The sequence below is a fragment of the Lutra lutra genome, chromosome 18 (genome assembly GCF_902655055.1).
Source record: "Lutra lutra chromosome 18, mLutLut1.2, whole genome shotgun sequence".
Lineage (NCBI taxonomy): Eukaryota > Metazoa > Chordata > Mammalia > Carnivora > Mustelidae > Lutra > Lutra lutra.
Window position 1 is genome coordinate 30434969 of NC_062295.1, and position 71909 is coordinate 30506877.

Sequence of the window (71909 nt, forward strand, 5' to 3'; positions counted from 1 at the left end):
CTCAGGAAAGCTGGGGATTAAGCCACAGGCCAGCGGGGACTCAGGTATCTGCCTCCCGCCCCAGCCTGGAGATGAGGGGCACGGCGACCTCCCAGCTGCCCAGGGCTGTGATGTGAGGGGACGGGTGCGAGCCACCCACCCGGGGACGTGGGGACACAGCACTGCCTGGGCCAGCTTGCTCGAGGACAATCTTCGGGAAGAAGCTACGGCCATGTGCCTCCTGCCTCCTGGATCCAACAGTCCTAGGTCCCAGGGCCTGGAGCGCTCTCTCCCCCAGCCCAGGGCCAGACTGGACCCTGGGTGACAGCTGCCTAGCTCCTCTCCTTGCTGCCGGCTGAGCCCTGCCCCAGACTAAGTATCTCAGCTCCTCTGAGTTTCCTGGGGTGGGGGCCACCCGAAGTACTGGGGAGGAGGGTATGGATGGCTCTGGGCAGAGAGTCCCTTCTGTGGGGCCACCTCTGTGCCTGGCCTGGGTAATACAGGGCGGACAACCTGGCCATGCTACGGACTCTGAGGTGAGGGGCGGATTCCAGCAGCTGCTGTGGGCTGTGGAGGTGCCCACCTTGCTCAGGCATGAGTCTAAGGACTCGGGCTCTCCTCCTCGCCCGGGCTCCTGTGCCTGCCTCTCCCTCCCATCTACAGTGCGTTTCTCCCTTTCCTGTCCTGTCCAGATCCAATCCACCCTTCAGGACTTACTGCCTCTGGGAAAGGCCTTTCTTTGACTTTGGGCTGGGTAGAAGTCTTCTTCCTGCCCACCCCTCCTGCCCATGCCCTAGTGGTGTGACATCGATGCCCTGGACGGCCACCATCTGTAGACCCCTGTGTCTCCCTTAGACAGGAGCCCCTTCGAGGCCACCCCTCCTGTCTCCACTCCCCAGCCCCTCTCTCTTGACCTTAGCGCTCTCATTGTCCTCTGGGCTGTGCCTGCTCCTGGCTGGGCCCCACCAGAGCAGGTGGCCGCCGGACCTGGCCTGGTCCTCTGTCTGGGCCTTCTCTCGGCCCCTCCCTGTAGGCTCAGGCCGGGCGGGGGGGGTGTCTGCATGGACGCTGACTCAGATGTTATTTTGGGCTCCCCTTGGGCCCGGCAAGCTCTGGGGCCTCAGGCCTGTTTAGACGGCTGGGCCGGATGTGACCAACTCCAGGCACTCGGTTCTGCACAGGGCTGGGGGAGAGGCAGGCCAAGGCAAATGCCGGCGGGGCTGGGGGCAGGCAGGAAGGACAGGCTTGGCAGGTCAAGGGCTTCAAAGGCTCACTGAGGCCCTGCTCACCTCCGGCCTTGTTCTTAGCTCCGAGGGTCCCAGCCGAGGCCCTGGGCTAGGGGACAGGTGCACTAGGCCTTCAGAGGTCCTCGTCTGGCAGGTTGATGGTCTTGAAGTCCCCCAAACTAGGATGCCAGTCAGAGGGGCGAGCCCTCCGAGGGCATAGCCTTGACGCCCCTCACACAGACGTATGCCTGTGCCCCCGTGGCAGGGGCTGGGGGCCCATCGCAACCTGGGTCCCCGACGGGGCCCCTCCCCGCTGCCCCACTTGAGAGATGTCATCTCAGAAGCCCCCTGGACCAAAGCCGAAAGCCGAGAGGCAGGTGCCCTATGGGCCCCGGGCGAGCACCTTCCCCCAGCAGGCCTCAGCTGTTCCGCTGCTGGGAAGAGGGGTTTGGTTTCACCACATTTTGGATGCTGGCACCCAGTTAAGCCGTGGGCCGGGACAACCCCAGGTCTGCTGTTCTGATGTGGCCTTCCAGACGGGGCGGCTGGTGCCTCTTTCCCTGAAGTCATCGGTCCTCAACCCCGGCCGCGGGCCCTAGCCCAGAAACATCTAAGGAAACATGAAAATCCTCAAGCTCTGTCTAACACGTCCAAATTGAAAGCAGAGTTGAAGCTCTGTTGTTAACTCCCGCGGAGCAGGTGACCAGCCTGGTGGTGCGGCCGGGGAGGCCCAGGTGGCCCTCAGGGCTGCCCCCTCTGGGGACTCCATTGCCCGCACGTTCAGGACTGGGGGCTCAATGTAGGCCAACCTCGTGCCTGGACCCAGGGACAAAAAAACCCTGCTGCCTTGGCGGGAGGCCTTTCAGAGGGAGGGTCGGCTGCTGCCCATCTGCTGGGTCACTGACTCCCCAGCTGCTCTGGGGGACCAGGGAAGCACCCCTCCCAGAATGTTCCAAAACCACTGGAGGGCCAGGCCTGGGTTCCCCACAGGAGAGGGGAAGAATGCAGACAGCACTCCCCCCAGCCCCCACCTCTATCGGTCACCTGCAGCACCAGGCCAGGGACCAAGATGAGATGAGAGAGGGTCGAAGGGGAAGGAGAAGCTGGGGAACGGACAGAGGGGGCATCCCAGGCCCCGTAGCTAGCTTCTGGGCTCAAAGCAGGAGGAAGGAGGAAGCTCTTGAAAGCAAGGAGCCAGCAGGAACACAGGCTGTGACCCCGCCATGAGGTGTGGGCGTGGGGATACTGGTGGGTCCTCTCCTATGCTGTTGGTATGAGCTGTCCAGGTCAAGACCCAAAGTTTCTAACTTTAGACGTTTTGGAGTTGGAAGGCCCCAAGGGAGCCCATTGTGTGGAGGGTAAAACTGAGGCTCTCAGAGGTGCATGGCTTGCCCAGAGTCAATGCGGTGGCTAGTAGGGAAACTGGCGTCCTTGTCTTTGTCTCCCAGACTCAAAGACAGTGCTTGGCCAAGCCAGTACTAGGTGTGGGAAGGTGCAAAATGCCCCCTCCTGGAGCCTGATCCCAACCCCAGAGATATTCCCACCAGGCCTCTGGGCAGGTGATGGAGGAGGGTGGCCCTCCAGGGCCTGGGGCCCCTTTGGACTGAGGATACGGCTGGCCCAGGCGGCCCAGTGTTCCGGCAGCCGCCCAAGTATGTGGACGGCAGTGTGGACAGCATTCCCGCCACGTTCCCAGAGCACGCACCAAGGAAAACATGGAATGTTTCTTGGATGACACAGTTTCCGTCCAAAATCATGCATTCCTGTGGGAGGGCAGTGAGGAGGGGTCGTGATTGTCTGCAGGGGCAGTGGCGGGGGTGGGGGCTGCCTCGGCACAGTGCAGTCCTGTCTGCAGACATGGGTCCCCTGGTTGTGCCCACGGCCAAGGAAATCTGGGTTGGATGCGCTGGCTGACAGCCGTGCCATTGGCACATGCGTGCAGTGGCTGTGCGTGCAGTCAGTTGGCGACACCAGCCTCGTGCGTACGGCTGACAGCCTGCTTCTCTTTCCCGCCCCAGGGCGTGCAGCTGGCACCCCTCCCTGCCCCATGTGGACACCTGGTATACCCCTGCCTGTGTGTACCTTCAGCTCTGAGCAGGTAACAGGTGCAGCCCTTGACCTTGCCCACAGTAACTTTCCCTTGTTCCTGTGTCCTGCCCAGGCCCCCAGTGGTAGGTCCCGTGCCCTATACGAGGGCTGGGCCTGTCCTCAACCTGTTCTGCACACAGAGCCATTTAAGGGAGTCAACCAGCTTGAGCTCGACCACTTGAGTTGGGCTTGGATATTATGCACCTCCGTCCCCCGCCTCTAGCCTCAGGCTCCCCCTGTCTCAGCGGTCCCTGGGGTTCCCTTCACATGACCACTGTGTGCAGGATGGAGGCCGATGGGCCAGGACTGGGTTGGGGGGCGCTGATGGAGAGTGGGCAGGGGAGGGGTTTGTGGTGGAGGGCCCATAGCAGGTCCCAGGGCAGAGCCTCTTCACCAAAGGAGGGAGCCTCTGGCCTTGACCTTGGAGATTCTGAGTCCCGGACAGACCAAGGTAGAAGTTGAGGAGCCAGAGAGAGCACACGGGAGGCACCTACCCTAGAGAAGACTTGTCAATGGAGATGCACTCTGGTGAGAGTGCTGGGATGACGCTGGGGGTCTGTGGGAGCCGAAGGCCACCATTCCTCTAATTCTGAGCGGCGGTGATGACTCTGTAAGAAAGGACCTAACGAGATGGGTTTTGAAGATTGAATAGGAGTTTGCCAGCAGCTGAGCATGGAGAAAGATTATAGAACTAAGTCATCATGAGTACCAAGGCCCCCAAGGCATCAGGAAGTGTGGGCACACCCCGAGAAGTGTGGAAGGTCAGGAAGGCTGAGCTTGAGAAGGGCTATGCAGAGCCACGAGGGAGGGGAGACTAGAGACTAACCTGGTCTGGGAGCAGTGAGGAAGAAGAGCCTGAAGTCAGGAAAAATTCTGGAGCAGGTTTGCCTTGAGAGAGGATGCAGAGGTGGGCAGGGTTCAGTGATGATACAGAGTCTAAGTGTGAGGGATGGGGAAGGTCTGAGCAGTGGCGTGGACGTGGCAGTGGGGAAGAAGAAGAGGTTCAGGCCGTCTGGTGGGGAAGGTCCTGATGCTTCCTTCCATCCAAGATGGCTGCCCTGTCCTGCCCCGGTCTAGGCATCTCTGGCTGGTACGGGGAAACTGGGGAGCCCCCCCACTATGGTTTACATCACTCACATACTTCTGGGCTCTTATCTACAAGGGTCTGTCGTGCAGGCCCACCTTGCCAAGTGGCCCCATCACTGCCTGCCTCATAAATCAGGCCTGTCTCTCCCGAAGCCTCCCTGCTCCCACCACACCCTCCTGGTGCTGCCTCCCCACCCTGAGTTCCACCCAGCCAGGGAGGCAGAGAGGGGCCCAGAGGCGAGCGGCCCTACTCAGGAACTCTGGCTTTGCAGGGAGGATGTCCTGGGTGACCTGGTTTTCAGGAAGCATCCCCAAAGATCACCAAAGACTGGTCCCATGGCCGCCCTGTTTCCCGGCTTCCCAGGGGTGCAGTGGTCAAGCCTGTCGCTTCCTGCAGGGGGCCTGACCTAGGGTGGGATCCTACCTGCCCCTTTCAGGAGGCTGGAAACCAGCCCTCTTAGAAACTCACAGGACTGTGTCTAGACTCCACGTGAAGTAGAGTCGGGATTACCGCTCTTCCAGGCTTCACGTCCCTTCCGTAAACTGGGTACATTCGCTCATGAATTCAACAAACACTGACTGCGTGCTGGGCCCCAGGTATGGAGATGAACCAAGAAGGACCTCAGTCCTAGTCCAGCAAGGAGACTCTTGTCACGGAGGAATGGGGTCCTCCAGGGTAAGCATGGGGCTGTGGGAGCCCAGAGGAGGCACTGACCCTGCCTTGGCAGTCCGAGAAGGCTTCCTGGGGGAGAGGATCTTCTAGCCCTGATTTCAAGGACAAAGAGAAGTTTGCTAGTTCAAAGGGAGAGAGGGGGCATTGCCATCGGGATGACCACAGTTCAGAAAGCACAGAAGCAAGACACAGCAGGCTAGGCTCGGTTTGGGGTGGGGACCTTGAGAGCAGGGGGGCTGGGTCCTGCCGGGCACGGAATGCCAGATGGAGGAGTTCGACCGTCTCCACCGAGGTCAGTGGGAGCCATGGAAGGGTCATAGCAGGGGAGGGGGGTGCAGCACGATCAGATTTGCATCCCGAATGGACCCTCGGGTCGTTGTCTGCTATGTGGAAAGTCACACCAGCGTTATGTGCAGAACATCACACCAGCGATACTGAGAAAGGGGCTTGAGGGTCCAGGAGGGGTCTGGAAAGAGGGTACAGATGGTTTCACCAAGGAGACGTCAGTTGATCTGGGCCTTGAAGGAGAAGCAGAACATCTGCACGGGGTATCTGGCCCACCTCTGTGTCACCACACGGACTCAGGGCTTGAGAAGGGAGTGGGCAGAGGAAGAGGTGTCCCTTCTTGGAAAGCGGGATGGTTTGGGTCTCCTGCCACACCCAGGCAGTCCCCACCCACACCGGCTCGGCTGGCCCAAGGCCTGAAGGGCTGCCTCCCACAGGACCGTGGCTCCGAAGGCTTCTCTTGACCTGGTCCGAACGGGACGGCTTGTCCCCAGCAACCTGCACCTACGTTGCTTTCCTACCGGCCGTTTCTAGAAAGGGCCAAGCACAGCTTGGGGCCCAACCCTCTGGTCTCTGTTTCCTAGTTACCCAGCATCAAAGGCGTCCGTCTGGGAGCCCAGCAGATGCTCCTGAGGCCACCACGGTCTCTGGGAGGACCACAGATGCAGTGGGCCCGAGGCATTTGTTTTCTGGAAGGATCTCCTTCTAGGTTCTTCTTCCCAGCGGTGGGCTCCGGAGGACGCAGCTGGGGTGAGGGCAGAAGGAGGGTGGGGCAGGCTGATGCCCGCAGACGAGGATGTCAAAAACCCGTGTGTGGACCGCTCTGTGCGGTAGCTTTGCTGGATCTCAGACATCAAAGCGTGTGTTCTAGAAGATTCTATTTCCATCCAGTTCAGAAACAGCCAGAGTCTTCTCTGGTGGGAGAAGTCAGAGAGGGCTTCTCTGGGCTCGGAAAGCAGGAACTGGGAAGGGGGTAGCAGCAGCTTTTGAAGGGGGCAGGAGGAGCCTGGCCAAGTTCTGTAGGCTGCCAGGGTGCCCCCGACACAAATGTGAATTTTCACAAATGGAACACATTTGTTCAAAATGAGTTGCAGTGTTTTACAATACACGTGTGTTTAAGTACGTGTATGTGTGTGTCTACAGATCGTTGTGACGGAAGCAGCAGTGTATTTGGGACAATCTGACTAATGTTTTCTCTCCCGTGCCGTCAGGTTTAATGCTGGGGGTGGGGTGGAGGGAGGTATGGATGACACCGTAGGTGCCCCTTGCCCTGCTCAGCCTGGACAGAGTCCCCCAGATGGGCGTCCCCTCCCATCTCTGCCAGCTGGTAAAAGGAGGCAGACCAGGCTGTAAGCCCCTCAGGGCCCCCCTGTGCACCCCTAAACAGGTAATTATTTATCAACTAGCAGACTGACTGGCAGAACGTTGCTCAGCGCTGGTTGGGATGCCCAAAGGCGGGCTGGAGGACGGTTGTCCCAGTTATCGGGGACCTTCTGGGAAAGAGCATTTGGCTCAGCTGGCATAGACTCAGGGACAAGGCAAGGGGGACAGGTGGTTGGACATTTGCACATGCACGGTCGCAGATACATGTGGGCACACATGCACAGCTTGGCCCCAGGCATCCAGACACACACTTGTCCTGCCGTTGAGGGACACTCGTCCCACTCTAGACTCAGAAGCCTTAGGGACAAGGGCTGGTGCCGGTGTTGGGTGGCCCGTGGTTGGTCAAAGGGTCAACCCTTTGGTCAAAGGGGTGAGGCACAGATACCCAGCGCACCCCAGGGAGACCAGTGGGGTATAGACATGCCCCGGGGAGGGCAGACCCATCCCAGCCGGTTCTCTCAATGGCGTCTCAGGCTGGCTGTGTCTTGGCTGGAAGGTCTGGCTGCAAAGGACCTTTGGAAAAACCAGAGGATTCTGGGAGGAGCAGCGGGGTAGTGGGTACAGATAGATTCCCACACTGGAGATCTCAAGTGAGGACCCTCTGTTCCATTAGGATGTCACACGTGTCCCTGTCCCCTAGCTCCTGCCACCTCCTGGGGACCTGAGCCTTTCACATCCCCCAGGCCTGGTGGCTGGCCGGCGTCCTTCAAGGGGCCTGCATTGCCTGGGTGGCGGCAGCTTTGCCAGCGACCCCTGACCTCTCCCTGACCCCTCCACGACCCCTCCACTGTCTCCTGCTTCCCACCCTCTTTGCATCTCTGCCCTGACCTCACGTCTGCAGGGCTGCGGGCAGGGGCGAGATAAGGCGGGTGTCGCACGCTGCTCCCTCCTGGGGACCAACGGGAAGGGCGGGCCGGGCTGCCAGCCTCAAGAGCGCCCATGACTCACCAGGTGGGCAGGGCCGAGGCTGGCATCCGGGAGGAAATGCCACTTCCTCTGGATAAGGCTGCAGGTCCTCCAGATTTGCCTGACGGTGTATGCATTTGGGGTTTTGTTTCAAGAAGTCCTTCCACTCCTGTGTGACAAACATATTCTCCAACAGTTTATTCTAGCAAATCAGAGTCTTGCTTTTCATATTTTGGTCTGGCTTTAATCCCTTTGGAGACGTCTTTTTAGGAGACAGTAGACAGGGATCCAGTGGTAATTCTTCTCCATCGAGCGAGCCCATTCCTTCAGTCCCGCTAACCACTCCAACCTTTCTCCGTGGACCTGTGATGTGTTTGACTCTCTTTGAACTTGCTGATCTGCTCTGCTGCCCATCTGGATGTTCTTGAACCCAGACCCCATTGCTTTCCTTCCTTCCCACGGCTTCGTGGTCTGTGTCCACAGCAGGCTGGGCAAGGCTTCCCCTCTTGGTTCTATTTTTCGAAGTCGGCTATATTCTTCCATATATTGTAGAGTAAGCTTATCAAGTTCCTCAAAAATATCCAACTGGAATTCAGGATCTTGGTTCAGCGAAGGACAGATGGGAGGAGGAGGAGATCTGTGCCTTTTAAGCAACAAGGGACTGCGGTCCTAGTATATACATGGGATGCCCGCAGAGCAAGGAGAGAAAGACGGCACCCCCTATAGAAAAATGGGCTAAGGGTATGAACTGGCGATTTGCAGAAGAGGAAATGGAAACAACCAGAGTACAGAAGGAGTGACTCAAACTCACTTAAAATCAGAGAAATGCAAATTAAAAAACAATAATAAGATACTACTTATCACCCATCAGGCCACCTGGCTGTGCAGAGGTAGGAACTGGCCAGAGTAGGCAGGATGTGGGCAGGAACACCTCTCCAGGTATCCATCGCTGGGGCGTGGGTGCAAAGCGTGGCCACACCCACCATGGGGTGCCACGTGATGGTCACATGCGAAGCCACAAGCTCGGTGGAGGATAAGACTAGGTTGTCGGAACCTAAAACCAGAGCACAGCTGGAAAAAATAAGAAAGAAACATGTAGCCCCTAACCCGTGACGCCCCTGGGGCACAGGGAAGATGATTGCTAGAAGGGTAACGACATTGAGAGCTGACTTACCACAGTGACCATTCCGTAACGCATGTACCCATCATTGTACACCTGAACTAATGCAATATCCTTTTGTCTATTATTCTTCAATTAAAAAAAACCAGTCAATCAATTGATCAATCAATCCATCCTCTGTGCTTGAAGGCCAAACAGAGATTTAAAAATAGCATAGACACTGGAGGTTCGGACTCCCTCTGCTCCAGGCACCCAGGGATCAGAGGCTCTGGCAAGACCCTGGGCCCCCAAGGAGCATCTCCTGTCCCGTCTCGACTCATGGCACACAGCAGGCACACGGGGTGAAGTGGTAATTAATTGGGCCTGGGAAGGGGACAGTGGGGAGGAAGCAGGCAGGGTCAGGTGGGGACTGAGAGGTTGACCCCTTGCGGGAAGCACAGGGTGGGGACCTGAGGGCTGTGTTAGCGGACACTCTCTGCTGGTCCCTGGACTGGGCAGAGCAGGGCTTCGTTTTCTGAGCAAGAAACCCAGACACGAGGTTTGCCAGAAGCCTTTTTGTTTTTCTGGATTTGAGAATTTATTTATATGAAAAGTCTTACCAAGGTATAAACATTCTGGGCCTTTGCACATGCTGTGGACTTAGCTGGAATGTTCCCTCCAAGCCCCCTCCCACTGAGTGTCTGCCTGATGAACTCCAGCCACCCCTGGGGGCACCTCCTTCAGGAACTTTCTCTGACCCATGTCCTTCCCTGCACCCTGGGGCGCTCCGTCCCTCCTGGGGGGACCCACAGCCCCTCAAGTGATGGTCATCATTTGTTTCCATGTCAATGCTCCCCACTCGGAGGTGCTTCTCTGGGGCAGGAGGCTGCCTTGTTTTACTTTTCCAGGTGCCCGACACTCCATGGGGCTAGAAACGTCAGAAGCACGGATAACTGGTAGACGTTCTGTTGCACCTGCCCGGGTTCATGATCAAGGTGAGGGCTGTCATCCCAGCACCAGGGCACTGGGGTTTGACTCAAGGTGGTCTCCAGGCCCCTGCTTTCCTCCTGGGGAGGCTGGGATAAGCTTATTCTCCCCTTCCAGAGACGCAATGTTCTAGGCTTGTGATAGGAAGCCCTGGCCCCTGGGCTGCTGGGCATTCACTGTGCCTTGGTCATGAAGACCCCAGCCTCCAGAAGGCAGAGGGGACACTGCGCAAATCAGGCTCCCATGTTGGGGGGAGCTTTGCGAAGGGCCCAGGGCTCCTCTGTCCATCTCAGCTGTCTTTGGTTAGCTAGAAGGATGGGGCACCATGGGTAGCCTGCTCACCACCCTCCCAGAACCACAAGGGGGCTGCTGTGGCTGGGTCTAGCAACAGGACCCCTTTCAGGCCCTCCACGGACCCTTGGGGAACACCCCCCTCCCATCAGTAGCTTCAGAAGTTTGTCTCCAAGAAGGTTCGCTCTTCCCAGACAAGGGGCCTTGTCCGGGCCAGTCTGGGGGACTTTTGTTTAAGCCCCTGGTTTGGGAACGTGAGGGAGAGAAGGGATTTTTTTTTTTTTTTTTTTTTTTTTTTTTTTAATGCATGTACTTTGGTTTTCTGTGCAACCAGCTCTCAAAGTCACTGCTCCCCTTCTTGCTTGGCAGGGCTGCCCGCCTCGTGCTGTTGACCTTGGCTGTGGGTTTGCGGGGGCTGGAGCTCTCACACCATAAATTCCTGTCTTCTAGGAATCCAGCCTGGGAAAGAAAGGAAACACGGAGGAGAATATTTGATTAACATTTTTCCAACGTGACCACATCACAGAGACGTGTGGCCGGAATTCTCACCCTGGACTGGGCGGGGCACGACTCGGCTCGTGCCCAGCTGTGGGGAGGGTGGGTTGGGTTGGGGACCCGTCTGGCCCAGAGGAAGTGTGGGGTCTGAGCTGGGGTTGTCCTTAAGGGTGGAGGGCTCTTGGATGGGAGCCGGGCCAGGTCAGACACCTGGATCTGAGCACCTAGGAGAGCTCACCTTTGACCTCAACTGTTCTCAGCCTGCACCCTGAGCTCGGGGTGCGAGGTTCTGACCTTGTTTTAACCATCAGCTCCCCACTCTGGACAGAGCCCTCTCTGACCCCAGACTGAATCTTGATCCTAACTCCAGACTCAGACCTGGCCCAGTGACCTCTGACCCGAGCCCTGGGCCATCTAGGCTCTCCCGCAGAAACCTTTCATGCCTCCCCGTCTGTCCCCAGACTCAGAGCCTTTGTCCTCAGAACTAGCCTAGGACTAATTCTACGGGACTGTCATCAACCTCACCTCTCCAAGCCTCTGGCCAGCCATCCCCTCTCCTCCTCCGACCACCAACTATCATTGGCATTTAAAAGTCTCGCCGTCAAAAGAAGGGCACCCTCCCAGAGCCCCACTCACGCCTCTGGCTGCCTCATCTCTCCTCCCTGTCCTGGCCACTCTCCAGAAAGCTGTCTGCACAGTTGTCTCCATTCCTCACCTCCCTCACTCACGAGCCCACGTCATCGGCTTCCCATTCCCACCAGTAACCCAAGTGGTCCCCACCCAGATCAGTGGAGACCCCATGGAGCCCAGCCACACTGGCAACACCCTGTCCTACCAGGCTTCTAGGACCCCAATTCTTCCCTCCTTGGTCCAGATGGATGGGGTTGTCTCTGCCTGGATGTCCATCTCTAACACCTTGGTCTCCACTGTCCGAACCCAGATGCCTCTTCTTCCCCCCAAACTACTCCTCCTGCAGTGCTCTGGCTCAGCGACCCCTGTTGCTCAAACCCGAGTCATTTCCACATGTCCCTCTTCCTCACCGTCCCAGGCCTGGCCCACCCGCACGTCAGGACATCTCGCCACATCTGAATTTCTACACCATTGGCGCCCCAGCTAACTCCACCTATGCCCACACCTCACCCACCCCTCCCCACCCTCATTTCACCCCTTGCGCATTACCCCTGCACTCCTCCCCCTCCAAGCTGCCATCTGATTTCCATCCGATCTCCAAGGACAGCTTTCTGACTCTACCCTCATCCACTCCTGCCTCTTCTAATCCAGCCCAACCTGTTAAAAATGCCAATCTTATCATGTCACTTGCCTACACCCCACCACTAACTTTCTGCTCCCCTGCAGCGATCTCCTTGGGCTCTCTTGTTCCAACTCAGTGCCAGTCATCCCGGACCCACATGGGTGTACCTTGTGTCCCTCTCCGTGGAGTCCTCTCTACCTCATCTCCCTGCAGCCGACAGCATGACTGGTTAATGTCTGATCAACTGTCAGCTCAGCGCAGACCTCACATCCACCAGGAAGCCTTCCCCTCCTTCCCAGGGCTGGTTTGGGGTCCCCTGCTGGGCTGCCATGGGGACCAGAGAAGCACAGATCATGTTAATTATCATTTCCTGGCTCTCTGACCTCAAATTTGGAAGTCCCCCCCGCCACCAGGAGCAGAGACCATGTCTGGGTGACCCCCCCCACACTGGTTTTCCTGAGCGCAGGCACATGGTGGTCCCTCCAAACCATTTTTAAAATAAATGAGTTAAAGAGAGGGCCAGAGGACCCTCAGAGACCAGGAAGACATCAAGGCTCAAGTAGGGTAATGGGAAATGGGGAAGCAGGGCTGGATGTCTGGGGAGAGAAAGAATAGGTTGGGGGAACGGGGGATGCCCCTTAATCAGGGGAGACCTTTGCGGCACCATGACATGGAGAGGGCCTTTGTTTGATAAAGGGGATCTGAGACCTACAGTGGCCAGTGGCAGAGCTGAATCCTGAACCAGGACTCTGAACTTGGGATATGTTCTCAGCTGCCAGAAGGTTACAAGTCCCTTGGCTTTGACCTTCAATTCCTGGGCTCCCATCTTCATCCCTGGTAGCCTACCCCTGGTAGCCCACTTGGCCCTCCCCACCTGGGAGCCCACCTGGCCCTCCCCACCTGGGAGTCCACCACGTGCTCACAACCCCCACTTTGGACTCTCTTGACCTGATTCTTCCATTGGACTCACATTCCCCAAACCCACTAACCTCCCCACCCCTCCCAGCCTTCCTCTACCTACTGCCCACCTCAGTCCTGTACCTGAACCAATCCCCCCACCCAGGATCATTTACACATTGATGCAGCACGTATTAAAATGGTGGGGGTGGGCCAGGCTAACATGAAGAAGAAGCCTTTGATCTTACACCACCACCAAAGGATCCTATTTTCATCTGGAAAAATACAAATGAATTTTTTTTTTAATTTTAAGAAGCCCAAGACAGGAAGAGAAATGAAACAGAACAGGCTCCTATGCATGTTGGGAATAAGAACAGCACTTACCGTCCACTGTGTGTCGGGCACTGTGCTGAGTGCCTCCCAGGCATGCTGACCACAGCCCCTGGAGGCCTCTCCACTACCATCCCCACCTCAAATTCCTACGTGAAGGGACTGCAGCTAGGAGAATTTCTGTCCTCTCTGTTCTCCTTTGTTTCTCCTCCTCCAGGACTTGTCCTTTCTACTGTGCTCTGTAGTAACCTTATAGGGGCAAGTTCTGTGTGGCGGGTAGAGGGAAGACTTGGGGAGTCCAGTGCTACCAATGAGTGGGGTCCAAGTGTATCTAAGTCAGGGATAAAGGGCAAGGACATCCACTGAGGCCTTGCTTTGGGGCTTGATTTTTTCCTTTTTTTTTTTTTTTTTTAAGTAGGCTCCCTACCCAGCATGAAGCCCAACACAGGGTTTGAACTCATAACCCCAAGATCAAGATCCAAGCTGCAATCAAAAGTCAGATGCTCAACCAACTGAGCCACCCAGGTGCCCTTGGCTTGATTTTTTTTTTAAGATTTTATTTATTTATTCGACAGAGAGAGATCACAAGTAGGCAGAGAGGCAGGCAGAGAGAGAGAGAGAGGGAAGCAGGCTCCCTGCTGAGCAGAGCGCCCGACGTGGGACTCGATCCCAGGACCCTGAGATCATGACCTGAGCTGAAGGCAATGGCTTAACCCACTGAGCTACCCAGGCGCCCTTGGCTTGATTTTCTAATCATTATTCTTTTTATATCTTTTTCTTGCCTAATTGCAATGGCTATCTCTAATACAGAGGGGAGTCAAGTGGTGGCAGTGGACAGCCATCCTCAGTAATAAGGTTAATGTTTAATCTCTGTCTGATAGATTTAGCTATCTCTTGGTTTGTTCTGAATGTGTGTGGGAGACGTTCTTTATAGAACTCCTAATACCCCATTTTACAGATGAGGAAGCATGAGGTAGCTTGCCCAAGGTCACACATTCATTAAGTGGCAAAGCTCCTGTATATATATCCCAGTGAGTTCAACTTCAAAGACTGTGGTCTTAGCTACTATGCTATAAAGCCTTCCATAAAACATGTTCTAAAAGAACAATAATTTAACAGTGTGGTACTGGAGTAAGGTCAGAAATATGCACCATGGGAACAAAATACAAAGCAGCAATTTTATATAAGAACCGATTATATATAAAAACGCAAGACTTGGTAAAGCATTTATAAACTGAATTATAAAATGAATTGGAGGGACAGCAATTTGGGGTCCGAGGAAATTAGCTAACACGTTATATATTCAACACTAAAATGATCTCCAGGCAGATGACAGAGTTAAAACTTACATAAGTAAGTAATAAAATTCTACAGTAGCTGGTAGGAAACATTGCAGTCTTTCTTACCTTCTGGAAAAGCATTTATAAATTTTTCTTAACTTCCTTCACTTTTCTTAAACTTCCCAAGTGGTTTATAGGTTTCCAAGCAATAGAAGAAATCACGAGGAAAAAGATGAATCTCCTTGGCTCAGAGATGGGCGGTGTGGAGCGAAGGGGTCGTCCCCCCGGCGAGATCACGGGGAGAGAGCTGCAGGGACTAGTGGTATAAATCATCTTCGAAGACCTGGAAATATACACCAACATGCTACTGCCAAGTTGAAGGGGTCTGGAATCCCCGGGCAGCCCTTGAATGCCCACAGAGATCCCAATGTCAAGGCATGCTTGCACCCTTGGTTCTATACCAGAGCCCTGTTTGCAATCATATACCCTTGGACTTCCTTCCATAGACGTATCTTCTCTTGGCTTCGCCATCCCATTGATCTCCCACAAAAATGCACCCTTGGGGAATTGCTTTGAGATGTCTTCATACACATAGGCCCTTGGAGACCCAATGGGAAGATGGAGCCCATCCCGGGGCACGAGCCAGGGCTCCATCTGTTGGGGACCCTCTGGGTGGTCACCTCGCTCCATAGTTGGCAGCTATGGGCCCTGCCAGACCCCATTGACCAGTCCACTGGCCCAGAGTGGGAGACTGCTTACCCCACGACTCTGCTCCAATTCCTTCTGCCCCCATCCCGTTCCCCCAGCTTGGACCCCTCTCCAGCCCAAGCAGTATAGGGCATCTGTACCTGCTCTGAGCCCCATCCAGAAGGCCTGAAGGATGAGTGACATGTTCCAGGCAAGGAGCTAGGTCCTATCATACCTCCACTTTGTACTTCTGGGGTCTGCTCACCCGCCAAGCCCCACACTGCCCCTCACTTCCCTCCAGTTGGTCCAGCCCCAACTCCCAACATCTGTCCAGGCTTGCTTCTCAGCCCCAGAACTGGCCCCCTAGAACTTGAGTTCTAGCCCTAGCTCTCCCTGGAGCTTGGCTGAGCCGCAGTCCCGTGCCATGCCCATGTGACCCCCTTCTCGGGCAGACCAGACAGACCCCCGTGCCCTGCCTCAGTGCCTGGCGACCCCAGATAGAACTGAGGACAACACCTGGCATAACCTGGCACCTAGTAGGCCCTCAACAAATATTTCCCAAATGAGTCAATCCCTCCCCTACCCCCTTGAATATCCCAGTGCGCTCCCTGACCCATCCCCTTAGCCTGGCCCCTTCAGATGGGCTGCTTTGGGCCAGGAGCTGAGAACATGTTTGACTCGACTCTGTCTGGACCCCCTTTCTCCCCCCACCCCATATGTATGCAGTTTGCCTCTCCCTTCCCCAGGACAGTGCATCCTTCCCAATTCAGTACTCCTCCCAGGCGCACAGAGCAGGGCCTCAGAAAGGTGCCCTTCCTGCTGTCCGAGGTTTTCTGCAGGCCTGGCTCACCTGTAGTCACTCAGTCCCACCTGCCAGCCCCAGTCTCCCACCCGGACCTTCACTGTGTGCACATCACACTCAGGGCTGGCTGGAGGGTTTCTGCGCTGCTCCAAGGGCTTGCCGTCCTGCAAACTCGTGCTGCCCCATGGAAAAGGGAATGAAGGGAAGGGTCAACGTGGCTCGAGATTAACAAATGCTGTTCAGGTAGAGGGGACCCAAGGCTCCCCGGGTACCTCTGAGAGTCCCCCAGCACATGACAACCTGTCCAGCATGCCCTCAAGAGGACAGAGGTCTCTGGGAGCAGCCTGGTGTTGGCGAGATGGCTCTGATCGCCCATGGCCCCCCGCCACCTGTCTGGGACGTGTGCCCATGGCCCCCCGGCCACCTGTCTGGGACGTGTGTCCCCTCGCTGGATGGTTAGTACACTCCCTCCCCAGGGACCCCTCTGACCAGGGACAAAGCTGCAAGAGGGGTTCAGGCTTTTTCTGGGCTTCACACGCACTGACTTTTCCAGGGAGTTGCCCCGAGACTGGGATTTCACGAGCCCTCGCTCCAGCCTCCCCACTGGACAAGTAGCCGGTTCTCGGGCACCAGGCCCGATGGCTGCCCGACCTGAGGTCTTCGGGGAGGGGAGAGCGTGTTTTTAAAACACACAGAAACCCCATCCTGTCTGAACCGAACATTTTCTCCCTCTTGTTCAATGTCACCATTTACATTCTTGGGCTGGTCAGCGGCCAAGGTATTTATAGTACGTCCCTGGCTCTCCATCCTGCCTAATTGGCGTGGCTGACGGGCCCCCATCTGTCATGGTGAGTAGGCCTTTCACCGGCCCCCGGCGGGCTCTCAGCCGACCCCGACATTCCCAGGCCTGCGGGGAGGGCAGCCTCCCCCCGCCCTACTCCCGCCAGCTCTCCGTGCCCCTCACCAGCGAGCCTGGCCACGCCAAGGGGGGCCCCAGAGCGAACGTGTGAGTCGGGCCCTTGGCACCGTCCCACCCAAGAGCGACCGGACAGCGCGTCCCCAGCTGTTCCCAGGCCTTCCTGCTGCTTTCAAGCTCCCCATCGCCCCTCACTCCATCCTTCTCATGAGCGAATGTGATGTTGTCGACCCGCGGTCGACTGACTTCACGGGCTCCCTGTCCTGCAGGATTTGAAGCCTCATTTCCAGCAGCCCCAGGGAGGATCATCTCCAACCGTTCACCCTGGGGCGGCTCCAGCCACACAAAGCCACGGGCCGCCTCCCACAAGGAAAGGTGTCCTCCAGCCCTTCGTGTGGGACGCTGCCCACCTCCTCTCGCCTCGCTTACCCTCTGCCCCTCCTCTGGTGTCTGCCTTAGATGCCCCCTCCTCCATTCGGTGGGGCTGGCTGTCCCACCTGGGCCTCCCCCCTGCCCCCATCGCCACACCGTCCAGCACATTTGTTAGTGAATTGTCCTTGCTTGACCTTGAAGTCTCCAGGGCCAAAGGCAGGGCTCCTTCGTGCTCCCCAGTGGCCAGAGAACAATCCTCAGCACTGCTGAGAAATCCGTCTATTAATTTTCCCTTGGGTGCTAAGGACTGAATGGGTTTTGTTCCCTAAAACACCGTATTTTCAGATTTATCCCCCCAAAGCCCCTGTGGCCTTTGTTTTGCATCTTTGAAACTGGGATGGTTTAATTGTCAGTTTTGAACCTGTCTTAAGGGGCCATAAAACAATGGCAGATCTTTCCACGGAGGACTTCTCAGACTGGATGGGACTAGAGGAACGGCGCTGATTACAGTGCGGGACGGAGACAGTAGACTGCTTAGGTCAGACCTCAGATCTGACCCACCTGGGCTCCAAACCCGGCCCTGCCCTATTCTGGTTGTGAGATGCCAGCGGATGAATCCTAGCTTCTGAGCCCCCGTTTCCGCAGCTGAAAAATGGGGAGCCTTGAGCGTTGAGTCGTCCTTGGATGGTGATGTGATTTCATTCATTATGAGAGAGGACTGTTCTCGAACAGGGCGGCCCTGCTACTATTCCAATTTCTAACTCACCCACCCGAGAACCAAGTGCTGAACGTGGTGGGATGGGGATGGCGGTGGGCAAGGCCGGCAGGGCTCTGCTTTCATGGGTCTTAGCAGGTTGGATAGACAGAGCGTAACCACAAACTTAGAAGTCAGGGAAAATTCCTACAAAGGGGCTGTGAGGAACGGACTTGGGGAGACCTCATTAGGGGGTTGGCAGAGAAAGTGAAGTATGAGCTGAGACCGGAGGGACAGGAGGGGTAGATGGAGGGGAGATGACGAGGTCACGCCAGGTCTCAAGGGACCGCACAGTCATCGAGAGGAGTCAGTTTGGATCCAAATGCAATAGGAAGGAACCCTTCCTCTGGTTCCTAGGGGGCGGTGTGCTGGAGGGGACAGACAGGAGGCTGGCAGAGTTGTCCAGGGAGAGCGGGCAGTGCCTTGGGCACACTGGTGGTGGTGGGACCAGAGGGAAGTGGATTTGGGATTTATTTTGGAGGTAGAATTGACAGGTCTTGGCAATGGGGCCATGTGGGTGGTGAGAAGCCAGAGGATGCAAGGATGCCTCCCAGTTTTCTGGCCCCAGCAACGGAGTGGACGATGGTGCCATTTCCTGAGACGGGGAAGACACAAGGAGGAGCAGGTTGGGGAGGAAATCGAGAGTTTACTTTCAGACGCGTTAAACTTGAGCTGTGATCTGTCTTTGCCTGGCTCCTTGCTGACAGGGCTCCGTGGGACTCGGAGCAGCAGGGAGGCCAGGAAGAGGAATGTCTTCTGCCCAGAAACAGCCCTGCCTATGTGTGGCCCCATTAGGTGTCTCAAAACGCTATAATTGCTGGAGCATCTCTCATCCCCCCTTGGCAGTGACAGAGGCTGGGGAGCCCTCCTGGTCCCTAGCAGCAAAGGACTCTCCATTCCGCAGCCCCGAAGGACCGAGGTCTATGGGCTCAGTGGCGAGTCACCCACACCTCTTTGGGACGCCCCATCTACTGTGAACTCCAGGATCCGGACTTGTCCGTTCTCTGTCCCCCTGGGTCTGGCCCTCCCCTGCGCGTCCCGGAGCGTCTCTGCGGAATTCTCGAGAACCACTCAGACTCCAATCCTAATTCCACCTCTCCCATCTTCGTCTACCAGTCATGAGCTGGGTGGCCGAGGGCAAGTGTTCCACATCTGTGCAAGGGGACAGTGACATCAGTGCGCCCTCAGGGGCGCTCACAACCCTCACTGAAGTTTGTGAGAGCTTCAAACCATGGCTGCTGAAAAGCAAACACATATGTTTTGCTGTTTTTTTTTTAAGATTTTATTTATTTATTTGTCAGAGAGAGAGAGGGAGAGAGAGCAAGCACAGGCAGACAGAATGGCAGGCAGAGGCAGAGGGAGAAGCAGGCTCCCCGATGAGCAAGGAGCCCGATGCGGGACTCGATCCCAGGACGCTGGGACCATGACCTGAGCCGAAGGCAGCTGCTCAACCAACTGAGCCACCCAGGCGTCCCTGTTTTGCTGTTTTTATTAGTAATTTTCGCAGGACACATCACCTAAGCCCACTCGTAAAGCCCCAACTGTGACATCCCCAGGCGGGGACCCCAGGGCTGTCCCTTCCTCTCCTGCCTTCCCTTCTGGGGCACCCCGGCACGGTTTTGATGGTGGGATTCCAGGCAATGCCAATTAATGGGAAGGGAGGGGGCACTGAGTCACCCCCTGTTGGCACATGGTGGCCTCTGGGGCCTGCAGGCTGGGCTGGCCTTGTCTGGTGACTGGGGCGGGAGCTGGCAGGGACCGGGGAAGGGGGGACAATGGGCCCTTGTCTTTGCCGAGCTTTCTCCTTCCAAGACACTCCAGCCCCCAGACAAATATGACCTCATTCCTCCTGAAGGCTCCAGGATGGAGGGCAGACACCAGCCCAGAGTTGGACCCACCCATCCCATTTTACAGACGGGAACACCAAGTCACTGGGGAGAAGAAGGCAAGAGGCCACAGAGGCTCTGGCCCTCGTACCAGGCCCGAATGCCTACTTTCTTGGGTTCGGAGCCCAGCTGGGGACCCCAAGCAGCCACGGGCTGGACAGATAGTGGGCAAACTTCTAGGTCAGACAGGCTGGGATCAGATCCCAGCGCCACTCCCTGCTGTGTGCCCTGGGCCACTCCATCAGCTTCTCTGGCCCTCAGTTTCCGCCTCTGACCAAGGGCCTGGCAGCCTCTTCCTGGCAGGGTTGGGCTGTCCTTGGACATCCCTGACTAAGGACAAGGAATCAGACCCATCTGTTTAAAGCCATAGAGCCTGCCCCCTACCCAAGGGGGGGATTTTCCAGCACAGACAGGTTTGCTTGGGGATGGGGATTAGGACCTACTTAGCCCAAGCTCCCAGGGGATGCCAGCACCCCACCCTCCACGTTCCCCCAGGGGCCCCGCCACAGAAAGGCACGGTAGGGGCCCGGCATTTTCTACTGACTGGTTTTTAAAGGACATTTTCAGATGCTGGCCCTGCTAGGCGCACACGTCCCTGCCCATGGCAGCCCCGACTTCTGATACTGGTACCCCGCAGCCCTGCCCTGGGTGTGGGGGTCTTCTAGCCTGGTCTCCGCCCCTGTCTCCACCTGGAACGAGCGCCTGTCCCCCACCTCCTCTCTAAAGTGGGTTCACGGTGATCCCTGGGAATGCATGAGCCCCGGGTGAGAGCAGGGACAGGCTGGGCATACACTTGGTGCTTATAAAATGGTAGGTTTCTTCATGACAACCGGCGTTCTCAAAGGTCATTTAGAGTAACCTCCCGCTAAGACAAAGAAAGCAAGGCCCAGAGACCGTCTGTTGTTGGCAGGGTCACACAGCCCGTCGGTGGCACCGGCCTCTGGGTTGGCTTCTCGGAGATGGCCCCTTCCTGTACGGTTCAGCCCGGGGGCCCAGGTGAGGGAGGCAGGCAGGCAAGTGAGACTGGGGTTCCTCTGGAGGCGGCCCAGGCTCTGGCCTTTCCCTTGGCCCCAATTTCCACCACGGCTGCATTCCCAGTGAGATAAACAAGGGATCAGTGGGAGCAAAATGAATGAAGTAACGGGGAAGATATGAGTGGCCGCGCCCAGCCCCCGGCCCGCCCTGCCTGCTGCCCGACAAGGAGGGCTTTGGAGGAAGCCAGGCACCCCCCAGCCTCGGCCAGTGCCAGGCACCAAGGGAGCTGAGGCTGGGCCAAGCCTCGGCTGATCCCCAGGTTCAGGACACAAGCCCCTCTCAGAGCTCCTGGACCCTCTGTGGGCCCTGTCCCTGGGCCCCACCCTCCTCCTGGGCCTCTTCAGCCCCCAGCCCTCACTGAGCTGGGATTATTTCAAATCTGGGAGCTGGGGAACGCCTCCCTCCCATGTGCAAACAGACCAAGGCCCTCGAGCTGTCTGGAGCAGCATGGGGCTTGCCACCTTGGCTCGGCCGAGTCTAAGCTTTGGCCCGAGACCACCCCTCCATGTCGCTGGGTACCCGCTGGGCCTCTGCCCCCGAGTGGTGGAGGAACTGTTTATTCCTCAGGCTTCCCCCAGGCGTCGGGGCTGGGCCCTTTTCCCTGCAGCCATCCTGCCCCCTCTCGCTGGAACTCTGGGGGCATCTCCAGGACCAGATGGAAGCCTGGCGCTTGCTGACTCAGTGTGGTCTCCAACCAAGCTGGACACCAACTCGGGCACCTTCCCCTGCCGAGATGGAGACAAAGAGCCAGTGTCCACTGGACGGGGCTCCCGCCCGCTGGCTCTGGGGCCCGGCTTCCCGCTGCACGGACCCCGAGCTTTGCAGCCCTAACCAGTGACCCCCAAGACTCAGCCTCGGCCTCTCCTTGCCTCGGAGACGGGACATGGAGGGAAACGGGCCGGAGGCCCACTGCCACCCTGAGGTGGGAGACTGACGTGGACGGGGCACGGGGTGATCCCCCACAGGGCCTGCCCACTAGGCTCACCCTGGGCCTCAGATAACCTCTGCAGATGGCCCCCGAGCAGCCCCAGGCCCTGACCTGGCTGAGACAGGGCCATCCCTCTCTTCCCTCAGACTTCTCTACCGGCCATGCAGCTGGAGTTGCCCAGGTATAGGCCTGGACCCAGACGACCCGAGGCAGGTGGTCCCCGGCCACACGCAGAGAGCCCCTGCTTCCGGTCCCTTCCGTGCCTAGCTGCCCGCTCCAGTGATCTGCCTGGCCCCCTGAGTCTCACCCAACCTCTGACTCCCTGGTCCTCAGGTCCCTACTTTCCTAGCTGACTTCCCGGCACCCTCTCCATGCCCCTTCTGCTCTGACCACTAAGAGCCACGATGTCTGTTTGCCTAACACACCTCCCCTCTTCCGCACGCGGGTCCCTCCATCTGGAATGTTCGTTTCTCGACCTCCTTTGATGCGCGACGCCCCGATAGGGCCTCACTCCAATGTCGCTCCAAGGAGACTTTCCTGATCTCCACCTTGTCTGTATTTGTCTGTATTTGCCTTTCGTTCTGACAAAACTGAAAAAACTGCGGGGAGCATGGGTCCAGCCAAGGACAGCTGGGGAAGAACAGACCAGCCTGGCAATGGCCCACACATCTTAGGGGGTCCCGCAGGAGGCGCTAGCGTGTACTTAGCTCTCCTCAAAGAAGACTGAGCCCCGGGGCAGGGTAGAGTGACTTGCCCAGAATCACTCAACTTGGGAGGTGGTGCTGGTCCTGGAACCATACTGGTCGGACCGGTGCCATCGTTCCCCGCGCTGGTGGCCACGGTAACCAGGACCGGAGCCTTGGACGGTGGTTGAGACACAGGCATCAGTGGAACACACGGCAAGGAGAAGCAGAAACATTCTGATATCTGGGACTTGTCTGGAGCTGGGTTCCGGAGCCAGAGGTGGGGGGACCCGATGCCACCAGCCAGCCAGAGAGGCTGGAGCACAGGTGCCCGGGACACTGAGAGGCCCTGCATGTGTGGCATGCCGGGAACACACGGGGTGAGACCTGTTAGCTCCCTCCACCAGGGCCCAGAGCACCCCCCTCCCACCCCCAGCTGGCACTGCATCTGCCCCGAGAGGCCTTGGGGCTCCCCCAAGAGTTACCGAGCAGGGGCTGCGTCTCAGATTTGATGCTAAACATAAACATCGGCAGATGGACGTGGCAGGCACCTCGAAGAGGCCAGTGTTGCTCGAGCGAGGCGGCGATGAGGTGACCCCTGAGATCGTGCCAGGAAGCCACTTAGCCGCAGCTGTGGGCACAAGGGAGACACCCAGTCTGTCCGTGTGGGCCACGTGACGAGCCAGCATCTGGGCCTGGCCTCGAGGGGAGCCACCAGAAGGGGGCCGGACGTGGCCGAGGGCCCCGGCTCAGAGGCAGGAGGGAGCTAAAGTCACCATCCTGCGGGAGCCACCTTGCTTGGTGGCGAGCCCCAGATTTCCACCACCCCGGGCTGCCTTCTTTGTCCTCCGTCTGAGGACAGAGGGAGCCTGCCCCGAGCACTAAGGTCAAGGTCCCAGGCCTCTGCCCTGGCCACTTACTAACTGTGCAGTGGCTGGGGGCAGGCCCCCTGCTGTTGACCTTCACTTTCCTCCTCCATAAAATAGACAAAAAAAATCGCCACGTGAAGGATGATGAGACCAGCAATGCATATGAGGTGCTCAGGGAGGGGGGGGGGGCGGGAGGAAAGGGAAGTTGGGGTGCTCATCCCCAGGCTCTCTTCAGGCCTGGTGGCAACTCTGCTAGCAGTCATGTCTCTCGGCTCTTGGGTCCTGGGGTGAGGGCCCCACTGCCTGGTCCCAGCCCTCTCTGCACCCCAGTAACACCTCCCCTTCTGGGGCCCCTCCAGGCCTGGGGTGGGCAGATCACGGCTCCCCACATCTGCCATGCTGGGTCTCAGCACCCCTCCTTGGTTCCTTGCCTCCATCCCCACCCCTTTCTGCACCCCTTTAACCCTTTTGGGTGCAGTCCCACCCCCTTCCAAGCCCCTCCTAATACGCAGCGCCGGGCAGGTCCCCGGTGCCCAGCAGTTGCTTAAAGAATGAGGTTTGCCCCCAACACCTCCCTCGCCCTGCCCTCAGAGCTGGGAACTTGGCCCTTTAGCCCTGAGATGTCCCCCTCCCACACCAAGTCAGCTGATGTCTCCCAGGGGCCCAGGCTTTGCCTCTCCCTTCACCTGCTGCACAGCCTGGTCTTCAGGTCCAAGCTTCTGACTCACTCTCCCTACCAGGACAAAAGTCCATGCTGAACTCCCACTTCCCTGGCCCAGGACTACCTGTGTCGGCACCACCTTCCTCAGGGAAGTCAGATGTGCCTACCGGTGGTTGGCCAGGCCTGCCCCCTCCCCTCCCCTCCCGCACCCCCCATTCCCTCCCCACCTGCTGCTGGTCATGTGTGTCACCGTTTGGGCCAGATGGGGCATCCCTGCAGCTACCTCCCCTCCCCTCCTTACTGTGTCCAAACCTTGCCCGATCTATCTTACCCTATCTTACCCTGGACAGGGCTGTGGGCCTTCTGTAGCCTTGCTCTGGCATGCCTGAAAGTCCCATAAGTTCACATTTGGTCTAAAGGGCTATAAAATGGAGTGGGCCACAGAGGTCTTGAACGCTGAGCCCAGCAGCTCAAGTTTTAGCCTGTAGGCAGTGGGCTACTGCAGGGTACCAGCAGTGACTGGGAAGACCACAGGTGAATAGCAGAGGGGTGGAGGTGGGCCAGAAGGTGGTGAGGAGTTTGCCAGCACCAAGCAGCAGAGAGGAGATGGGCTGGTGGAGAGGAGGCCCAGGCTGCAGGAGAGAAAGCCACCCACATTGTCAGAGGAGGGGTGAGCCTCTGCTCTCTGCCCTGTGAGCCAGGGTTTTGATAAAGATGGCCCAGGACAGTGTGCTGTGGCCTCAGGTGCCAGGGGCCCATGGGGTGGAAATGGAAAGAAATGGGGGTGGGCAGGAGGGATGTAAGCCAAATGGGGACTGTGTGGTTTCAGGCAGCCATTCCCCAGTTAAGCCTTGTGGGAAACCGAGGACACCCAGGCCTAGGAGAGCAGCAGTGACATACTCAGTGACTCCTTGTCAACCCTGATCCCCCCACCACTCCCCACCCCTGCTATAGGAAGTCTATCTCCAGTAGTGTCTGAAAGTACAAAATTTCTTCACATCCTGCCAATACTTGGAATTGTCAATCTTTTACATTTTAGCCATTCTGGGTGGTGTGTGTGGGGGCACGGTGTCTTCTTGTGGTTTTACTTTGCATTTCTGGGCTAAGTAATGATGTTGAGCACCTTCCCATGTGTTTATGAATCACTGGGATATTTTTGTGAAGGGCCTGTTCAAGTTTTTTGCCCATTTTAGAAATAGGGTCTTTTTCTCCTTTTTTGATTTGTGAGAATACTTTATATATTTTGGATACAAGTTCTTAATCAAATATATATATCATAAATATCTTCTCTTAGTCTATAGCGTGCCTTTTCACTTTCCTTCTTTTCTATCTTCTTATATTAAGATATAACTTAAGGACAATTAATTGTACAGTACTTAAGTATACAATTTAATCTTTGTTTTGAAAAATGCATGCATTACAAACTTGCAGCTAGTAGACAAGTCCTGGAAGTTTAATGTACTGTATAGTGAATATAGGCAGCAATATTGTATCATAATAATCAAACTTCCTAACAGACTAGATTTAATTATTCCAGCCACAAGAGAAATGCTAATTATGTGGTATGATAGAGGCATTAGCTATCAATATAATGGCAATCATATTACACTATATAAGTGCATCAAATCAGCATGTTGTATATCTTAAATTTACACAATGTTGTATCAAATATATTTCAATAGAAAAGAAATAATCTAAAATAAAAAAAGGAAAAATGTAACCCCCTCATATAACCTCCACTCCATCAGGATACAGAACATTTCCATTATTCCAGAAAGTTCCCTCATGCCCTTTCCCAGTAAGTCAGCAACCCCTGATTTATTTTGCATCACCATGGATTGATTTTGCCTTTACTGGTGATTTTTGATGAATAGAAGTTTTAAAATTTTAAGAAGGCCAACATATAATTTTTTCTTTTATGATCAGCACTTTTTACATCATGTTTAATACATTTTTGCCTGCCCCAGAATCATAAAGATATTCTCCTACAACTTCTTTACTGTTTTTACTTTCACATTTAAGTCTATAATCCATCTTGAACTAATTTGTGTGTGTGGTGTGAGGTAGGGCTCAAGGTTCTTCTCTCCACCCCCATACCTATATCTGGGTGTTCCAGCAGAATTTATTGGCGAGATCTTCCTTTTATCATTGAATTGACTCTGTGCTTCTGTCATAAATCTAGTGACTATATAGGCAAGGTGTATTTCTAGACTCTACTCCATTCCATTTGATACCTTTTTGCCAGCAATTGAATATACTCAAGTGTCCCCCCCACCGCCTATTCAGCTCTGACCTTCCCTTAACTCCATATTCTCCTTCCACCTCTCTACCTCAAAGTAAATCTATTTTAGAGTTCACTCTCTCCACCCACTGTCTTCCATAATCCCCTTCTCCAGTTTGGCTCTGTCATACACATTCCGCCAACATAGCTCTCTCCCGGTTCACCAATGACCTTTTAGTTGATAAATAATGGACCCTTTTCTTTCTGCCTTTTGCTCCATGTTGCCACAATATCTGATACAAGTTTCAATCTCCCACTCCATGAATGCTTTTTCCCTGTTCTGTGACTTGCACTCTTGATTTTCCTATCTCTCCAGTGGTTCCTTCTCCAGTTGCTCCTTCTCCAGCTACTCCCATCTCTTGCTACTCTCCCTCTTCTATCCCTTGAAGTCAGGGCTCCTTGAGGTTCAGCCCCAGGTCCTCTTCTGTCTCATTCCCCACATCCTCATCTGGGGAGCTCATCTCCTCCCATGATTTTAACCACCATCCATGGTCAGAGTTATCCACTCAGACTGCAGAGTAGAATCTCCTCAGAACTTTAGGAAAATTCCAATGCCAGGCAGAATCCTCAGAGAGTTTATTGGTCTAGAGGTGGAACCCAGGATTGAGTATATTTTGAAACTTTCCAGTTTTCATTCTAAGCCATTAAGAAACATTGAGATCAGGACACCTGGTTGGCTCAGTTGGTTGAGTATCTGCCTTCAGCTCGGGTCATGATCCCAGGGTCCTGGAATCGAGTCCCTTGTTGGGATCCCTGCTCAGCGGGGAGTCTGCTTCTCCCTCTCCCTCTGCCTTCTGCTCCCCCTGCTTGTGCTCTTTCTCTCTCTGGAAAATAAATAAATTCTTAAAAAAAAGAAAGAAACATTGAGATCCTCTGGTAATACCCAAATCCTTCACCCCAGTGTGTCTGTCTCTACACAATTGGGCACCACAAACTCAGCATTCACAAGTCTGAGGTCACCTTTCTCTCCTCTCCAAACTCACACACCAGCAGCATTTACTTGAGCTAGAAACACAGGCGTTATTTTTGGTCCCTCAACTTCCCTCACCTCTGATATCCTCAGGGCTGGCCAAGTACTGTCTGCATTCCTCCTGAGACAATCTACCTTTTTCTGCCCCTGTGCTTACAACAAGCTGAACATGGGGGTGAGCAGTGCAGCCTTCATTTCTGCCTCTATAGGAATTACAATTTAGCAAAAGGTGAGTGGGAATGGGAGTGAGTGAGTGAATCAATAATCATGTATTTAATCTCCCTGACATGGTCTTGAACATTGCCCATGCCTCCTTGGTCACTTGCTGTAATTTGCATGTTTATTTTTTACAGCCTTATTAAGGTTCAATTGACAGACATTAACAGCATGTACATAAATCTGCATAATTTGATGTTTTGATTTATATATACACGAATGGAGTCAGCATCATATTTAAGATAATGAACACATCCATCATGCCCAAAAGCTTCCTCCCGTCTTTTAGTAATTCTCCCCTCCAGCCTCCACCACATCCCCAAACAACTCACTATAGATTCACTTGCATTTTCTAGAATTTCATATACTCTTTTTTTGATCTGACTCCTTTCATTCAGAATGATTATTTTGAGATGTATCCCTATTGTAGCATGTGTCAATAATTCATTCCTTTTATTGCCAGGCCGTATCCTACCGTATCCTACCACAGGATTATACCTCTATTCATTTATCCGTTCACCCATTGATGGACATTTGGGTCATTGAATATTCATGTATCATTTTTGTGTATGTGGATAGATGCTTTCATTTCTCTTGGGAAATACCTAGTAGTGGGATGGTTGGGTCATGTGATGCGTGTTACGTCTAGCATTTTAAGGAACTGCCACATTGATTCCCAAAGTTGTCTCATCTTATGTTCCACCAGTCATGATTGTGGGCTCCAGTTTTTGCCCATTTTTAAGTTGGGTTGTTTGTCTTCTTAATACTGAATTGTAAAATGTCTTCAGACATTCTGGATTCAAGTCCTTTGTTGGATAGGTTTTACAAGCATTCCAAGTCTGTGCCTTGCCTTTATCATTTTCTTAGTAGTGTACAAAAGCTAGAAAAGTAGAAAAGCTAAAGTTTTTTTAGCAAAGTCTAGTTTATTGATTTTTCTTTTATTATTTGTGCTTTTTTATACTGTATTTCAGAAATAATTGCCAACCTAAAGTAATTAGGATTTTTCCCCCTATGTTTTCTTCCAGAAGTTTTGTGGTTTTAGCAATTATAGTTAGGTCTGTGATTTTGAGTTCATTTTGTGTATGGTGTGAGGTAGGGGTCCTAGTCCTCCAATCCACTCTCCTCATCGTAGGATGGTTTGGCCAATATTTAAATCTTACCGTGTCACTCCCTTGCCTGAACTGTCTCCCGCAAGGCAAACCAACTTTCCTATCCCAGGTTTGTAGGTGCCTTGGCTCACAGCTGGCCCTAGCCGACCCCTCCAGCCCCTATCCCCTTATTCCTCGAACACCAAAAGCCATTTCTCCAACATCAAATGTTTCTCTCTTGCTCCTGGGTTTTGCACATGCTGTTCCTTCTGCCTGGAAGCACACCAGCCCCCTACCCCCTCACCCCAGACCCTCTGTCACCATAAACTCCTGGTGTTTCTTGTGGGACTTTCAGGGATTAACTTCGACATTGCCCCATCCCCCAGGAGCCTTGGACAGGGGCAGATGATGCTTCTGAGCCCCCACATCATGCTGAATACTGCTGGCCACTGGAATCACAATTCTCTAGTTACCTGTTTTCTCCTTTTTGGGTTCCTTGAGGTTAAAGACATTCATTAGAGACAGTCAAAATATTTAACAACCTGTACCACCTCCCCAGGACGTACCAGCTGAAAATCAGCCTGGCCTTTCTCTGTGTCCTCAGTGGCACCAAGGAGGCCTGGTCCAGCTGTGGAAGGAACGGCCTCAGGCATTACATCTACACACCCTCCCCTCCACCCAGACATTTTGCTTCTTGGCACACTGACCTTGTGTCTGTTCCCTTGGGGATGGGAAGGAGGCCCTTGAGAAAAGGTAGAGATGGGGTTGGAGAGGGGAGGAGGAGAAGGAAGCAGAAGCTCAGGTTTGGGCAAGGCAGCTTCTGGAGGAACCTGGGTCCAGGACCTCAGTTCGAGGCAGGGTTCGGGACCCAAGTCAGGGCACAGAGGGGAAGGCCTGGTGAGGGTCTGTGTTCCCCCAGGAGCTCGGGCCCTAGGCAACAGCAAGGCTTTCATGTGGTCCTCCCTGCTCCGGCCAGGCGAGGGGGTGAACCTGAGGTCACCCCGAGCCTCTCGCTGCTCTCTCTGACAGCCGCCTACCACAGGGGACCCAGGAGGCCAAGTCAATAACGTGAAACCATAAAATGTCGAAGGCGTTGAAAGTTTGGACAGAGGAGCAGACGCAGCAAATGGGGCCTTTTCCCAGGCAGCTCGTGGGGAACAGCAAAACAGATTTATGAGTGTCTGGTTGAGCCCGAGCTGTGGGGGTTGGGGTGGGTGCCGGTCTGAGACAGTTTCTAGTGCACGGGAAAGATAATAAATGAGGATTCATCGCACAGTTCCCAGGACCGTGATTTAATACGCGCGAAACTCTGCCTCATTCTTCAGGGTGCTTTGTTACGGTGTCATTTGGAGGAACATAAATGCATCTCTGGGCACTTCTGTGGGCTCTCCCAAGGCCTCCAGATCCCCACCCAGTGCTCTGTTCTCCGAAAGACACACAATCACAGAGGAATATTGGCCTCTGTGTGCGGATGGTGGGCTGCAGGCCCGTCCTTGGCAGAGACCGTGGACTCCCAAATGTAGCTGCCTGACCTGCCTTGAGGTCACGGAGTGCGTCTCGCTCCCGCTGTAGACTCCGGACAGTCCATGAGGCTGTAAGTACGCGGGCACACACGTGTGTGCACGCTGGATGGAGATTCCCTGAGGCCCAGACTTTGCCATAGGGAGGAGCGAGGAGCTTGGCTGTCCGGAACCAACCCCCCCACCCCAGCCCCCCAGCCTGTCTCTTGGGGATCAGCTGCTTTGAAGAGGGGGATGGTTTCCTGATACTCTCAGGAGCCTCTGAGCCTCCCTGGATCTTCCAGAATAGTCTGGGGAAGACATGGCTCAGTTGCTTAGATGCCGTTGGCTGCATGCGACAGGAGAAAGCCAAGGCAGCCTGAGGGTCCTGGGGGTGGGGGTAACCCACCCAGGTTAGAGGAGACGGGTTACCAGGGTCAGAAGGCCCAGGAGAGGACTGCTTCCTTGGGAGTTCCATATCTGTGGGATGACCCTTTCCCTCCCCTGGACATCACTGAGCCACCCCTGCCTCTGTCACAACCACCCCACCCATCAGCTCCTCGGCCAGCCCCAGAGGTCCCTGGGTGGTTCCCAGTCTCCAGAACCCTGGGCCTGGTGCCAAGGGAAGCCCCAGGGGAATCATAGACCAAAACTCTGGGGACAGGAGGCCTAGGCAGGTGGCCGGGAGACAGATGTCTTCAAGGACTTTCTAGGTCCGCTGTTTGGAGACTCAGACGGTGGTCATCGGAGCACCCCTGTGGGCCTCTGGAGGTCTAGCCCCGATGGATGAGACTGTTTGGGAAGTGTCATACGGCACAGCCCGGCTGTCAGCACACCTTAAAGAAGGAGCCAGATGAACAAAGCCCCCGCCATCTTGCACACCACCCGCCTCCACCACCGGCCCACATCCTCTCCCACACTCCCTTTCCCTGGCCCGGGGATTTGCGATCCCCTCCAGCCGTGGTCTTCCCCAGCCACCTCAGTCTGCTGGGGGGCCGGTGGAGGACCTCAGTCCAGGGCCACTCCACGGCACGAGCCCTCCGGCCCCCCGATGGTTACCAGCTTGGGTCACCAAACAATCCAGAGTCAAGGTGTAACCTCAGGTTACCTGCCGTACCAAGGTGTCTGAGAACAGCCCCAGGATTTGGTTCTGGGCAGACAGAAGAGACAGGCCTGACTGGCAGCTTTGAGTCCTTGATTGCCTCTAGGGACATCATGGTGACTGCCACCGCTCTCATATTTACTATGGAAAACTCTAGGCCCCTGAGGATTTTTCTATCCAGCCCCACAAAGATTTTTACTTATTTTTTTATTTCTTTAAAAAATTTTGCTTATTTATTTGAAAGAGAGAGAGCACAAGCAGAGGGAGAGGCAGAAGCAGACTCCCTGCTGAGCAGGGAGCCCAAGGCGGGGGTCGATCCCAGGACCCTGAGATCATGCATGACCTGAGCCCCGACTGAGCCGCTCAGGCAGCCCTCCCCCCACAGAGGTTTTTAATCAGAAGATTCCACGGAGGGACTTCAGGGGGCTTGCCAAGTTTTACCTGTATGTGTACGGGTGTATTTCTCTGGGAGGGACCCAGAGATTAACGATGTGGCTGAGGGACGGAGGGAGGGAGGGATGGAGGGACGGAGGGAGAGACAGGCCGTGGGGCTGCAGGGAGAGCTGGGCACAGTCCTTCTAGATGCCCAGAGGCTTGTCGTGAGGCTGGTATCAACACAGCCCCCCTTTGTACCCCCAGAGAAAAGTGCGGGGCCAATGAGGCCAAGGTCATGCACCTGTGAAGGAAGCAGCTGGCCTGGAAGCCCGGCCTAGAGGTCCATGGTCTTCCACGGGCCTGAGTTGACAGGCTCTGGATGGGCTCTGCGTGTGTGTGTGTGTGTGTGTGTTTGCACACCTGCTTGCATGCCAGCCTCCCCAAACCCCCGATGCGCGTGCACACACGCACACATACCCATGAACGCCAATCCCAGCACACACACACTCGCGTGTGCACGCACATCTGGGGACACACCCAGACGCACAGCCCCGTGGCAGGTTCCCACCCGGCTCGCCAGCTGTGCCCCCCGCTCCCAGCCCGCCCAGCGCCCCCACAGGCGGGCGAGGCCCAGGGAAGTGATGGATGAGGAACCCCGGGGGGGGGGGCCCAGGGCCCGGGCGCTGAGCGAGGCCTCAGCAGGACGGCATGCAGGGCCCGTCCAGACTGGGGCGTCACCCGGAATAAAATCATGAGGCAAACACGAGCGAGGCTGTAAACACGGGCAGACGATGGGGGAAACGGGCCCTGGGGCTCCATAAAGAGTGTCCGGCCCGCCAGAGCTCGGGCCCTGCTGGGCTCAGGGCGGCTGAGGGGACGGTGGGCGGGGGGCTGCTCCGGGCTTGGCTGGGACGGCCGTCTCGGGCCGCGGCTGGCCGGTCCAGCTCCGATTTGGCGGGGAGGTCTGGCCTCCGCACAATAAACAACAGAGAAAGATAAATTGCAAATGTGTCTGGAACCGGGGGAGAGTGGGGAGAGGTGCGCGGGGGTCACCGGAGGGCCTCTCTCCTTCCTCGGCGGCCGCCCCCTGGGAGGAGGAGGGCCCAGCACTCCCGGGAGGTGAGGGGAGGCGGGGGGACTCAGTCCTGGATCCCACAGAGCTGCTGGGGGTCGGGGGTGCCGGGACCAGAGACAGGATGTATGTGGAGCCAGAGAGGGCCTTCGAGGTGAACTTCCACCTGGAAAATTCCGAAGGAGGGCAAGGGCTTGGTGTCCAGTGGAAGGCCTGGAGTGTGGGGCCGGGGGGGCACTCGGAGCCTGTGGGGTATCACCCGTTTCACTGCCCCCCACCCCCGTCAGGGATGAGGGCCCCGCAGTAAGGGCTGCCCCTGCTCTAGAACAGGAAATGGAGGCGGAGGTCCTTCTCTTCCAGACCGCTTCCTGGCCCCTTTCTGAGCCCCCACACCCCCAGACTGTGTCCCAGAATCTCCCCCTTGCCCCACGGAGCCTCATGCACACGACTCCACGTGCTGTCGCGGGGGGCAGACTCTGCCTCCGCTGTAGACCTTCTCCTGGGGCTGCATTCTGGATCCTTCCGCTTGCCTGACCCTTGGGCTCCGTGCGGGTACAGGCCCCAAAGGTCCCGCGTCGAGGGTCGCCTGCTGTGGACCCCACCTCGGCTGCCCCAGCCAGAAGCCGGCGTGCTGGGCCTGCCCTCCCCATCTCTCCCCTCCGCTTGGCCTGTCAACTCCTTCTCCCTCAACCTGTTCCCCCCATCTGCCCCCCACCAGCAGGCAGCCCTGGTTTCCACTCCCTGTGGCCCTCCAGAAGGATCTGTGAGAACAACTCTGCTCCCCTCACTAGCGCCCCACTTTCCTCAGGACAAAAGTCCATTCTAAGGTGCCAGAGGGCCCACCTGGCCTGTCACTCTTCCTCTGTGACATTCCCTCCTTCCAGGTGATCCCCACCCATGAGACCGTCTGTAGGGCCTTGAGTTTCGCCATGCTCCACCCACCACCAGGTGCTTCTGGAATGTTCTGGCAACCTACCCCCTGTCCTAGTCTGAGCAGAAGTCATGGCTCTGCCCCAGGAAGCTGGTATGAGGGAGGAGACCTGGACCTCCCCTGGGAAGTAAGTGAGTCTGAAGGGGGAGACCCAGCCATACTCTCCAATGGGTCCAAGGGGGAAGACACAGCTTTGGCTCACAAAGTCTCATCAGAGCTGGGCACAGAGGGCCCTTCTCTGAGAAGCCCTAATCAGAGGGGGGAGGCGTCACCCTGCCCTGGGAGCCGTGACTGGAGACTGGAGGGCTGATGTGGCCCTCCCCCGACAAGTGTGCATTCACCCTGGAAGGTCCCCTGGGCGTGGGCCTGGCCCTGAGGCACCTTCAGCTCTGGGGAGGGCCTGTCAGTGCAGGGTAAGAGCCCGCATCCGCCTGCAGGAAGCCAGGACCCAGGCGGCGCCAGAGAGATGCCAGACACAGGGCCAGGCCCGATGACAGGTTTGGTCCTGCCAGTGGCTGTAGGGCCAATGCTGGGCACATCCCATCTTGGCCCTCAGAGCCTGCCAAGAGGTGCAGAGGGCAGGGGCGCTGGGTGGAGGGGCAGGCAGGCGCCTCCCAGGACAGAGCCCACCAGGAAAGCTAGACCTGGTGCAGGGCCGTGACTCCCAGAGGGCCACACAGGCTGATGTCTACCAGAAGAAGGGTCACAGCTCCCTAATTCTGCGAAAATAGGTCCCAGGGGGCCCACATTGAACCAGAAGGTCCTTAAGGAATGTAGGGGTGGAGAGTAACCATCCCCCAAGCATCCACCATGTGCTTTACCAGCACTGCCTCAACAGCCTACAAAGGCACATATGCCATTGTAGGCTCAGAGAGGTTAAGTGACTTAGCCCAAATGCACAGCTAGGAAGAGGGAGGGCTTAAATTCAAACCCAAGCTCTCCCACATACCAGGCTGCCTCAGAACAGGGCTCCCTGGAGGCAGAGCCTGGGTCTCCCCCATCAGACACCAACGACCTCCACCCATCCTGGGTCCCATCAGCTGGCCCCAACCCCATGGTTTTGAGTGTGGCTGTCCATAGCTGTCCTGCTCGAATATGCTGTCCAGTCTTCAAAGATCACCCGAGGAGTGTTGGATGGGCGGATGCATAAATGCATTCCCCGTGTCCCTTCTCCTGTCCAGACCCCATGCAGGTCACTGGGACCACAGAGAGAAGGAAACAGGGTTGAGTCTTGATATGAGCAGGGAAGACAGGCTAAGACCCAAATCAGTGCCCCTGAGAGTGACAGTCCATATGCCACATGGGGTGACAGCTGTAAGTGGGGCAGGCAGGAGGGAGCAGCCCAACACCCCCCAAGCCAGAGGAAGAGAATCAGCTGCATGGTTCATGGGTGGGGGATGGTTGGTCAAATCTTTCCAGAAGGATTTTTCAGGCCCAGGGCCGAGGGCATACTGCTGAAGAACCGAGCCTTTCCGGGGGCCACATGGGTCTCACATAGTGAGACTGGGATCCAGGGGACTTGACAGCTGGCTGAAGAGCTAGAACTTTCTCTGGGGTCACCAGGGAGCCAGGGGAGATGTGAGTCTCAGGGTGACACCCTTACCTTGCCACTTGTGCATGCCCACAGTGATGGGCGCTGGGGTGGGCATGCAGGGTGGGCCTGGGGGCAGAGGGCTGTGGTGGCTCTGGCAGGGGCAGGTGATTGGTTCCAGTAACGGAGGGAGGGGTCTGTGTGGCCAATCATTACTGGGCTGCTAGGACCCTGGTGGGGAGCAAGGGGCTGACAGCTTTACTCACTGAGAGAAGACACGCAGAGGAGCGAGCATGCTGGGAGGGAGTGACTGGAGGCCTTCCAGCGGAGGTGGCTGGGTGCACGGGTCTCAGCTTTTTCCTTGTATCTGGAAATTCCCTCCCAAAATGCCATCACTGCCTGTACCCCAGGCCCCCTCTCCCACCTCAGATAGCTTATCTCCAGGGGAGGGGGTAGTGGTGCACAGCAGGGGGCTCTCGCCCCCCTCCCCGCCTCCCCCCAAGGCAGCCAGGAGCTGAGCTGAGATGACAAGCCTGAGCCGGGCCTTGGCCAGAGGCAGGCTTACAGGCCTCATGCCTCTGGTTCAATGTGTCTGTGTGTCCATGGGCCGAACCCAGCCCACCTACTCAGGCCCTGTGGCTGCCATGGCAGGCTGCAGGGGCTGGGCCTGCTTTGGAGGGGCACACGGGCCTACTGGTGTGGGGAGCTGTGCCAGGGCCATGGGGAAAGTGGGTGGTGGCCCCGGGAGCTTGGGCGTTCCAGCCGCCCACGGAGCAACGGGCAGCAGGCCCTGGCAGCGAGCAGGCCGGACTGTGGGTGGCAGCTAGCCCTGGGCCGCAGGCAGCTGGCTGTCTTCTCCTCCCCAGACCACCATCCAGCTCGTCACTTTCCCCTGTGGGCCCAGTCAAATGGATGGACAGGGGAGCTTTCATGTGTGTCCTGTGAGGGGGCTTCAGGCAGGCCTGGCTTCTAGCCCCAGCCCAGCCCTGGCTTGGTACCTTGGGCAGCTTCCTTGAGTTCTCTGAGCCTGTCCTCCACTCTGAAATGAAGATAGGAACTTGGCCCAGGGCCTGGTCTCCAGCAGGGACTCACAGAGGGGCAGCTGGAGATGATGATCAAGCTGGCCGAGAGGCCCGGTGGCACAGGACGGAGGGTCAGAGATCTGTTGTGAGAGATCCTAACACTGTTGTCTCGCTGTCCTGATTATCACCTCTGGACAAGGGCCCTGGGCCTCTGGCACCAGCCCGGAGAGGACAGGAGGGGAGGCAAGTCCGGTTTCCAGCCACCCCTTGGCCACAGGTCTTCATGACACTGGTTTTGTCAGTTGTCAAAAAGACATCAGCAGCCTGAGGGCGCAGGAAGGAGGGGAGCCCAGTACAGCTCTGGTTCCCTCGCCTTTCTCTGGCTTGAGTTGTCCTTTGAATCCGGTGGATGAATTGCTGGCCTTCAAGGACTCTTTCAGAGCTTGGCTTTCAGGATCCAGGGTCCTTTGTACCCAGTGGCCAGGCATCCGGCTTCTTTGACCCGATTCTTCTCCCTGGGATGCCATCTTGCTCTTCTCTGGTGTGCCAAGCCCTCCTGGGGCCCCAATACCCTCCCATTCCTTGGATCCTTGCCCCAGAGCCGCCCAAGTACGTTTTGCCGAGTCTCACAGCCAGGCTCGAGACTATATACTCCCTCTCAGCCCAGCTCCATGGCCAGGAGCCCAATCTTCTCCCCTCCCTGGCCCAGGCCATGGGCTCCTGGGCAGGAAGTGGCCTCGGTGTCCCCATGTGCCCCTTAGTTGGGGCGTACGCTCCCAAGTCAATGCGAACTCATAAAAGGGACCGGGGGGCTCCTAATCCCTGCTCTGTCCCTTCTGACTGGGTGACCTCATTCAATTCTCCCCACTGATTCTCCAGCTCTGTGTCCCCCTCTGTAATGTGGGGTGATGCTGCCCCCCGACCCCAGGCCTGGTGCCCCCAGGTTAAGAATTTGAACTAAGTTCTGCCCGTGGATGATCTCAGTTAATCCTCACTATAGTCGTAAGAGATGGTCTATTGCTTATCCTGTTTATAGATGAGGAAACAAGCTCAGCAGAAATAGCGAGTGACTTCCTCAAGTTCTCTGGCCTGGGAAATGCACACAGGCCAGCAGACAGGGCGCCCTGCCGTGCCACACTCCCTGAGAGAAGAGGCTGGGGACATGCTCTGCACCCTGTCAAGATTGGGAGGGTTGTTCTTGCCATTTTGCTTGTGTGAGAGGGAAGCAGTGACTTTTGGAAGCCACAGCAAGTCCACAGCATGGCCAGACCGCTGACTCCCACTTCAGCTCCCACTTTAGGCTCTCCCTCCACCTCAGGATTCCCTGTTTCCTTGAGTCGCATGTGAGGACAAGGCTTCTTGGCCCCACAGCCTGTGAACCAGGTGGCTCTGACCATGAGCTGCCCCCAGGTTCTTGGGAATCGGCTGCATGGACGCCAAGCCAGCCAACCCAGACCTCTACCATCAGGCCACCATGGCCACGCAAGACAAGAGTCCCAACTTGTAAACACACGAGCCAAGAAGCAGCCAGGACTTGGAGTTCTAGCCACACCCCACATCCAGAAACTCCTTTCCAGCTGGACATGTGCCTGTCTGTTAAGAAATGTCAAATGATGTCAGGGGCCCAACCTGGGAAGTGGGTGGGTGAGGGTAGTTGTGGCAGCGGCAGAAGTGGTCAAGTTGGCGGAGGTGAGGATGGAGGTAAGTTTGGAGGTGAAGAGGGAGGTGAGGGGATGAGGATGGAGTGAGGATGGAGGTGAAGATAAAGATGAGGGTGGAGGTGAGGGTGGAGGAGAAGATGGAAGGGAGGGTGGAGGTGAAGGTGGAGGAGAAGATGGAGGTGAAGATGGAGAAGAAGATGGAAGGGAAGATGGAGGTGAAGATGGAAGGGAGGGTAGAGGAGAGGGTGGAGGACAAGATGGAGGTGAAGATGGAAGGGAAGATGGAGGTGAAGATGGAAGGGAAGATGGAGGTGAAGATGGAGGAGAAAATGGAGGTGAAGATGGAAGGGAAGATGGAGGAGAAGATGGAAGGGAGGGTGGAGGTGAAGATGGAAGGGAAGATGGAGGTGAAGATGGAAGGGAAGGTGGAGGTGAAGGTGGAGGAGAAGATGGAGGAGAAGATGGAAGGGAGGGTGGAGGTGAAGGTGGAGGAGGAGATGGAGGTGAAGATGGAAGGGAGGGTGGAGGTGAAGATGGAGGAGAAAATGGAGGTGAAGATGGAAGGGAAGATGGAGGAGAAGATGGAAGGGAGGGTGGAGGTGAAGATGGAAGGGAAGATGGAGGTGAAGATGGAAGGGAAGGTGGAGGTGAAGGTGGAGGAGAAGATGGAAGGGAGGGTGGAGGTGAAGGTGGAGGAGGAGATGGAGGTGAAGATGGAAGGGAGGGTGGAGGTGAAGGTGGAGGAGAAGATGGAGGTGAAGATGGAAAGGAAGATGGAGGAGAAGATGGAAGGGAGGGTGGAGGTGAAGATGGAAGGGAAGATGGAGGTGAAGATGGAGGTGAAGGTGGAGGAGAAGATGGAGGTGAAAATGGAAGGGAGGATGGAGGAGAAGATGGAAATGAAGATGGAAGGGAAGGTGGAGGTGAAGGTGGAGGAGAAGATGGAGGTGAAGATGGAAGGGAAGGTAGAGGTGAAGGTGGAAGGGAAAACGGAGGAGAAGATGGAAGGGAAGATGGAGGTGAAGATGGAAGGGAGGGTGGAGGAAAAGACAGAGGTGAAAGTGAGGGGTGGTCCAGGGGAGGGTGGAGGAAATGACAGGATGGAGGAGATACCAGTGGTGACGTGATACTGCTCTGGCGAGTGAGACTGGAGGCGACAGTGACAGAATTAAGAACCTGAGAAAAATTTCTGGGGGAGCCCCCAACCCGGGTCCCTTCACCGAACATGGCCGCTCATCCAGCCACACATCTCATTTCGGTCTCAGAAGCCCCTCTGACCAGTGTCGCCAAGTGTTTGGCTCCAGGTAAGCCAACGGGAAGGAAGGGGCCCCAGGGGCCTCCCAGGCCTCTGAGAATGTGAGTGATACATCAGGCACGACTCAGGCAGCTGACGAGGTGGGGGGTTCCCAACTCAGCCAGAGGCCCGGGGCCTGGGGTGCCAGACAGTTGGGAGGTACCCTGGGGACAGGCCACTCTGTTCCAGGAAGGAGGTGAGGCCCGGGCCACCGTCACGCAGGAGAGCAAAGGCTCTACCGGGTGGGTGTGGTGCAGCCCTGGGCCCTGGGACCACCGAGGCAGGGTGGCCAAGCTCAGCAGAGGGTCTGCGGACCCTGGAAAGTTGGAGAACCAGTGACTAGCTAAGCTCTTGGCCTGGAGAGAGCCTCCGGGAGTGGGAGCGAGAAAGCCGATGGAGGCATCGGAGGCGGAAGGGCTCGGGGGTCTTGCTGGCAGCAAGAGTGGGATGAGGGTGAGAAGGTTCCAGGTGCAGGTCAACCACACGCTCCGCGGTGGCCGCTGGGAACCCCAGCATCTTTGGTCAAAGCTCACGAATGCCTCCTCTGTGGTTATCATCAACACACGAACCCTGTGGGCCCGCCATTACCAGTGCTCAAGTTTTCCATTACCCACAGGCGTCTGTCCCCCCCCCCCCACCCCTGCTGCAGTCCCCCGGCGCACCCACTCCTGGTCTTTGCCAGGATCCCCGGCAAGGGCCCGGCCTGGGAGCGCCTTGCCAGGGTGAGGGCCAGCATCCGTAGCATGCTGCCCGGGCAGCGGGCCTTGCCAGGTGTCAGACTCAATTTCCCGACCCTTCTTGTTCGGAGAACCAAATGTCTCGTCTCTCCACCCAAGGTAGGTCCTCCCAGGCCGCTTCCTTGGCAGCATGAAGACCCCTGGCGGGGGGCAGGGGGGACAGGCAGACTCACCAGCAGGGCAGGGTGGGGGAGGAACGCAGAAAGGTCACTCATCCCATTTGTCACCCACCTCTTACCAGGCTGCCGGCCAAGAGGGAGGCAACGCTGCTGGGCGGAGGGGCCGGGGAGGGGGTGGCCGCAGGCAACATGGATGGACATAGTCGGGGGGAATGCAGGGCCGGGGAGTCCAGAGACAAGGGGTTCAAGCCCCTGACTCACCCTGTCCCGTGGGCAAGACGGGCCTGGCGTCCCACTGGTAAATAAGGTCAGTGAGTAACAGGACTTCTGAGGTCCGTCCCACCTCCCGTTAGTCAGCAAAGTTCCCTCCCACGGCCAATCCCATATCCCTTGCACAACTTTGTACTCATTGTTGTTTTTTTTTTTTAATAACAGCCTTATTGTGATATAATTGGTGTACCATATAAATCATTCATTGAAAGTGTGCAATTGAACTGTTTTTCGTATGTTTGCAGAGTCGTCCAGCCATCTCTGTAGTTAATTCTAGAACATTTCATCACCCATTCTGCGATCACCAGCACCCAATGCCCAATCCTTCCGGGGTTCCCCAACCCCACCCCCACTAGCCCTAAGCAGCTACTAATCTACTTTCTCTCTCTATAGACTTGCCTCTTCTGGACATTTCATGGAATTGTTGCTCCTTCCTAGAGGGAGGGCACTGGGCAAACAGCTGTCCCCAAACCAGCTCCTCTCTGAGGCCCCATCCTGCCCCGGGACTTGGGCTCTGCACTGCCAGGACTTGGGGCCACAAACTCTCCCTAGCCACTCCATCCAGCCCAAGTCCCCTCTCTCTCTCCTTTCCTTTTCCTCCCCTAACACGTGCCAGCCAACCCCTCTCCCAGGGACCACCGTGACATTGTCCACTTCTTACTTCTTCCCACGGCAGAACTGTCCTAAAGTAAAAACCCAGTTCAGTCACTGGGTCAGTGACCCAGCCCAAACCTTTCCATGAGTCTCTATTACCCTCAGGGTATAACCAAACCTTCTGCCTCCCAGCAATCCCCTTCAACGAGTTCTAGTCTGGGTCATCCTAAATGCAGTGCCTGAGCAAGGATGTGCATTTGGGAGATGATTCCAGAAGACAGGATGGAGGAGAGGGGAAAGCCTGGAGGTCCTAAGGATGCTCTCAAGATCCACTATAGGCAGCGGGGGCTCAATTCTGCCATAACCTCCAGGTACTGCCTGGAATGCTCCCCAGAGTGGTCTGTTCCCATGGCAGGAGATGGGCATTTTCTGATGGCTCCCATCCCTCACTGGTCAAGGGCTTCTGCCAGGGGTGCTAACCCTCATTCCCACATTTCAGGCTGCCCTGGCTGTCAGGCTTAAAGAGCCCCCAGCTCAGAAGACTCAGACAGAGAAAGACACTGTGGTCAATGGTGTTAGAACACCCCACCCAAATCCTCTTTGCCAGACTTAACACCCACACAACTGTGATGGGTGGACATTGACCCTTCTCCAGAGAACAGTCCTCAGCTGATGGGAGCCATTAGCCTGGAAGGTGAGTAGGTCTATGGTACACACTGGGGTGCAGTTTATGTTCTAGATCTTCCGTGTGGTCAGGGCAAGAACAAACTTGCCCCAAGGCCACCTTCTGCTTCCCTCTCTCAGGAAATCATGGCACCTAACCCCCAACTCAGGCTCCGCTTCTGGGAAACCCAAACTGAGCCAGGCACAGGTGTGTGAGGCAGGACTGTTGGTGTCAGTCAGAGCTGTCCACCAAAGCAGAGGTGGAGATCCTAGTGGGGCCGTAAACCAGATTTGGAGCTTCTAACCACGGAGACCCAACAACTCCCTGCATCTCACCTCTGATCTCATTCCTCCCAAACTCCAGCTAAATACAGTAGCTGAGAAAGAAATATGTCCTAGGAGAAATTTGCCCACCCCATGCCATGACTGTCTTGATTTGATCAGGATCACAAACCCCACAAAGCCATGAGGCTTCAGTTCATGTCCTAATCATGAGAACAAGAACTTGGCTACACGTGAGCCTAGGAATAGAGTTAGAAGTGCAGACTTGGAGGCCAGCAGCTCTGGGCAAAATCTGGCTGGGGGTGGTTGAGTGACTGATGCTGGAAGGTCAGATTTGAAAAGGAGAGCAGAGGGTCCCAAAGGCAGGTATCAGCCTTGAGGGTGGCCCATGAGAGAGCAACAGCATGCTCACATGACACTCGAAGTCCTGTGTGGGCAGGTGAGTAGCCCAGGGAGCTCAGGGCCAAATACAGACGCCAAGGAGGTGTGATCAGCTGAGTAGGCAGCTGAGATAGGAACTTATGTCTGTTGCATAAGGTCCAAGTCCCACAGTCAGGGAATGGGGTGAGGCCTACCCAGTGGGAATGACGCCATCACTCAGAAAACAAACACACAATTAGATCCAGAGCCAGGCTGACTTGAGGTAAAGCCCCAGAAGGATTGTCTAGAAGTGCTTAAATCCCCCTGCCTCAGGGCAGGCCCAGCAGGTCCTAAAGCCTGAGGTGGAGCAGAGCCCACAGGTGAGAGAGCAAGAAGCTAGAGATACAAGGAAAGAGCTGCAGGGCAGGAGGCGGGAGACCTCACTCCATACACTCAGCAGATTTGAATAAATGCCTGCTGACTGGCTAGCTCTCATGTAGTCATTCAACAGTGCTGAGCAGCTGTTGTGGGCAACACCTGTGCTGGGTGATTCAGGATCCTGGCCAGGTGTTTAGCCCCTCTTCTGGAATTGCCTGCATGCTGGTTTCCTACAGACACACTCAGGCTCCCACTATAGCCCAGCACCGCTAAAGCTAAAAGTACTGTGGGATCCAAGCTCATGACCACTGAATATAGCCAGATTCAGGATACTCTAATAATTTAATGGTGGTGTATAAATTACTTTTAAATCTAGCATAAAGGCTGAAACAAAAAAGACTTTAATATAACTATAACTACAATAATTTGTTCATGGAAACAATTCCATTTACAATAGCATCAAAAAAAGAGCGAAATACTTGGGAATAAAGGTAGCCAAGGAGGTGAAAGATCAAAACAGAAAAAAACATAAAACAATGATGAAAGAAATCAAAGAAGACATAAATAATGGAAAGATATCCCATGTTCATGGACTAGAAAATGTAACATTGTTGACATGTACAACTTATCCAAAGACAGCAATAGATTCAGTGCAATCCTTCTGAAAATGCTAGTGACATTTTTCATAGAAATATAAAACACAATACTGGAATTCATGTGGGACCACAATAGACACTGAATAGCAAGTGTAATCTTGAGCAAGACCCTGGAGGCATCATACTTTCTGACTTCGAATTCTATTACAAATCCATGGTAATCAAAACAATATGATAGTGGCAAAAAAACCCACAAAAAACAAAAAACCCACACACAAAAACCCAAAAAACCCAGGCATATCAACCAATGAAACAGAATACAGAGCCCAGAAATATGCCCATGCATATATGGTCTACTAATTTTATTTATTTATTTTTATTTATTTATTTATTTATTTTGTCTACTAATTTTAGACAATGTTGCCAAGAATACACAAAGGGGAAAGGGTGGTCCCTGAAAAAAAATGGTGTTGGGGAAATTGGATTATCTACATGCAAAAGAATGAAATTGGACTTTTATACATCACACAAAAAGTAAACATAGTACTTGAAACTGAAACTTCAAGAAGAAAACACAGGGGAAAATCTTCTTGACATTGGTCTTGGCACTAAACGCACAGGCAACAAAAGCAAAAATAAATAAGTGGAACTATAGCAAACTAAAGTTTCTGCACTGCAAAGGAAACAACCAACAAAAAGAAAAGGCAACATATAGAATGGAAGAAAATATTTGAAAATCATATATCTGATAAGGGGTTAATATCCAAAATATACAAGGAACTTACACAGCTTCATAAAAAAAAATGAAAAGCAAGTATCCTAACTTTGAAATGGGTAAAGACCTCAATAGATACTTCTCCAAAGAAGACATACAAATGGCCAACAAGCTTTTAAAAAAAAAGGCCAACAGGTATATGAAAAGATGTACAACATCACCAATCATCAGGGAAATGCAAATCAAAACCACAATGTGATATCGCCTTACACCTGTTAGGATAGCTATGATAAAAAATTTTTTTAAGTAACAATTGTTGGAGAACATATAAAGGAAAGGGAACCCTTATACACTGTTGGTAAGAATGCAAATTGGTACAACCATTACGGAACACAGTATGGAGTTTCCTCAAAAAATTAAAAATAGAACTACTATATGGCCCAGCAATCCCAGTCTGGATTTTTATCAAAAGGAAATCAAATCATTACCTGAAAGAGATACTGCACTCCCATGTTTATTACAGCAATTTTCTTTCTTTTCTTTTTTTTTTTTTTTTAATTTATTTGACAGATCACAAGTAGGCAGAGAGGCAGGCAGAGAGATAGGAGGAGGAGGCAGGCTCCCTGCTGAGCAGAGAGCCCGATGCGGGACTTGATCCCAGGACCCTGAGATCATGACCTGAGCTGAAGGCAGAGGCTTTAACCACTGAGCCACCCAGGCACCCAATTACAGCAATTTTCAAAGCCAAGATCTAGAAACAATCAAAGTGGTCATTGATGGATGAATGGATAAAGAAAATAGGGCAGATATATAATGAAATATTATCCAGACTTAAAAAGGAAGTAAATCCTGTCATTTGTGGCAATGTGGATAAACTTGGGAGACATCATGCTAAGTGAAATAAGCCAGATACACAAAGAAAAATACTATATGAACATTTATATGTGGAGTCAAAAAAGTCAAACTGATAGTAACCATAGAATGGTAGTTACCAGGATCTGGGAATTTGGTGAATTGAAGAGAAGTTAGTCAAAAGGTGAAATTTTTCAGTTATAAAATGAATGAGTTCTGGAGACATAATTTACAATATGGAAGCTACAGTTAATAACACATTGTATACTTGAAATTTGCTAAGAGAATAGATCTCAAGTATTCTCACTTAAAAAAATGTAACTATGTAAGATGATGGGTATGGGAATTAGCTTGATTGTGGTAAATATTTCACCACATATACATATATCAAAATATCATGTTGTATACTCTCTATATATCCAATTTTTATCACTCATATCTCAGTAAAGCTAGGGGAAAACAGAACAATTACATCAATTCTTCAAGAACTCTTCCAAAAATAGGAGGCAACATTTCCCAACTCATTCTCTGAGGCCCTGATAACCAAAACCAGACAAAGACAATACAAGGAAATAAAACTACAGACTAATAATCCTTACAAATATAGACACAAAAATTCTCAACAAAGTACTAGAAAGTGAATCCGCTAACATACAAAAAAGATTATACAGTGTGACCAAATGGGATTTATCCCAGGAATGCAAGGTCAATCCAACATATAAAAATCAACCAAGTTGATACACCACATTAACAGAATAAAGGGCAAAACCACATAATAATCTAAACAGATTCAGAAAAAGTATTTGACAAAATCCAACACCCTTTTTATAAAAAGCACACTCAATAAACTCGAAGTAGAAAGAAGCTTTCTCAATCTGATAACAAGCATCTATGGGAAATTCACTGTTAAAATTACGCATAATGGTGAAAGCCCAAAAGCTTTCCCCCTAATATCAGGAGTAAGACAAGGATGTCTCCTCTCACCACTTCTATCAACATTGTATTGGACATTCCAGTCAGGGCAGTTAGGCAAGAGAAAGAAATAAAGGCATTTAAGTAGAAAGGATGATGTAGCATTTTCTCTATGTGCAGATGACAGCACCTTGGACATAGAAAATCCTGAGACACACACACACACACACACACACACACAACTATTAGAACTAATAAATTAACCAAGGTTGTAGAATACAAGAGAATGATTAACAAATCAATTGAGTCTATATACACTGGAGATGAACAATTAAAATATGAAATTAAGAAAACAATTCCTCTCATCACATGCAAAAATTAGCTCAAAGTATCATAAATCTAACCGTAAGCACCAGAGCTATAAAACTCTTAGAAGAAAATATAGGTGCAAATCTTTATGGCCTTGGGCCAATGGTTTATTAGATACAGTGCGAAAAGCATAAGCAACAATAGAAAAAACAAATAAATTGGATTTCATCAAAATTTAAAAACTTTTGTATTTCAAAGCACCATCAAGAAAGTGAAAAAGATACCCCACAGACTGGGAGAAAATATTTCCAAACCATTTATCTAATAGAGGGCTGGTTTCCAGACTATATAAACAACTCTTACAACACAACAATAAGAGATAAATAACCCCATTTTTTAATGTGAAAAGGATTTTAATAGACATTTCTCCAGGGAAGATATACTTACAAATGGCCAATAAGCACATGAAAAGAAGTTCAAACATCATTAGTCACTAAGAAAATGAAAATCAAAACCACACTATGATGTATCATAACCACTGTGATGGCTATAATAAAAAAGAAAGACAATAAAAAGTGTTGACAAGAATATGGAGAAATTGGAACCTTCATACATTGCTGGCAGAAATATAAAATGGTGCAGGCACTTTGAAAAATAGTTTGGCCAGTTTGGCCATATCTTGGAAAGTTAAACATAGAGTTACCAAAGGAGCAATTCTACTCCTATGTATATACCCAAGAGAATTGAAAACATATGTTCCTACAAATACTTAAACACAAATGTTCACAGTAACATTGTTCGTAGTACCTGAACCTCATACCCATCTACTGATGATTGGATAAATAATGTAGTATATCCATATTATGGAACCGTATTCAGCTGTGAAAATGAATGACATTCTGATACATACTATAACATGGATGCATCTTGAAAACATGATGCTGAATGAAAGAAGTCAGCCATGAGAGGTCACACATTGTATGATTCTTTGTATATGAAATATCCAGAATAAGCAAATCCATAGGGACAGAAAGTGGTTGCCAGGGGTTAGGAGCAGGGGAGAATGAACGAGGAGTGTCTGCTAATTGGTATGAAGTTTCTTTGGGGTAAATGAAAATGTTATGGAATTAGATAATGGTGATGATTGTGTAACACTGTGAATATATTAAAAACTACTGAATGGTACACTTCAAAAAGATGAATTTTGTGGCATGTTATTTATACATCAATAAAAAAAGAAAAAATAAGAAATCCAACTGAGTCTATATCTACTAAAATTTATATTTTATAGTGGAAATTTTCCAACAAAGCCCAAATGGCTGGAACTGGTAAATTCCAATGGCTTCCCTGGTAAGTACTAGTAAATAATTGAGGATGAGATAATGATAAGAAACTTTAGAAAACAGAGAGAGGGGAATACCTCCCAACTAATTTAATGAGGCCACTCTTACTATGATCTGAAACCAGATAAAGATATTACAAGGGAGGAAACCCATCACAAATATGGATGAGGTATTAGCAAGCCTTGGCCTTTGAGCAAAAGCCAGCCTCCAATTTGTTTATGTAAATAATGTTTTATTAAAACTTAGCCACACCCATGAATTTACATATCATCCATTGCTGCTTTCACACTCTGGTAGCAGAATCAAGTAGTCATGGCAGATTATATGGTCTGCAAAGTCTCAAATATTTACTACCTGACTCTTTACAGAAAAAGCTGATCTCTACTATAGGCCAACAGCTGTCATGAAGAAAGATGTAAAAGTCCTTTAGGAAGATTAGCAAATCAACCAAGAAATATATAAAACAGATAAGGCATTAAAATCAGGTGGAATTTATCCCAGAAATACAATGTTGGTTTAAAAAAAAAATCAGTCCATGTAATACAACATATTAATGGAATAAAGGTTAAAAATGACACATTCATCTCAAGAGTTGCAGCAAGAGGCATTTGATAAAATCCAACATCCATTTATGATTAAAATACTTTTCAGCAAACTAAAAATAGAAGGGAAATTTTCCCATCCAGCATATAAGAGGTTTGGAAGTCACCAGTCTGTCCTAACAACAAGTAGAAGGCTGAATAAACTGAAAAATCAACAACTCTTTCTAGATAAATCAGAGAAGTGAGGTGACAGGGAAAATTGCTGTCCCCAGAATTGCAGAGACAGATGAATAACAGAGAATTTACAACTTACTGGAGAGAAACCCATGAGCAGAAACCAGCAGGAACCAGTGCTGGGGTAGAAAACTGAACAGCCATTGACAATGGCTAGAGGCTCTGGTGTGGATGAGTCCGAAAGATAAAAACTCCAGGGGGATCCAGTCCTAGGGTGACCCCCCCCCTATACTTCTGTGACTTTTACCTCCTGGAACTCTACCAGCTTCTCACAGTGAATATCAGAGAAAAATTCCCTCTTGTTTCTGGCAGAGGGAGGGGAAAATAAGCCATTATGAAATATGCCAGAGCATTCTGTTCTTCTTAGCAAAGCCTGCCCTCAGGAGAAACTGTCTAACCAGAGTCTCAGTTACTGGGGTTTTAACAGAGCCTAGCTGACCTGGGGAAGGGAAATACCTAACTGCAGCCCCTCTAGCCACCCTGTCCCACCTAAGCAGAACTAGATAACGGGGATGGTTGTACAACCTTGTGAATATACTAAATATGATTGAATGGTACACTTTAGTAAGGTGAATTTTGTGGTACATGAATTATACCCCAATAAAAAGAGAAAGAAAAGAAAAAATAGAAAATCTGTAAAAGTCTGTATCTACTAAAATTAAATTTTATAGTCAAAACTTATTTCATAACATTCTCACTTAAAAAATATCAAGAATATCAATCATACAGTGTCTGCTCTCAGACCATGATGGAATCAAAGTAGAAAAAACTACAGAAAAATGGCTTAGAGATCCCTAAATACCTGGAGATTAAAAAACCCACTGCTCAATAACACGTGGGTCAAAGAAGAAACCTCAAAAGAAATTTAAAAATATGTTAAACAAAATAAAATGAAAACACCACTTATCAAAATTTGTGGGATGCAGCAAAATCAGTGTCTAGAGGGAAATTTATAGCACTGAATGTATTTGAAAAGAAGAAAGATCAAATATCAATCAACTAAGCCTCCATCCTTAGGAAACTAGAAAAAGAAGAGCAAATCAAGTCCATGGTAAGCAGAAGAAAAGAAATAATAAAAATGAGAGCAGAAATCCATTCAATTGAAAATGGGAAATTAAGAGGAAGTTAATAAAACAAAAATCTGGGTCTTTAAAAACATCAAATAGAACTGGTAAACCTCTGAACCAGGCTAACTAAGAAAAAGAGAGAAATGACCAAATTACTAATATCAGAAATGAAATAGGAGAAAGTTATATAGATCCCATGGACATTAAAGGGATAATAAAGGAATATTATGATCAACTCTATGCCCACAAATTTGACAACCTAAGGAAATGGATCAATTCCTTGAAAGACACAATCTGCCGCAACTCACATAGTAACAATCTGAGTAGACCTACACCTACTGAAGAAATTGAATCAGTAATTAATAACCTTCCCAAACAAAAAGCACCCAGACTCACCTGGGTTCCCTGGTAAATTCTAACCATGAGTTCCATTTTTTTTTTAGGAGCTATGGAACCATCCCTGTTATCTGTCTCATCATTTAGGTAGATGTGGTTATTGAGGAATTAGTCTTGTGGGCTCCCCTGGGATGTCTCCCACCACTGCCACAGAACGCTTGGGGCTGCAGCATGAGACATTGGAGAAAAGAAAAGGAGAAAAAACCAAAGGATTTCTTTCCTTTCTCTGAGCTTAAGAAGTCCCTTCCCTGTTTCTCAGGCCAGAACTAGAAGGTTTCGCCTGGACTTCTCACTATTTATGTCAATGACTTCTTGGTTTCAGGCTATACTGTGCTCAGGCTGCAAGATATATAGGGGGGAAAATCAGTAGACTCACCAGGGGTTCAGTGGTACTTCAAATTTTTGTCTTCTTTCCCAATGTTCTTGCTAATACTGACTTTACGTAGTCCTCGGAGAGCTGGCCCATGTATTCTGTCCAGGTTTTACAGCTGTATTCTGTAGGAGAGACAGGGTGGAGTACACTCTCCATTTTATCCAGAACCATAACCTAAAGATTTCTTTAAACATATGAAAGCTGAAAGAATTAATCACCAGCAGATCTTCTCTTCAAACAATATTAAAGGAAGTTCTTCAGACAGAAGAAAAATGATACCAGATGGAAATACGGATATACATAAAGAAACGAGAGCATCAAAAATGGTAAGTATGTGGGGAAACATAAAAGACTTTTTTCTTATTTTAAAAAATCTTTTCAAAAGATAATTGGCTAGTTAAAGAAAAAGTAATGACAATGTATTGTGGAGTTCATAACATGGACAGGCACAATTATCTGACAACAAAAGCACAAAGGCTTTTTTTTTTTAAAAGATTTTATTTATTTATATGACAGAGAGATCACAAGTAGATGGAGAGGCAGGCAGAGAGAGAGAGAGAGAGGGAAGCAGGCTCCCCGCCGAGCAGAGAGCCCGATGCAGGACTCGATCCCAGGACCCTGAGATCATGACCTGAGCCGAAGGCAGCGGCTTAACCCACTGAGCCACCCAGGCGCCCAGCACAAAGGCTTTGAAGGGGAAAAATGGAAATATAATACGCTATATTTTTATGCTATATTTTAAGTGGTATTATGTTACTTGATGGTAGGCTAATAAGTTAAAAGATGTGTACTCTAAGCCATAAAGTAATCACTAAATAATAAAAAGCTCAGAGTTATACCAAATGAACTAATGAATGAGATAAAATAGAATCATAAAAATTATTCAATTAATTCAAAAGAAGTTCCAAAGAGAGGAAAAAGGCAACAAAGAACAGATGGCTCAAATAGAAAACAAATACCAGGATGGCAGATTTAAAACTCACCATGTCAATAAGAACATAAAACGCAAATGGTTTCTAGGAGGGGAGGCAAATGATGTCTGCAGACCAAAACTTGCCTGCAGTGTGTTTTTACATGGCTCTCAAGCTAAGAAAGATTTGTACATTACAAAATGTTGTTAAAAAAGAAGAGAAGAAGGGTGTGTAGCAAAGACCATGTGTGGCCCCCAAAGCCTAAAATATTTATTACCTGGTCCTTTACAGAAAATGTTCTTTAACTGCTGGCTTAAATGTCCTCAATTAGAAGTTAAAAGGCAGAACTTGTCAGATTGGATAAAAAAAGCAAGACCCAACTGTGCTGCCTAAATAAACAAAAATAAACAAAATAAATAAACAAAACCAAAACCAAAAAAGAAATGAAAAAATGAAAGAAATATGGTAATAGAAAATAGTATATACATATGAATATGACTATAATATATAATATAATACAAATAGTCTCTGCACCCAATTCCTGGTATAAAGCTCCTAAAAGCCTTGTAATTTCCTAAGTGGTAAGAGCACAAGGAGCATCTTTTGCTTTTATAATTGGTCTTTGACCCCAGTTCCCGACACAGAATTCCTATATCCCTTGGGTGACAGCATTATTTTTTGTTCTAATGAAGTGGTATTGGGTAAGCTCCTGGATGGGGGCCGATAATCAGAAAGACCAAACCATGATTAGAAGTTTGGAACTTTCTTCGGAGAGGGGAGTGGGACGGGAAATGGGGTTAATAATGATCACGCCTACATGAGGAAGCTTCCATAAAAATCCTGAGAGTATGGGGTTCAAAGAGCTTCTGGGATGGTGCACACATGAAAGTGCTCAGAGACTGCATGCCTGAGGAGGGCATGGAAGCTCCACGTCCCTTCCCACATCCCTCGCCCTGTACAGCTCTTCTGTCTAGAACTTTACCTGTATCCTTTATCATATCCTCCTATAATAAACTGGTAATTGGTTCTGTGAGCCACTCTAGCAAATGAATCAAAACTGAGGAGGGGTTGTGGGAACCTCTGATCTATAGCTGATTTGTCAGAAGCACAGGTAATAACCTGGTCTTATAGTATACTATGTGTGTGTATGTGTGTGTGTGTGTGTGTAAATATATATTTATAAAATATACAAACATAAATATAAAATTTCCCTCTAGGATTAAGAGTACACTCGTTGTGATGAGCACTGAGTAATGTACGAATTGTTAAACCACTATATAGTATAGTATTTTACATATAATTTATATATATCTAACTCTAACCAAAGTAAAGCCAGAGTGCCTATACAAATAATATATTTTAGATTTTGAGACAAAGATTATTATCAGAGACAAGGAAGTTTATTTCATAATAATGAAGTGGCCCATTCATTAAGAGGATATAACAATCCTAAATGATATGCTCCTAATAACAGAGATTCAAAATACACAAAAGAAAAACTCCATATAGAAATGGACATGTCAACAACCACAGTGAGAAAAGTCAACACGATTCCTTCAACAACTGATAGAACAGCGCGTTGATAATCAGTAAGGATGTAGAAGATCTGAACAACACTTTTGACCAAACTAATCAACATTTATAGTACCCTCCACTCAACAGTAGCAGAAAATCTTTTATTTATTTATTTTTAAGTAGGCTCTATGCCCAACATGGAACCCAACATGGGTCTTGAACTCACAACCCTGAGATCAAGACCTGAGCTGAGATCAAAAGCAGGACACTCAACCAACTGAGCCACCCAGATGCCCCACAGAAAATCTTTTTTTTTTTAAGTGCAAAAGGAACAGTCCCCAGCGTAGACTGTATTTTGCATCATAAAACAAGTCTCAATAAATTTGAGAGTTTTCAAATCTCACAGAGTATATTCTCTGACAACAATGGAGTTAAACTAGAAATCAATAAGAAAAAGATTACTGGAAAATCCTCCCAAGTATTTGGAAGGAATTGTACATTTTTAAATAATCTGTAGGTCGAAGGAATTACATGGGAATTCAGAATGTATTTTGAATTAATGAAAATGAAGATAATAGATCACAATTTGTAGGATGCAGCTAAAGCAGTATTTGGAGGGATTTTCTAAAATTCCAGTATAATTAACATACAGTGTTATATTAGTCTCAGGTGTACTATATAGTGGTTCAAGAATTCTATACATTACTCAGTGCTCATTATGATGAGTGTACTCTTAATCCTAGAGGGAAATTTAGGGTACTGATTGCTTATATTAGAAAGAAAAACCTTACATCAATGACTTAAAATTATACACTGAGAAACTAGATTCTAAAATAGCAAAAACTTTAATTAAGAAATATTATCAGGGGTGCCTGGGTAGCTCAATCAGTTAAGTGTCCAACTCTTGGTTTTGGCTCAGGTCATGATCTCATGGGTCATGGGATTGAGGCCTGTATCAAGCTCTCCACTCAGTGGGGAGTGTGCTTGAGGATTCTCTCTCTTCCTCTCCCTATCTCTCTCTTTGCCCCTCCCCCCACTCTTGCTTTCTCTCTTTCTTTGAAATAAATAAATAAAACTTAAAAAAAGAAAGGTTCTCAAATACACACAAACTCTTGGGAAATTGAAAAAGTGAGAGGACTTCCCAACTCATTCTATGTGGTCAGCATTACCCTCACATCAAAAAGAAAGATTTGGGGGGGGAAAAAATTCCAATGTTCCTCACAAGTAAAATAAAACACACATGCACACACACATTCTTAACAATGTCACAGTAAATGAAGTTTATGAATGAAAATGAAAACATGACATATCCAAAACTTATGGATGCAAAGTACTATTCAAAGGAAATTTATAGCAGTAAATGATTGTATTAGAAAATAAGGTCTCAACTTAATAATCTAAATTTCACTTTAATTAGCTATTTTTTAAAAGAATAAAATAAGGAACCTAAGGGACACCTGGCTGCCTCAGTCAGTAGAACATGTAACTCTTGATCTCAAGGTTGTGAGTTTGAGCCCTATGTTGGGTATAGGAATTACTTTTAAAAAATAAGTAGAATCTTAAAAAAAAAAACAAGCAGAAAAGAGGAAATAACAAAGATAAGAGCAGAGACTGATGATATTGAAAGCAAGAACAATGGAGAAATCATTTAAACCAAAAGCTGGTTCTTAGAAAAGATGTATAAAATTCCTAAACCTCTAGCCAAATGGAAGGAAGGAAGGAAGGAAGGAAGGAAGGAAGGAAGGAAGGAAAAAAGAAAAACAGAAGGAAAAATAAAGGATAATTGAATTGGACAAAATGTCTCAAAAACCACAAACTACCAACACTCACCCAAGTTAAAACAGATATCCTGAATAGTCCCATACTATTAAAGAATGGAATTTGTAGTTAAAAACTTTCCAAGAAATCTCTAGGTTCAAATAATTTCTCTAGAGAATTTTACCAAAGATTTAAAGAAGAAAAACACCAATCTTATGAAATCTCTTAAAAAAAAAAAAAAAAAAGAAGAGTGAATACTCCCAAATTTGTTGTATGAGGCCAGCAGTATTTTTATATCCAAACTAGGCCATGATAGTGAAAAAGAGACCAATAGTCTTGATGAACATAGACAAAAAAAAGTAGCAAATTGGATGCATCAGTATATAAAACAATAATGCACCACAACAAAGTGAGTTTTATATCAATAATACAAGGCTGGTTCAGTATTGGAAATTAATTAATGCAATCCATTTTATTAACAGTCTAAAGAAAAAGAAAAAGCATATGATCATATCAATGTATGTAGAAGAAGCATTTGGCAAGATTCAACAGCCATTCTGGGTAAAAGCTCTCATCAGAGTAGGAAGAGACAGGAAATTCTTCAACCTGGTAAAGGGCGTCTACAAATTATCCAGAGCAAAAATCATACTTACTGGTAAAGAACTGCATGTTTTCCCTAAATTAAAAAACAAGATAAGAATGTTTACTGTCACCACTTCTATTTAACATTGTATTGGAAGACCGAGCTAGGACAAAAAAACAAGAAAAGAAGTAAAGAGCACATAGATTGGAAAGGAAGAACTAAAAGCTGTCCCTATTCATAGAACACATAATTCCCTCCATAGGAAATCCCAAGAAATCCACAAAAAAATCTGCAAAGACTATAAATAAATGTTTAAAGATTGAAACACACAAATTTATATCTATGCAACTAGCAGCAAACTATTGGAAATTGAAAATTTAAAGACAGTACCATTTGGAATAGCATTAAAAGAAGAAATACCTGGGGGCACCTGGATGGCTGAGTTGGTTAAGCTTCTGCCTTCAGCTCAGGTCATAATCTCAGGGTCCTGGGATTGAGCCCTACATCGGGTTCCCTGCTCAGCGGGGAGCCTGCTTCTCCTTCCAGCCTTCCCCTTGCTTGTGCTCTCTCTCTCTCTCTTTTACTCTCTCTCTCTCTCTCTCTGTCTCTCTCTCTCAAATAAATAAGTAAATAAAATCCTTTAAAAAAAGAACAAATACTTGGATATAAAACTAACAAAACGTGTGCAGGGTATCTATGCTAGAAATGACAAAACACTTTCAAAAGAAACCTAGAAAGACCTGAACAAATGGAGAGACATACCATGTTCACAGAACAGAAGATCTGGTATAAGTAGGATGGCAATACTTCACAAATGATTTACAGATTTAATACAACACCTGTCAAAAATCTTAGTAAGATTTTTGTAGATATATACAAGCTGATTCTAAAATTTCTATGTAAAAGCAAAAGAACCAGAGGAGTTAAAACAAATTTGAAGATGAAAAATACAGTTGGAGGACCTATTACTAAGTTAAAACAAATAGTTACCATAAGATCCAGAAATTTCATTCTTGGGTAGGTCTCCAAGAGAAACGAAATCATATAGCCATATGTAACTTCATATACAAATGTATATAGCAACTTTATTAATAATAGCTTGAAACTGGGAAATAAAATCCAAATGTCTATAGAAAGTCCATGCATTTTAAAAAGTGGTATATCTATACAATGGAATACTAGCCACAAATTAAAAAGGGAACAAATTACTGATGTATGCAACTTCATTAATACCTCTCAAAGAAACTATGTTACTGGAGGAGTGATGTCAGTGAAAATGGCAGAGGAAGGAACTCCAAAATTCCATTCTTCAACAAAAGTAATGAGACAAAAAAATGCAAAAACTGCCAGAATATTTTTTTTCTGGAGCTGTGGAAATGAAACAAAGGTTTGCAGCAACCTGACAGCACTAATTCAAGAAAAACCACTGAATCCCAGTAAAACAACAAGCATTGTGGTATTTATACTTACACTAGTCCAATCTCCCACTCTCTGGGTCAGTGGTAATTTTGACAAGAACAGCCCAGATTGCTGGTGGTGGAGGAAGAATAGACCTCATTCACCAAAAAAAAAAAAACCCCAAAAAACAACAAAAAAAGTAATTTGTTTTGCTCAGTCTGGTAGTCCCTCTAAGATCAGCTCAGAAGACTGTGTTGTTTTTGGTTTTTTTGGAGGTTTGTGTGTGTGTGTGTTTTTTCTGTGTGTGCTTTTGTTTTGTTTTGTCTTGTTTTTTGGTGGGTTGTTTTTTGTATTTTTGTCTTTTGTTTTTTGTTTGTTTTTGCCTAACTCCAAACAGGCCCAGTGTTAGAGACAGTACCAGTGGGTGGAAGGTGGAAGCATTAATTGAGAGACATTTATGGACAAATGTTTTAGTCACTATTGCCTGAGGCACTGGATAACAGTGGGGCAAATAATAGTCTAGCCAAAAAAGCTTGGTAGGAAAGACTGGGAATGTGTTGTCCATAAGGGATTTAAAAGTTGTGACATATTTATGAGAATCCAGGAGATAATGCATGTGCCCAGGGATGTATGCGTGCTAAGAAAAGACCTGAGAAAACCCTAAGCTTTCACCTCTGGCTCACCTTCAGGTTCTGCTCAAGCAGGAAGTGAAAACTAATGCAGAGCTATAAATTGCCAGTCTGCATGGTGAAAGAGTGCCCAACATGCACATGGAGACCTTCAACAAAGATTAAGAGACTTATCTCATTCCAGGAAGGGATAAGAATACTTCTGTCCAATCCTTAGCTGACCACTAAGCTAACATAACAGACTTCATTAGCCACAAGTGAGAAAGAGTACAGAATTCGTTTAGAAAATGACGATACAAATGCAACAGTGACAAACCCTGGGAGGAGGGGCAGAGTATGATTTCCAGACTTACACATTACAGTATTCAAAATGTTCCCTTTTCTAATTTTTTAAAAAATGATTTTATTTACTTATTTGAGAGAGAGAGTGAGCATGATTAGGGGGAGGTGCAGAGGGAGAGGGAGAAGCAGACGCCCCGCTGAGTGAAGAGCCTGTGCGGGGCTTGTTCCCAGGACCGTGAGATCATGATCTGAGCCAAAGGCAGAAGCTAAAACAATCGAGCCACCCGGATACCCCAAAATATTCCATTTTCAACAAAAAATTATGAAAGGCATGTAAAGAAATAAGAAAGCATGGCCCATACATAGGGAGAAAAAGCAATCGATACAGATTGTCCTAATTGGAGCCCAGACACTGGATTTTCTGAAGAGACTCAATCAGCTATTTTAAGTATGTTCAAGGAGCTAAAAGAAGCCATGTCTAAAAAATAGAGAATATCTGTAAAGTGACTCAAATCATAAAAATGAGAAAATTAAAAATTCTGGAGTTGAAAAGTATAATTGCAGAGCTACCCGGGTGGCTCAGTCATTAAGTGTCTGCCTTCGGCTCAGGTCATGATCCAGAGTCCTGGGATGGAGCCCCACGTCGGGCTTCCTGCTGTGCGGGAGCTACTTCTCCCTCTCCCACTCCTTCTGCTTGTGTTCCATCTTGCCATCTCTCTCTCTGTCAAGTAAGTAAATAAAATCTTAAAAAAAGAAAGACAAAGAATCTTGAAAAGAGCAAGATAGTAGTGACTTATCACAAAGGAGCCTCAATAAGATTAATGGCTGACTTTTCATCAGAAGCCATGGAGGCCAGAGGCAGTGGGACCACATAGTCAAAGTACTGAAAGAAAAAACTGTCAACCAAGAACTCTGTATCTGGCAAAACTATCCTTTGGAAAAGAAGGGGAGGGGCTCCTGGTTGACTCCGTTGGTAGAACATGTGACTCTTGATCTTGGGGTCATAAGTTCAAGTCCCACACTTAAAGTTTTCACTTCAAGTGAACTTTAGCGTTTACTTAAAGAAATAAAATAAAAATAACTAAAATCTTTTTAAACACCCAAAAAACAAAAAAGGAGAAATTAAGATATCCTTAGGTAAACAAAAACCGAGAGTTGTTGCTAGCAGATCTGTCCTACCCCAGAGGCTAAAGGGAGTCCTTTACATGGAAATGAAATGGCACTAGACAGTAACTAAAATCCATAGGAAGAATAAAGAACATCAGGAAAGGTAACTACATAGTTAAGTATAAAACAGAGTATAAATGTACTCTTTTATTTGGAACTCTTTTTCCTATCTGATTTAAAAGACAATTGTATCAAACAATCATTACAAATCTATGTTGATGAGCACACAATGGATAAAGATTCAGTGTGAACAAGAACAGCATGGCTTGGGAGTAAGAGACCTTTATAGGAGCAAATTTTTTGCATACTGTTAAAATTGAGTTAGTATTAATACAAACTAGGTTGTTGTAAATTACAACATTGGGGGGCGCCTGGGTGGCTCAGTCAGTAGAGCACGTGACTCTTGATCTCATGGTCATGATTTCAAGCCCCATGTTGAGTACAGAGTCTCTGTAATAATAATAAGCTAATTAATTAATTAATTAATTAAACATGTTAATTGTAATCTTCAACACAACCTCAAATAACTAAAAAATTATATATATAGTAAAGGAACAATAACAAATTTAAACAGTACATGAGAAAGTATTTTAAAGCATAGAAGAAAGATGTAATGGAGGAACTAGGGAAGAAACAGACACGCAGCTTATATAAAATAAATAGCAAAATGGTAGAAGTCTTTCCTAATCAGGAAATTAGGAAATTAATGAATGGATTAAACTCTCCTATTAAAAGGGATAAATTAGCAGAATGGATTTTAAAAATAAATTCGAAGTCAGGATGGAAAAAGATATCCCATGAAGTCAGTAACCAAAAGAGAGATGGAGCATTTGTACTAGTATCAGACAAAAGAGACTTTAAGAAAAAAATTTTTTACTGAAGACAAAGAAAGGCATTTCATAATGATAAAAGGCTCAATCCATCAAGAAGATAAAACTGCAAGCCTATATTTACCTAGAACAGAGCCTCATAGAACAGAAAGCAAAAATTGAAAAAATTGAAGGAAAAAATAAGCAATAATATTTAGACGAGATGCCTGGGTGGCTCAGTTGGTTATGTGGCTCCCTTCGACTTAGGTCATGATCCCAGGGTCCTGGGATCAAGTCCTGCATCAGGCTCCTTGCTCAGCAGGGAGCCTGCTTCTGTCTCTGCTTCTGCCGGCCACTCTGCCAGCTTGTGCTCTTTCTCTCTGATAGATAGATAGATAGATAATCTTTTAAAAACCCAATAATATTTAGATACTTCAATATCCAACTTTTAATAATGAAGGGAACCACATAGAAGATCATCAGGAAATAGAATATACACCAACTAGACCTAACAAACTCTTATGGAACATTCTTCCTAACACCAGCAGCCTATGCATTCTTCTCAGGGGAACATGAAACATTTTCTAGCATAAATGATATGTTAGGACATAAAAGAAGTCTTAATAAATTGCAGATGATTGAAGTCATGACAAGTATGTTTTCTGTCCACAACAGAAAGAAATTAGAAACTAATAGTGGGAGCAAATTTGGAGAAGTCTATAAATATATGGAAATTAAACAATATCCTCTTAAATAACAGGTGGGTCAAAGAAGAAATCACAAGGGGAATGAAAAGTTACTTCAGGGTCAAGAGCACTGTGCTGGCTTAGTTGGTAGCGCATGCAACTCTTGATCTCAGGGTTGTGAGAATTAATGAATAAATACGGAAGAAGCACTTAACAAAATCCAACACCCTTTCCTGGTAAAAACACTCAACAAACTAGTAATAGAAGGGAATTTCCTCAATCTGATAAAGGCCATGTGCAAAAATCCCAGAGCTAACATCAGATTTAATTGTGAAAGACTGGAAGTTTTCTTTCCTAAGATCAGGAATAAGACAAGAATATTTGTTCTCACCACTTCTGTTCAACATTGTATTTGAGGTTCTAGCCAGAACAATAAAGCAAGAAAAAGGCATCCAGATTAGAAAAGAAGCAAACTTTATCTGCAGATGCCATGACCCTAATACACAGAAAGCCCAGTTTGTCAAACTTAAAGGATACAACATCAATATACAAAAACCAGTCATTTTTCTATACATTGACAATGAACAATCTCAAAATGAAATCATGAATATAATTCCATTTACAATAGCATCAAAAGAATAAAATACTTAGCAGTAAGCTTAACAGAAGAAGAATGAAACTTGTACTGAAACTAGGACATATTGTTGAGAGAGACTAGAGAAGATTTAAATGAATGAGAAAACATCCCATATTCATGGATAAAAAGACTTAATATTGTTAAGATGGCAAAAATTCCCAAATTGCTCTACATAGTCGATGCAGTCTCCCTCAATACCTCAACTGCCTTTTTTGCAGTTGGACAAGTTGATTGTAAAATTCAAATGGAAATGGAATGAGCCTCAAATAGCCAACAATCTTGAAAAAGAACAAAGTTGGAGGATTCACACTTCCTGGTTTCGAAACTTACTGTAGAACTTACTCACTACACCAATTAACACCTTGTGGTACTGCCATAAAGACAGACATATAGACCAATGGAGTAGAACTGAGAATCCAGAAAACCTGGATGATCTATGGTCATTTGATTTTTGACAAAGATGCCAAGACCATTAGATGGAGAGAGGATAGGGTCTTCAACAAAGAATGCCAGGACAACTGGTTACCCACACAGGTAAAAGAGTGAAGTTGGCCCTTCACAAAACACTGTATAATTTCACCTCACACCATAATCCAAGACAGATCAAAAACCTACTATAAGAGCTAAAACTATAAAACTCCTAGAAGCAAACATAGGGATAAATGTGCATGACCTTGGATTATGCAATGATTTCTTAGCTATGACTCCAAAACCTCAAGCTCCCCAAAATAGATAAATTGGATATCATCAACATTTAAAATTTGGGGGCATAAAGAACAATATTGGTAGAATAAAAAAACTACCCCTTGAAAGGGAATGGAACTCCTGGGTTGTAGGGTATCTGTCTTTAGAGTTTTGAGTAACTCTCAAACTTTTCCATGGAGGCTGCATTCTACGTCCCCACCAGCAATGTATGAAGGCTCCAATTTCTCCACATCCTAAACAACACTCGTTATTGTTCTTCTTTTTGAGTACGATGGTGTTCATTGTGGTTTTCATTTACTTTTACATTTCATTTACATTTACATTTCCCTAATGAATGCTGTAATGTAGGGCATCTTTTCATGTGTTTATTGGTCATTTGTGTATCTTCTTTGGAGAAATATCTATTCAGATCATTTGCCCATTTGAAATTTGGGTAGTTTGCTTTTGGTTTATTGGGTTGTGAGAGCGAAAACTATAAAACTCTTAGGGAAAAAACAGGGGTAAGTCTTTAGACCTTGGACTTAGCAATGGTTTCCTAGATGTGACACCAAAGGCACAAGAAACAAAAGAAAAGGGAGATAAATTGAATTTCATCAAAATTTAAAACTTCTACACATCAAAGGATATTATCAAGGAAGTTAAAAAACAATCCACAGAATGGAAGAAAATATTTTTAAATCACACCTTTGGTAAAAATCTAGTATCCAGAATATTTAAAGAACTCTTACAACACAATAACAAAAAAGACTTGAACAGACTCTTCTCTAAATAAAATACATAAGTGGCAAAAAAAAAAAATCACGTGAAAAGATGCATCACCTCATTAGTCATTAGGGAAATATAAATCAAAACTCCAATGAGACACCACTTCACACCCACAAGGATGGCTACAATCCAAACATTAAAAAATATGTTTCGATGAGGTTATGAAGAAATGGGAACTCTTGTACTTTGCTGGTGGGAATGTGAAATGGTGCAGCCACAGTAGAAAACAGTGTGGCAGTCTCTCTCAACTAGTTAAACACAAAATTACCCTGTGACCCAGCAATTCCATTATTAGATATATATCTGAGAGAACTGAAAACATGTGCACAAGGAAACTTGTAAACAAATGTTCATAAGAAGCACGATTATTCTGGAACATTGTTTGAACCTTCTGATAGTTTCTACAATGTGGATGGACCTTGAAAAACACTATGTTAAGTGAAAGAAGCCAGGCATAAAAGACCACATACTGTATGACTCCATTCATATGGAACAGCCAGATTCATGGGGATGGAAAGTAGATTAATGGTTGCAGGAGGTTGGAAAACAGGAGAATGATGAGTGATAGCTTTATGGGTATTGGATTTCCTTCAAGGGTGATGAAAATAGAATTAGATAGTAGTGATGGTTGCACAATATTTTGAATGTACCAAATGTCACTGGATTTTACATTTGAAAATGGTTAGGTGGTAAATTGTATGTTCTGTGTATTTTACCACAATAAAAAGTCACCAGTACGAAAATAAATAGACAAGCCACAGACTCAGGAGAAAATATTGGCAAAATATATATCTGACAAAAGACTTATACCCAGCATATATAAAGAACACCTACAAATCAATAATAAAAAATTAATGAATGCAATAAAAAACAAGCAAAAAATCTAAAATTAGAAACTTCAATGAAGTTTTAAAAATAATAGTAGGTTCTTCACAGTTGGTCTGCAGGAAAATGAAAATGAAAATCACAGTGAGATATCACTACATTTCTATTAGAATGGCCAGGCTGAGAAAGGATACCTACTGTATGATCCTATGGTGAAGGCTGAAATTTAAAAGACTGACAATACCAAATGTTGGTGAGAATATGGAACAACAGTCTCCCTCATTGTTAAGGGAAATGTAAAAGATATAACCGCTATAAGAAAAGTTCTCATCATTTCTTTACGTACACTTTCCTGACCATTCCAGCCATTCCACTCCTAGTTAGTTACCCTGGAGAACATTCTGGAATGATGGAAATGTTTTCTGCCCTGATCCGTGTCATGGACTAAATGTAAAGGGAGAGATTTGGGGAGGTAACTAGGTTTAGATGAGGTCATGATGGTGGAGACCTCAGAAAGGGATTAACCATCCTTGTAAGAAGATGAAAGAGACCAGAACTCTCTCTCTCTTCTTGTCATGTGAGGACAATGCAAGAAGATGACCATCTGCAAACCAGGAAGAAAGTCCTCCCCTAAAACGGAATCTGCCAGCATCTTGATCTTGGGTTTCCCATGAGAAGCATGAGAAATGTCAGTTGTTTAAGCTCCCAGTCTACAGTATTTTGGTGATGTTTGCCTGAGATGCCCACGGCCATGGGGCTACAGGAAAAGCAAATGTGAGAACTCATCAAAGTACACACTTAAGATTTGTGTGTTTTCTCTATTAAATTTTATCTTAGGGAAATGCAAATAAATATTGACTTCCAGTCCATAGGTTTGCCTGTTCCACTGGTATAGGTTACCAGCTCTGAAACTGTTTTCTTGTATTCTAGGCTTGAGCGAGTGAGTGGTAAGTAAGAGCCAGGTTTCTCATTGTTGGAGAAAAAGAACATAGGTACATGGGAAGGAAAAGTCTAGAAGTATACTAGGTTGCTGGATAGATGCTGGGCGTGTCAGGATGAACTCACAGTTTTTAGTGTGTGTGTGTGTATCTGTGTGTATGTGTCTGTACAGAGTGAGATTATATGATTATATGATTATATGAGATTATATGAAAAAGCAAAAAGGGGCAAAATGTAAACATCTATGCTAAAAAAAAAAAAAATCCCTGGGTTTTGCTTCTTATATTCTTGCAGCTTTTCCGTAAGTTTAAAATTATTTCTAGATTAAAAGTTTCAAAAAAACAATAAAGCAAATTGGCAAAAAGCAGCCCGCAGGGACGCAGAGAAGAGAGAAGTTTTCGAGAATCACCCCACCCAAGGATGCTCGGGAAGGGGAATCCTCTTTACACACTCAGACTTGTGAGCGTCCACATGCACGCTCTGGTGTCCCTTCCAGAATCAAAGAGAAATGCCACGTGGATTTTCCCATTTGGAAGAGGCAGCCTGGCAGAGAGAAAAGAGGCCGGGCCAGGAGCCAGGATACCTGGGCCCGAGTTCCAGCTTATGGAGCCGTGGAGGGTGGCTCCCGTCCTCTGGACCTCACCGTCCTGTCCACACTGTGCGGGGGCCAAAATCTCCAGCCACTCTGTTTTCACCACTCTGGATGGTCCCAAAGCCAGCGTGGGGCTCGCCAACAGCTCAAAGACCCACGGCGGCCCCCCTGGGGGTTTCCACTTTCCAAGAATTAGTCTCTCGGCTTGTGTCTCTTGGAACGCCAGCCTCCCAGCACTTTCCCTGCCTTGTCCCGGGGCCAGCCTCCATCTCGTGATGTGATTTTCCAGACCGAGGCATCTCCTTGCCCTTGGAGCCTCCCTGCTGCAGTCTGAGGACAGACCCTGCCCCCAGCCCGTGAAGATACAGCGGCCACAACAAGGGCTCCGATCTCGCTGGACTTTCTGACCTCCGGGGTGGTGGCCACAGAGAGACAGGTGACCTCTGGACCCAGGACCACCAATGATCCCTGGGCTATGACGACCCGGTAGATGGGACTCACCTGCTGATCCTGTCTGCCCACACCCCCGACTGTCTACGCTGGAGTCTCAGGGACTTCCTCTGCAGGCTCCAGCCTCCCCAGGGCAGAGAGAATACTCCTTCACTAATTTCACACATTTTTACCGACCGTTCCGAGTCAGGGTGAGCACACATATACCCGAAGAGTTTGCATTCCACGCCAGCTGGCTGGAATGTTTAATTATGCATGGAATCAGTGCTCTGTAGGAAAGGAAGAAGGAAATACTTGCATTTCTTAGGTCAAGAGAGGAGAACACAGTTTTGGGCACCAAGAACAGGAAATGCAAAAGCCCTGAGGCCACGTTGGGTTCAAAGAAGGGAAAGAGGTATAGCAGGGGTCAGCAGGGGCCAGATGTGTAGAATGGCCAGATGTGCTGGTCCCTTAGGGGTGATGTGAATACAGTTGCATTTGCCAAGATGCTTGACCACAGAGCAGAGGGTGCACAGAGGAAAGTGGGGTCACTAGTCTCAGACAGACACGTCCTCCCCATTGTCCCGCCAGAAGGTGGGGTCTGAAGGTGGAGCCTTGCGGTCCACCTGACTGGGGAAGAACACACCAGGGACCATCTGACACACTGCTGCCCTTGAACCTTTAACCAAAAGAACCCACTCCACTTTATTAAGATATAATTCAGATGCCATACAACTCACCTATTCAAAGTGTGCAATTTAGTGGATTTTAATACACTCATAGGTATGTGTCATTGTTAGCACCATCCATGCTAGAATATGTTCATCATCCCCCAAAACAAACCTTATGTCCTTCATCTGTTGCCCCCAGGCCCCCTCTCAGCCCCTCCCAGCCCTAAGCAACCACAAACCTACTTTATGTCCCTGTAAGAATGACACACTCTTTGCCACTCTCCACCCCCCACTAGCCTTACCTGGGAGCTGACTCCTATCCCTGTGCTCCAGGCACTGACTGAAATCTTATACCCACCTGCTGGAGTTGGAACTCCAGGGCTACCACTGAGCCTGCCCTGCCCTCGGATGCCAGCTATGGCCTGCTGTCTGAGTGCTGGGACAGCCCTAGGTATGCGGGAAGGAAAAGTCTAGAAGTATACTAGGTTGCTGTCCTCAGCTCTGCCCAGTCTCTCCTTTTCGGCTGGATATGACTGGATTCTGTTCCTCTACCTGCCCCATGAGCTAGCTTTCAGGAGCCGCTTCCCCAAACCCCAAGACTAGACCTCTTGGGTCTCAACCTAGGACCTGTTTCTGCCCCTTCTCCTGTCCCAGGGCCAGGTCCCAGGCAGCTCCGGCCACCTAGCCAAAACTTGTTCTTTGTCTCTCTCTCTCTCTCAAGGGCAGGACTTAGATGGCCCCCCATTTTGCCATTTCCCCCACCCAGGTTCCACCCTGACCTTCCTAGAGGTCTAGGGGGTGCTCCCCATTTCAGAAACAGAAGCCTCCCCCACCAATAGGAAAGGACATAACTGTCGTCCATTGGCTCTTCCATTCTTAGTACCCAAACCCTTTTTTTCATGGAGAATCCATTTCATCTGCTTTGGAGGGGCTGACCCTTCCCTGTCCCCCACCCCCACAGAGATAATCATATGACTTGGGCATGAATAAGATAGGAAGAGAAAGGGAGAGAGAATGAGAGAGACCTGGGAAGTGGACAGTTGTGTGCTAGTTAATGGTGGGTCCCGTTGGGATGAGATGAACCCCAGCAACTGGTTCAGAAATGGGCATGTGAGCCCAGCAGGACGGTTCATCTTCCCTGAGATTTGCATTCAGCAGCTGGAAGGAAGTGTGTCTCTTTCCTTTCATAGAGGGACTTCTAAGGATGGTGCTCAGGGCTGCTAGACACCGGTCTTCCCAACTCATGGAGAGAGGCCCTCTGAGAGAGACACCAAAACACACTCCAGAAAGCTGGAGGGAGAGAAACCCAGTGACATAATTTCTACCCCAGGATCTGGCCCCACCCTTGTACTTCCCAGCTACCTAGGCCAATAAATTCCTTTTTTGCTGAAGTCATTTGAGTTGAGTTGCAGTCACTTGTGACCAACACTTGCTGAGTGATGAGGGAAAGGATTCTGGCTTCAGTGGGAAGCTGGGCTGGGTGGATGTTAAAGCCCCCTCCAGCTGGGAGCCTGAACCGTCAATGTGGCAAATCCAGCCCTCCTCCCCAGCTTCAGGGACTGACGTGGGGCAGTGGACACAATGCACGTCCTGCACTGCAGAAGCTGCAGACCCCTTTGTGTCCCTGGCCTTGGTGGGTTCTCCTTCCAACAACCAGCTCATGGCCCTTTTTGGAGGACTGCCTGTGGGTTGTGGAACAGGCTTCCCTATGCGTGGAGAGAGCCAGAATGCTGGAAATTTCCCACCTCTCAATGCTGTGGCCCGACCCCTGACCAACACTGGCACAACAGTCATGCTCAGGAAAGTCCAGCTTGCCTGGTTCAGGCCAGGAAGCACAACGTCTGCTCTAGGGTCCCCTCCAGGTCAGGCTCCTGGGGCTTGTACCTGGGATCATGCTTTTGCTTAACTCCCTCCCCCATCCTGTCCTAGGTCCTCTTACTCCCGCTAGTCTCCTCATAGGAGCACTTTCTTAATAAATGATTTGCACAAAAGTTGCATCTCAGGGTCTGCTTCTAAGAAACCCAACCTGTATTCTTCTGACTCCCGCCTGTATATCCAGACTCCTGAGGACATGTCCAGCTGTCTGGTCCACCTCAACCTCCATAAACCCTACATTGAGATCATGCTATTTTGGTCCAAGCCTACTCTTCCCGTTCCTGCCTACCTCACCTCCTGATCCCCAAATGGAGGGGTCATCTTCAACCACCATCACCACCACCCTCCCTCTGTGACCTGCAGTGCATCACCCGCTCCCCTAGATTCTGTCTCTCTGTTAGTTTGTGACCTACTCCCTCTCTACCTAGTTTGTTTACCTTGGGTACCACCCCATAGATCTTTGCTTCACTATAGCTCAAGTCCAAATATCTGGCCGTGTGATCTCCTGCACAACCCCATCCACGGCTTGTTTCAAGGGTAACAAGTTCCTGAGCTGGGTGTCTGAGGTCTGCAGGACCTCACCGATGCCTGCTCTGGACCTAGCTTCTGGCTGAGCACAGGGCACATGGAAGGGACACGACTCAGCCCCACCTGGGTGTATCACTCGGGGAGATGTCCTCCTCTGACTCAGCCCTCTCTCCCCGACCCCACTGCACCAGGCAGCCTTTCTCCATCATTTTCAAAATTATGGATTTTTATAATTCAATTTTTTCGAATTTTCTGGCACTCCTTTTCACCATCTGAACGCTGTGCTCTGTTTACCACCGGGTGTTTATATTTTGACGGTTTCTAGTTAGGCTTTGGGCAATCCAACATTTCGATTGTTTTCATGTTTCAATGATCAGATGTGTCCTCTTGTGTCCTCTGCTTGTGTCTCCTTGGACCTCCTTTTGGAGTCTTCATGTCTGGCAACTGGCTTCCTGGGTAACATCTTCAAGAGACCATCTGGATGTCTTTAGACTGGGACCAAGGCCGGAAATCAATCCACAGGGTCGCCACTGCCTCCTCCTCCTGCCAGTGCTCCTGTGGGCCATCTGGGTCACAGCAGGCCAGGCTCCTGGTCCCCTCCCACCAGCACCCAAGGGTTCTCCCCATACAGGATCCAGCAGGGCCCCTCACTGGGCACCTGCCTGGGACCACACCCTCCCAGCCCCACCACTCTGGCTCAGCAGAAGCAGGTCTTTCCCACAGGGAACCTACATCAAACTAGAAACAGAAAGAAGCAACATGACCAAGGGCTTTTTATAGTTTACAGAATGCTTTCACATGCACACATCCCATTTGCGCACCATAAGAAGTCTGGGAGGTGGGGCGGGATCATAACCATGTCTGCTTATAAATGATGAACTTGGGGCTTGGAGAGAGAATGCAGGCTGCCTTCCTGACTCAGCCAAACAGCGGTCATGGAGCGGAGACTCAAATCCAACCTTTGGCCTTCAATGCGGTGCTTTTGGGAAATCAACAGACACGTAAATACAAGCAGGTACGCATCCTAAGTTCTGAATGGTACAGAGCGCAGTACCAGCCAGGCATCCAGGGGGAATATGATGGTCCAGAGAGGCTTCCTGGGGGGACAGCACAGAGTCTGGCCATGAGTGGCAAGGAACTAGAGGAGTAGAGGCGAGGCTCAGAACCAAGACATCGCATGCATCCCTTCCTACACCCCTCTTATGGGGCCACCTCCCACCTCCCACCTTCCACAGGTGATCACCCTCTCCCCCTTCATTTTACCCACCCGGAAGCAGTGGTGCAGAGATGCAAGGACTTGGCCAAGGTCACCTGGGCAGTGGTAAGGCATGAGAAGGAGCAGTGCACGGAGCAGCGGACAGGCCAAGGTCACCTGGGCAGTGGTAAGGCATGAGAAGGAGCAGTGCACGGAGCAGCGGACAGGCGTCAGCACTGCAGAGGGGAGAGTATGGCTTCAGCTCTATGTCCCCCAATGGCTTGGTCAGGCCCCATCCTGGCAGACAAGCAGGATGGACAGACAGCTTGGGGGTGTGGCTTTGGAGAGCTCCTCAGAGCAGGCTCCCACCCATCCAAGGGGAAGTGGTCACTCTGTTCACTGCAGGGAACAGGGTTCCAAGACCCTTGGCCATTCTGTTCTACCTAGTTCTGCCTTTTTTTTTTTTTTTTTTTTTGCCCCCACAAATGTTGGAGGAAGGGCAAGGAGGGAAGATTTGTTTCCAATTGGTTTCAGGAGGCTGGAGCAAGACCTCTGTTTTTCCAAAGCAAAGTGGAGACGGTCCGCATTAGGACGAAGAGCATGAAATCCATTCTAAGAGGTTCCGTGTGTGTCTGCAGGATGGGGGTGGGGGCGCTGGTCCTCAGCACCATCATCTCACGTTGGAACCCTTTCCCCGGACCAGAGGCAGGGAGCCACACTCTGCCAAGTTCCCCTTGCCCCAGAGCGGCAGCAGAAGAGCCCAGCGCAAACCATAGGGGCACCCGCTGCCAATCCCACAGCTGGACATGTTTGGAGCCAGGTGGAGCCAGCTGGGGCTTGTCACTCCCACCCCTCCTTCTCCAGGAAGCCTGCCCTGACCACTGCAACACACAGGATCATACAACCTGGCCCCACCATGGCCTTGGCTGTGGGCAACACCATTGACAGTTGAAGTCAGGTCAAAAAATACATCACACTTGTCCCATCGTAGAATTCTGTATCGGTCCTAGAGTGTGTTTTCTTGTCACGTGTCATCAGTTCTTTCGATGACTTATCTCACAAACAGTTATCAGGTGGCTGTCGGGGCTGACCCCTGAACGTGGGTCTGGCTTGCCCTCAGGTGGTTCACCGGCTGGTAAAAAGGCCAGACAGGTAAACACATGATAAAAATTTAAAAGAGGGGCACCTGAGTGACCCAGTCATTAAGCATCTGCCTTCGGTTCAGGTCATGATCCCAGAGTCCTGGGATCGAGCCCCATGTCGGTCTCCCTGCTCAGCGGAGAGTCTGCTTCTCCCTCTGCCTGCCATTCTCCTGCTTGTGCTCTCTCTCTGTCTCTCTCTCGCAACCTCTCTCTGGCAAATAAATAAATAAAATCTTTAAAAAAAAAAAAAGTTTAAAAGAGCAACTGTTGACACAACAGAGAGGAAGGACCTGAGGGTCAGGGAAGTCTTCCTAGAAGGGATTTTGAACCGGGTCTGAAGGGGGTTCAACCGTTCCCCCGGTGGAGACAGAGAGGGCCAAAGTTCCACTGTGGGGCTGGAGTAGCCACCGCATGGAGGGAGGGAGGGGCACAGAGGTGGGCTGGGACAAATACAATAATAACAAAGCTGTTTGTTGAGCAACTAGTTGTCAGGTATGGCCCTGACTGCTTCACTCATGTGAATGTATTTAACAATCACAAATAGGCTATGCGGTACGTATATCGGTGCCATTATTGTCATTTCAATTTTACCGACGAAGGGAGAGAGGCACAGAGACTTTGAGCAACTTGCCTACAATCACACAGCTAGCAAGTGGTGGGACTAGATGTTGGCCTCAGGCAGTGTAGCTCCAGAGCCCATGCTCTCTGCTGGGATTTCGTACCATCTCTATCAGGCGGATTACTGTGTCTCTTCCTAAGGGTTGTGTAGGCATCACAGTTCCCATAAATTAGTTTTCCAATCACGAACGAGGAACACCATCTCGCTTCCCCCTGCCAAAAGTCCCACCGCTCTCGTTCTCCCATGGTTTCCTTATGAATCTCATTTCCTCAACAAGGGCACAGGCCCCTCCGAGTAGGGTCTGCCTTTCAGGGTTTCCCCATTGAGCCTCATGTTCATGACCCATCTGGAGGCGACCCCAGACCCGGCAGTGCTCGCTGGAAGGATGGGTTGACTGAGGCCTCACCGCAAGTCACCTGAGCCTCCAAACACCTGGAGGGCAGCCAAGTGGCAAGGCTGAGTGTGAAATTTTCCAAACCGCCTCCCCAGCCGGCTCAGTCCTGAGTCCGGCGGCCCCGGGAAAGATGAGCTCACAAAGGGGCTCTCCTACACCTCACTCTGAACTTCAACCAGCGCCGGAGCCCCTTCCAAATCCCTAACTTGAAAAACCTGTCTGCGAGCCCTTGGCCCCAGAGCGTGTCTGCCATGCACGATCGGTGCTAAGGAATGGCGCCCAAAGCTGGCCCAGCTGCAGCCCAGGCCCCAAACCAGGACCTCAAGCATGGCCTCACCGCTGAGGCAGACATGGCCAGAGCCAGCTTTGGGGGCTGTGTCTGGAGCTGTGGGCCAAGTCGATTAGCAAAGGCAAGGCTGGAAGTTGGAAGCCTACAAAGGAGTGTTGAAAGGGAATACTAAGCCTTGAACTCGGGCAGCTGTCATGGGCTAGAGAGGAAGGGAGGTTCCCCAAGACACTGGAAAGGTGTCAAGGACTGTACTTGGGTTCTCCAGATTGGTTGTTGTGGTGAAGGAAATGGACAGAGTGGGGGACCCAGACCTGTGTGGCGGGAGAGAAGAGTTTTTAAGATCCTTTCAAAATTCCTTGACTTTTAACAGTTATGATTTGTCTCAGTGTGGATTTCTTTTAATTTATCTTACTAGGTGTTCTTTGAGGCTCTTGGGTTTATGGATGCATGTTTTTCATCAAATTTGGGATGTTTTTGACCATTACTTCTCACATATTTCTTTTGGCCTCCTTTTCTCTTAGACTTCTGAAACTCCCATAATGAATATACTGATCTGTTTGCTGGTGTCCCGTAGATTTCTTGGGCCCTATTCAGTTTTCTTCATTCTATTTTCTTTCTGTTCCTCAGATTAGATCATTTCAATTGTTCTATCTTCAAAGTAGTTGGGGGGTTTTTTCTTCTGCATGTTCAAATCTGCTGTTGAATCCTACTAGTGGATTTTCTCACTTCAGTTATTATACTTTTCAGATCCAGAATTTCTTTCTATTTCTTAAAAAATTTTCTTCTATCTCCTTTTTTATGTTCTTATTGTGCTAACCTATTGGTTTCTTGATTTCCTTGAATCTTTGTTCATAGTTTCTCTTAGCTCCTGGGACATATTTAAGACAATAGATTTAAAGTCTTCATCTAGTGAGTCTAATGTATGAACTTCT

The 71909-nt window shown here is 49.7% G+C and overlaps 1 long non-coding RNA gene across 1 annotated transcript; it reads right to left on the minus strand.

Annotated features, from left to right (window-relative positions):
* Window positions 1-9555: 9555 nt before the first annotated feature.
* Window positions 9556-14597, minus strand: LOC125091062 (uncharacterized). Its single transcript, XR_007124572.1, has 3 exons — window positions 14384-14597; window positions 11918-12074; window positions 9556-10462 (listed from the first exon to the last, which is right to left on the minus strand). It is a non-coding gene; the product is annotated as an uncharacterized LOC125091062 (long non-coding RNA).
* Window positions 14598-71909: the final 57312 nt, after the last annotated feature.